This window comes from Schistocerca serialis, chromosome 6, assembly GCF_023864345.2.
Source record: "Schistocerca serialis cubense isolate TAMUIC-IGC-003099 chromosome 6, iqSchSeri2.2, whole genome shotgun sequence".
In the NCBI taxonomy this organism is placed as follows: Eukaryota; Metazoa; Arthropoda; class Insecta; order Orthoptera; family Acrididae; genus Schistocerca; species Schistocerca serialis.
In genome coordinates this window covers 504,831,628-504,903,716 of record NC_064643.1, presented here as the reverse complement: position 1 = coordinate 504,903,716, position 72,089 = coordinate 504,831,628, and positions in this window count along the sequence as shown.

The following is a 72,089-nucleotide window of genomic DNA, read 5'->3' as shown; positions in this document are numbered from 1 at the left end:
ATTCGGACACTACAAATTTGACACATAGCTCTAGCACACACCGAGCAATCATTGAGAGACATAACCTAAAAAACAGACTAGTTGTTGTAAGGACGTATCCAGAAATAAGAGCAGGACAACAGAGATCAAGCAGCGCAATGAAGCATTCATACGGTCTACATTTTCCCGTTCACAGGTGGAAGCTCGCACAGCCAGAGGATGACACTAAATTGGCCGTTGACGTTTTAAAAGAAAAGAGACTGAGTGACATTTGGAGCTCTTAGAAGTGTGGATGACGGTGCATGAAAACGAAATCCACTTCTTCCGACTGCCAATGGTGCCCTTATGGAACTGAAGGCTACTGATACATCGCGCGTAGCATAGTGCAATGTGGAATACGCATGTGGACGTAGGTCTATGGATGCTCTATGATATGATCTCGAATTTTCCAAACGTTCGAAAGTCACGAATCTTTTACGCTCAAGTATCTGCTAATATTATTCAGTCTGTAAGTTGAACAAGCAGTAAAGGCAATCAATAAGAGATTTGAGAAGGAATTTAAATGTCAGAAAAACAAAACAAAAACTATTACATTTGCCGATCGCATAGTAACTCTACCAGAGAAGGGAAAGGACTTGGAACATCAGCTGAATGGATATGTCTTGAAAAGAACATCAATATAAATGAACCAAAGGTAATGGAATGAAATCGAATTAATTAAGATAATGCAAGTCAGGTTATGAAATGGCAGAATTAAAACTAATTAATGAGTTTTGCTATTATGGTTGGCGAAATAACTGACGGTGGCCGAAGTAGAGAGGATATACTATGTATTTCTGAAAAAAAGAAGTTTTCTTACATTCATTATAAACTTAAGAATTAGGAAGTCTTTTCCTAAGATATTTGTTTGAAGTTTAGCCTTGTTCGGAAGTTAAACGTGGACGAAACAAGTCAGACAAGAAGAGAATAGAAACATTTCTAACGTGTTGCCATACAAGGTTGCTGAATATTAGACGTGTTGATCGGAAAACCAATAAAAGAGACATAAAGTAGAGCTAGTGGTCAACAATTTACTAAAGGAAAATCACATGAGGGGTAAAAATTATAGGGGGATCAACAAGCGGACACAGTATCAGGTTCAAATGGATGTAGGCTGCAGTAGTTACGCAGAGGTGACACGGTTTGGGCACAGGACAGACTAGCGTGAGTAGCTGCGTCAAACCAATCTCCGTACTGAACGCCATAACAACAACGGTGATCCCTAAGCTGTTAGGGTCGAAATAGTATTTTTAGTGTAAATCGATTATCGAACTGCCGGCCGAGGTGGCCGAGCGGTTCTAGGCGCTACAGTCTGGAACCGCGCGACCGCTACGGTCGCAGGTTCGAATCCTGCCTCGGGCATGGATGTGTGTGATATCCTTAGGTTAGTTAGGTTTAAGTAGTTCTAAGTTCTAGGGGACTGATGACCTCAGAAGTTAAGTACCATAGTGCTCAGAGCCATTTGAACCATTTCTGATTATCGAATTCTACATCCATAGGTCAACAGTCCGATTTACACACACGGAACCAGCTTCAGTCTATGACACGGATGCTAGCAAAAGTCCTGAAATTAGGACTATGTAAAGCTGTGGTGTATTTGGATTGGAAGAGCACCACAGCTGCGTTATAGAAGTGGTGGTGAGCACACATTATGCAACGGGTCTTATTTGCGTTTTCTCCCCGTCTAATCCAGTCGGCATTCTTCGGCTCTATTAACGCCGTACGCTCCTTCTCCCTGCTGTTAATGCTCACACACTTTTCGGTGCGGAAGCGCCGCGTTGCCGATCGGCCACTATCAGCCATCGAAGCCCCGCGACTACGGGACGGGACGCGTGTAATTGCCGACTCCAGTTTCCTCTCGATCTGGGAAAAGCCTCGCAGACATTCCGACGGGAGGACCTGGGAGCAGGAGGAAAATGAATAGGCGTTGCCCTGTTATTTACCGGTGCGGCCACGATGCTCACGCACGTTTTCTGTGCAGCCAGACGTCATTATATCACTGCGCCAGGCCGCCGCGCCGGAGCGAGCACGCACAAAAAAAGAGAGACCCGAGACACCGGCCGCGGGGTTGGAGGGGGAGGGCGGCCAAGGTCAGCCTTCCTACCTGGGAGCCGCCGGCCGCCGGCAGCGACAAGAACCGACAGCGCCCATTCCGCACGAGTGGGCTGCGCATCTGTTGAAACAGATGACTGGCGAGAGACCTGAGGTCTGCCGGGGCCGGGGCCGGGGCCTTGCACCTGTTCAGCGGCGGTCTTTTCCGCCAGCCAGGACGGCACTGTGCACTGTTCCGCCACAGCAAACTCGCGGCGGAGGAATTCACCGGACGGAAGGCCTCAATTGAGGACAGGAGGCAAGGTCGCCGTGAGCAAGTAGTGTGAAGAGGAGCGCCCGGACGGCTAGCGGAAGTGTCTCGCCTAGGAGCCGACATCGACGGACTCCCGCGACAAGCGACATTTACACCCACACTGAAGAGCCAATGAAAGTGGTACAGCTGCCTAATATCGCGTAGGGCCCCCCGCGAGCAGACAGAAGTGCCGCAACACGACATGGCATGGGCTCGACTGATGACTGAAGTAGTGCTGGAGGTTGCCCATAAATCCGCAGGGTACAAGTGGGGGGGGGGGGGGGGGGGGGGAGAGAGATCTCTCCTGAACAGCACGTTTTGCAGGGCATCCCAGATATGCTTAATAATGTTCATGTCTGGGGAGTTTGGTGGCCAGCGGAAGTGTTTAAACTAAGAAAAGTGTTCCTGGAGCCACTCTGTAGCAATTCTGGACGTGAGGGGCGTCGCATTATCCTGTTGGAATCGCCCAAGTCTGTCGGAGTGCTCATTGGACAATGGTGCAGGTGATCGGACAGGATTCCTAAGTAAGTGTCTCTCGTCAGAGTTGTGTCTAGGCATATCTGGGGCCCCTATAACTCCAATTGCACATGCCCTACACCTTCACAGAGCCTCCAGCAGCTTGAACACTCCCTTGCTGACAAAAAATGGTTCAAATGGCTCTGACCACTATGGGACTTAACTGCTGAGGTCATTAGTCCCCTAGAACTTAGAACTACTTAAACCTAACTAACCTAACGACGTCACACACATCCATGCCCGAGGCAGGATTCGAACCTGCGACCGTAGCGGTCGCGCGGTTTCAGATTGTAGCGCCTAGAACCGCTCGGCCTCCCCGGCCTGCCCTTGCTGACATGCAGCATCCACGGATTCATGAGGTTGTCTCCATATCCTTACACGTCCATCCGCTCGATACAGTTTGAAACGAATCTCGTCCAATCTGGCAACAAGTTTCCAGTCATCAACAGTCCGCCGCGCGGGATTAGCAGAGCGATCTGAGATGCTGCAGTCATGGACTGTGCGGCTGGTCCCGGCGGAGGTTCTAGTCCTCCCTCGGGCAGGGGTGTGTGTGTTTGTCCTTAGGATAATTTAGGTTAAGTACTGTGTAAGCTTAGGGACTGATGACCTTAGCAATTAAGTCTCATAAGATTTCACACATTTTTGAACATTTTGAACATCAACAGCCCAATGTCGGTGCTGACGGGCCCAGGCGATGCGTAAAGCATTGTACTGTGCTGTCATCAAGAGTACATGAAAGGGCCTTTTGCTCCGAAACGATTCGCACACTGACAGTTTTTGATGACCCAGCATTGAAATCTGGGCCAATGTGCGGGTGGGTTGCACTCCTGTCACGTTGAACGATTGTCTTCAGTCGTCGTTGGTCCCGTTCTTGCAGGATATTTTTCCGGCCGCTGCGATGTCGAACATCTGATGTGTTAACCGGATACCTGATATTCACGGTACACTCGTGAAATGGTCGTACGGGAAAATCCCCAGTTCATCAATACCTTAGAATGCTGTGTCCCATCGCCCGTGCGCCGACTATAACAACACGTTCAAACTCACTTTAATCTCGATAACCTGCCATTGTAGCAGCAGTAACCGATCTAACAACTGCGTCAGTTGTCTTGTTGTCTTACATAGATGTTGCCAACTGCAGTGCCGTATTCTGGCTGTTTACATATCTCTGTGTTTGAATATGCACGTCTATACCAGCTTCCTTGGCGCTACAGTGAATGTATATACGACGGCTGTATGGACATTGAGGTCTGATCGCTCACGAAATGGATCAGAGAGAAAATAAAAAAAGTTGCGTTTGCAAAAATTTTCTATACCTTCCAGCTACTTTTCCCCATAGTTGCCGCTCCGACTTTGACATCTGTCTTAGCTTTGTGGCAACTTCATCTACATCTACACGGGTGGTCTGCATATCACACTTAACTGCTTGGCAAAGGGTTCACTGAAGCACCTTCACAATAATTCTCAATTATTCCACTCAAGAACAGCGCGCGGAAAAAGTAAACATCTGTATCTTTCCGTTAGGGCTCTAATTTCTCTTATTTTATTGTGGTGATCGTTTCTCTCTATGTAGGTCGGCGTCATCAAAATATTTTCGTATTCAGTGGAGAAAGCTGGAGATCGAAATTTCGTAAGAAGGTTCCACCACAACGAAAAAGGTCTTTGTTTTAATTGTGTCCATCCCAAATCCACACCGCGCAGCAGTACTCCAAAATACGACGGACAAGTGTAGTGTAGGCAGTCTCTTTAGTAGATCAGTTACATTTTCTAAGTGTTCTGCGATAGAATTCAGTCTTTAGATTGCCTTTCTCACAAAATTTTCTATGTGTTCTTTACAATTAAAATTCTTCGTAATTGTAATTCCTAGGTATTTAGTTGAACATCCGGCCTTTAGATTAGACTGATATATAGTGAAACCGAAGTTTAACGGATACCTTTTAGCCCTCATGTGGATGACCTGACGCTTTTCATTATTTACGGTCAATTGCCAATTTTCGCACCATTCAGATATTTTTATAAATCGTTTTGCAATTAGTTTTCATCTTCTGTTGAGGTTACTACAGGATAAGCGACAGCATCATTTGCAAACAACCTAAGACGGCGTCTCAGATTGTCTCCTACATCGGTTATATAGAAAAGGAACAGCTGTGGGCCTGTAATGCTACCTTGGGGAGCGCCAGAAATCACTTCCATTTTTAAACTTCCTGGCAGATTAAAACTGTGTGCTGGACCGAGACTCGATCTCGGAACCTTTGCCTTTCGCGGGCAAGTGCTCTACCATCTGAGCTACCCGACCATGACTCACAACCCGTCCTCACAGCTTCATTTCTGCCAGTACCTCGTCTCCTACCTTCCAAACTTCACAGAAGCTCTTCTGCGAACCTTGCAGAACTAGCACCCCTGGAAGAAAGGATATTTCGGATAGATCGCAAAGGTCCCACGTTCGAGTCTCGGTCCGGCACACAGTTTTAATCTGCAAGGAAGTTTCATACCAGCGCACATTCCGCTGCAGAGTGAAAATGTCACTCTGGCACTTCCGTTTTACTCGATGACTTTCCGGAAGTTACTACGAACTGTGATCTCTTTGACAGGAAATCACCAATCCAGTCACATAACTGAGACGATATTTCACTTAAAGCCGCTTGTGTGGTACGGTGTCAAAAGCCTTCTGGGAATCTAGAAATACGGAATCAATTTGAAATCTCTTGTAATCTGCACTCAACACCTCATATGAGTAAAGAGCTAGTCGTGTTTTCTAAATCCGTGTTAACTGTGTATCAATAGACCGTTCTCTTCGAGGTAATTCACAATGTTCGAACAAAATATATGTTCCATACTCCTGCTGCATATAGACAGACGTTAGTGATATGGGCCCGTAATTTAGTGGATTACTCCTACTACCTGTCTTGAATACTGGTGCGACCTGTGCAGCTTTCCAGTCTTTGGGTACGGTTCTTTTGTCGAGCGAGCAGTTGTATGAGATTGTTAAGTATAAAGCTATTGCATCAGCGTACTCTGAAAGGAACTTAATTTGTATACAGTCTGGACCAAAAGACTTGCTTATATTAAGCGATTTAAGTTGCTTCACTACTCCAAGGATACCTACTTCTAAGCTACTAATCTTGGCAGCCGTTCTTGATTCGGGTTCTGGAATATTTACTTCGTCTTCTTTGGTGAAGGAATTTCAAAAGGCTGTGTTCAGTAACTCTGCTTTCGCAGCACTCCCGTCGATAGTATTTCCACCGTTATCTTGCACAGAAGGCACTGACTATGTCTTGCCGTTAGCATACATTTTACACGATCAGAATCTCTTTGGATTTTCTGCCGCGTTTTGAGACAAAGTTTCGCTGTGGAAACTATTACAATCGTCTCGCATTGATGTCTGAGGTAAATTAAAACTTCTGTAAAAGATCGCCAGCCTTCGATATTTTGCATTCGTTTGAATTTGGCATGCTTTTCTCATTGCTTCTCCAACAGTGTTCTGACGAGTTTTCCAGTATCCTCGTCATAGAAGTCAGGAGCCGCCTGTGCTTTCCGCCACTTCTCCACCCTAGTCTGCATTTCGTTTTCCGTTCCGAAATGTGAGCAAGGATGAACATCAGAGGGAACCAAGTCAGAGCTGTATGGTGAGTGATCGAACACTTTCCATCGAAAACGCTGCAGGGGCGTCCTTATTGTTCTTGAAGTGTGCGGTCGCTATTGTCACGTAGAAGGAAATGCTTGACAGGTACATTATGTGGAGCTGCATGAAATCAGGCGAAAATTTGAAGTCGGCACCATACTTGATGGGAAACATATTATTATTCTACGCATCTTTGTGTGCTCGCTGTGTGCTCAGAAAATGACGCAGTCGACTCACATGGCACAGACACACATCTGTGCAAAGCTTCATCGGATTTTCAATGTCGTTTCCATTTCGCGAAGTTTCGAATCTTACCTTCCAAACGGGCCTCGTACATACTCCTTAGCACACGGGACTCGCATTCGGGAAAGACTGTAATGACGAGACTATACTACAGGCCTATATTCTGGACCGAATCCTGTATCTCACTATAGTGTTTCATGGGTTGAGGGCACGCGAACTGTTGGTGGTAACATATCACTAGTTTGCATGTTAAGTTCAGTGCTGCCACTGCTACAATTTCAGAGAATTAGTACTTAAGCTCGAAGAAGGTTTCATAATCTACCTTTCTCTCAAAGTGTACTCGTTCACGCAAGGACACACTACACCGATGAACTGATCACATCTACTCCTTACAGCTACACACTTGAAAGTTTGTAAGGATCAGAAGAAGACGGTGCTAAATGACACGCTCTACTATTTGTGCGACGGTCTGTATAACATAACTCATGTGACATTATTGCCAAAGACTTCAGCGTGTGAACAGTTATAACTATTCTACAAGTCACGTGAGTTGTCGTAAGTGGATTTACGCAAATAATTCATCTGTACCGGCCGGCCGGTGTGGTCGAGCGGTTAGAGGCTCGTCAGTCTAGTCTAGAACCGCGCGACCGCTACGGTCGCATGTTCGATTCCTGCCTCGGGCATGGATGTGTGTGATGTCCTAAGGTTAGTTAGGTTTAAGTAGTTCTAAGTTCTAGGAGACTGATGACCTCAGATGTTAAGTCCCATAGTGCTCAGAGCCATTTGAACCATTTTTTTAACCTGCATTACTCGCAACTGCGCGACCGAGCACAACCTGTCCACACCCGATGACCTCCTAACTTGGCACGTATCCTCCTCGTTTTCCCAGATCATCAGGGCCTGTGTCTCTCTTACCCATCAACTGGAAGACGAGTAAGATCCATACTTGCTTATTAGGTGATGCTACAAGCTCATTGATGTGCTCCTGAATCCACCAAGGGGAAGCTAGGGAACATGTCGTTACCTAACAAGGCAAGACCAATGTTACAAGCGCCTTACTATGAGTTCACCCTCACACAATATTCTGTCTTAATGAAGCCCGCCCCTGAAACAGCTCTACAGCTCTACTCAACGTATTGTTATTCCCATCTTTAGTCCCATTATTTGTTTGATGCAGCTCAACACATTAATCTGTCCTGTGCAAGCTACTTCATGTCCGAGTACCTACGTCAGTTGGAATCTGCTTACTGTATTTTCATTCCCTGCTCCCTCCCCTCCCCCCCCCCTCTCTCTCTCTTTATCTTTACGATTTACAACTTCTATCCTCCATACTCCCAACTGGCGAGGCGCTCCCCTCCTCCTCCCCTACTGACGATTTCTCGATGCCTAGGATGCATTACCTTCATGTAGTAAAGTCGTGCCATTCATCTCTACCCATTTAGGTTTAGCACCATCTCATTACTTATCCAACCAAACCATCTGATCTTCAGCATTCCGCTGTAGCAGTACATTTCAAAGTCTTCTAATCTCTTCTTGCTGAACTACTTATCGCCTGCGTTTCACTACCGTACATTCCAGAAAAATACCTCCAGAAAAGACTTTAAAACTCTTACACGTTCGATATAAACGAAGTCCTCTTCTCTGAAATGTTTCCATTGTTATAGCCAATTTGCAAGTATATACCCTCTACTTCCGCTATCATCTATTTTCCGGTCCAAATTCTAAAACTCATCTACTACTTATAGTGCCCCATTTCATAATCCAATTCCTTCGGCACCTCCTGTTTTAATTCGACAACATTCCAGTCCCCTTGTTCTACTTTGGTTGATGTTCGTCTTAAACCCTCTTTTGAAGAGACTATGCATTCCTTTCAAATACCTTCCAAGTCCGTTTTCGTCTCTGACAGAATTATGGTGCTATCGGCGAACATCAAAGTTTTTTTATATCTCCTCCATGAACTTTCATTTCCTTTCTAGATTTCTGCTCGTGTTCCTTTATTGCTTGACTAGTTTACTGACTGAAGAACATTTGGGATAGGTGACAAATGTATCTTTCTTCTCAGCCACCGCTCCTCTTTGATGTCCTTCGACACTTACAAATGGGCTCTGTTTTTATACAAGTTGTATATAACATTTCGTTCACTATATGTTAATGATACTACTTCAAAATGCCAAAAAAAGAAGTCCTTTCAACATTTTCGAAAGCTTTCTCTAAATCTACAAATGGTAAAAACTTTAGAATTTTTAAACCTGTCTTTTAAAGTAAGTCGTATGGTGAGTATAGTCGTACATATTACTTCGTTTCTGCCGAAACCTAAATGATGTTTCCCAAGTTTGTATATTTCTCTGTGAATAAGACGTATCAGTATTTTGCTATCATGATCCGTTAACCTTGTGGTTCGGTAGAAGTCACATCTGTTAGTACCTGCATTCGTTGGAATTTGAATTATTACGTTCTTCTTCAAGTCTGAGGATTAATGTAGGTTAATTCTTACAAAGAAGAAAACAGCAACCAGCCACTATTAATACTGCTATTTATTTAGGTAAATAGCGCCGTTACCGGTTTCGAACTGGCAAGTTCATCGTCAGACGGCTGTTCACATGATTTTCAAGATACACTTTACATTATCGTCCGTTTTAGATTTTTGTTATTCCACTGTGGTGAAGTATTTTTGGTGTGTTGTTGCCCTACGGTAGAAAACACTGTTAGATTCGTCCTATGTGAAAATAACTAACCTCCAAACGATGAAATACAGCGTAAATAAATATGTAAGGTTAAGTGGTTATGGTACTTACGTCGAAAATTCCGCGCGATTTTGTAGCGAAGTTGCAGCATTGTATTTTCCGAATAATCCTAAATACAATGCTGCAACTTCGCAACAAAATCGCGCGGAATTTACGACGTAAGTACCATAACCACTTAACCTTACATATTTATTTACGCTGTATTTCATCGTTTGGAGGTTAGTTATTTTCACATGGGACGAATCTAACAGTGTTTTCTACCGTAGGGCAACAACACACCAAAAATACTTCGCCACAGTGGAATAACAAAAATCGAAAACGGACAATAATGTAAAGTGTATCTTGAAAATCATGTGAACAGCAGTCTGATGATCAAATTGCCAGTTCGAAACCGGTAACGGCGCTATTTACGTAAATAAATAGCAGTATTAATAGTGGCTGGTTGCTTTTTCCTTCTTTGTAAGAATTAACCTACATTAATTGTACACAGCGACGGTCTCACCATGTCAGTTTTAGACAAAGTAGCAAGTCTGAGGATATTTTGAATGTCTCTACATCCAGAATAAACGTGTAGGGCTACTTAGCCACGAACGTTACGGCTCCACACAAAAGTTAGCTCAGTTTGAGACATATATTACAATTAAAAATTGGCTGGGACTATTATCGGAAATATGTCTTAGCGTGTGTTAAAAGAATATGGCCTGCAGAAGTAAGTTAGCCAGCTAAAGTGGAACGTGCGGCATATGACGGAAGCAGGTTAAACAGCTGTAGCTGTGAATGTAGTCGACGAGAAGGAGGTTTCCACGGTCCCCAGCCCCACTGAAAGAGCGAAGGGCGACCGCAGTCCTCGCCCGTAGGAAAGGCTGCTTCTGTCGCAAGAAGCCGCGGAGAAGGGCAGTCCGTGGCGACGGCAGCCGTGATAAGGCGGGCGGGCAGAAGAAGTGAGCCAGCCGCCTCCGCCTCCGCCAGCTCCAGGCGGGCTCCAGCAGGCTCCAGCAGGTAGAGCAGAGCAGCCGGCCAAGGCCGCAGCCACCGCGTTCCCACGGCCCGCAGCTGTGGGGGGCTGTGCTGTGTTGTGCCGCCAGCCGCGGCCGGAAATGAGCCGCAGCTGGGCCCGCCGAGCCAGCATCAGCTGCTCCAGCACCGCCACACGCTCTCCGTGGCGCCACAGCGGACACTCCCCTGCATCATTTGTACTCCAAAACTACGACCTTAGTGATCGCGGCTGACGACGGGACAGTGTCAAGTCCTCATCACCGAATTCGTCCGAATGTTTGGTATAAATGAAAGTGCCACCGGGAGCTGCATATGGTCGAGCGTTTAGAAAATAAAAGTGTTTTTGGTGCGGGTCAGGCAAGACATGAGTCATTTATATGGGTTGGATAAAAGGTTGTGGCAACACCATTATAATTAATGTCAAAGATTACTGACAGACGATCACCGTATCGCATGGTAATGCAATACGTATGAAATCGTCCTGCATCTCGATCTACATCTACATACATACTCCGCAATCCACCATACGGTGCGTGGCGGAGGGTACCTCATACCACAACTAGCATCTTCTCTCCCTGTTCTACTCCCAAACAGAACGAGGGAAAAATGACTACCTATATGCCTCTGTACGAGCCCTAATCTCTCTTATCTTATCTTTGTTGTCTTTCCGCGAAATGTAAGTTGGTGGCACTAAAATTTTACTGCCGTCAGCCTCAAATGCTGTTTCTCTAAATTTCCTCAGTAGCGATTCACGAAAAGAACGCCCCCTTTCCTCTAGAGACCCCCACCCGAGTTCCTGAAGCATTTCTGTAACACTCGCGTGATGATCAAACCTACTAGTAACAAATCTAGCTGCCCGCCTCTGAATTGCTTTTATGTCCTCCCTCAATCTGACCTGATAGGGATCCCAAATGCTCGAGCAATACTCAAGAATAGGTCGTATTAATGTTTTAAAAAAAATGGTTCAAATGGCTCTGAGCACTATGGAACTTAACATCTGGGGTCATCAGTCCCCTAGAACATAGAACTATTTAAACCTAACTAACCTTAGGACATCACACACATCCATGCCCGAGGCAGGATTCGAACCTACGACCGTAGCGGTCGCGCGGTTCCAGACTGAAGCGCCTAGAACCGCTCGGCCACACCGACCGGCATTAGTGTTTTATAAGCGGTCTCCTTTACAGATGAACCACATCTTCCCAAAATTCTACCAATGAACCGAAGACGACTATCCAACTTCCCCACAACTGCCCTTACATGCTTGTCCCACTTCATATCGCTCTGCACTGTTACGCCCAAATATTTAATCGACGTGACTGTGTCAAGCGCTACACTACCAATGGAGTATTCAATCATTACGGGATTCTTTTTCCTATTCATCTGCATTAATTTACATTTATCTATATTTAGAGTTAGCTGCCATTCTTTACACCAATCACAAATCCTGTCCAAGCCATCTTGTATCCTCCTACAGTCACTGAACGACTACACCTTCCCGTACACCACAGCATCATCAGCAAACAGTCGCACATTGCTATCCACCCTATCCAAAAGATCATTTATGTAGATAGAAAACAACACCGGACCTACCACACTTCCCTGGGGCAGTCCAGATGATACCCTCACCTCCGATGAACACTCATCATCGAGGACAACGTACTGGGTTCTATTACTTAAGAAGTCTTCGAGCCACTCACATATTTGGGAACCAATCCCATATGCTTGTACTTTAGTTAGGAGTCTGCAGTGGGGCACCGATTCAAACGCTTTCCGAAGTCAAGGAATATGGCATCCGTCTGATAGCCTTCATCCACCTTTCCCCACACAGATGGAAGGCTTCGCATACGGTGAGCGCATCGATCTCTGGTAATGGCGCGCAAGGACCGTCCTTTGGTACGGATGGGGTTTATCTTGTGTTGTACCGCGTGCCACGAAGAGGTTTTGGCGAACAGTTCGTAGCATATCTGGTAAATGCGGTGGATATTCATGTATCTCCCATCCCCATGTACGCAGGAGCTCCTGCACGGTGTTCGTCGTGTGGCATCGCGTATTGTCATGAAGAATGATAGGATGCAGTGCCAGAAGGTACCGTCGCTTTCTGCATAGTGCGGGGCGAAGATGATGTCGCAAGAAATTGCGTTAGTAGGTTGCAAAGGCGTCTGCCCCGGCGTTATAACGTGGTGCAGAGTTAAGCCACGGATATCGTGAGCCACAGTAACTTTCACTTTGGTACCAGTTGTTTCACGGTGCACGTTCTGTTGACGAACAGAACCGGGGTGTTTCCATTCACTCGGCTGCCGCTTTAAACGTAGTTCACAAGACGGAGCCCAGGTTTCCCCTCATAGGGACGTTCCTTCCAAGGAGGTGTTCATCCTCCCTGCGGTCGCGAATCAGCAATTCCTCTGCAGGTACACTGTGCGTACTTATCACGTGCCACTTCATTCTTGATCCACCCACGTTTCTCGTGTTTCCTAAACACACTGTTACGGCGCTTGAACTGGCCTTCCGCACTTTCAGACAGTACTCATTGCATTTGTGTCAAACATAGCAACGTGAAGAGTACAGTACAGGAATCCGAGGGCCGTGGGCTCTAGTCCCTATGTGCAAACGTTTTCTTTTCTTTATTTCTTTGTTGTAATGAAGGCATGATCACACGGCGGTAGGCGGTATGAATTAGTAACATGCTCTCGAGCTTCTATCCGCTTCACATGGTTAAAATAATCCCACGAACTTTCGACCGAGCTCTCCTCGGCCACTGTCAAGTGGTAAATGACAGGCTATCACGGTGGCCTCGCCATTATACAGGGTGTTTCAATATTACAAACAACGAGGGAACGTAGAAGGTATCTTGAGGAACAAAATGAGGATCCGGGAACGTTATCCAACGACATTACAGAGCGTTGAACTTCATGCGCCGTAGCCTATATATAGGATGTTTCCATGGGGATGTTAGAAACTTTAGAGGATGAAGGAGTAGGATAAATGAATCAATCTGAGGTAAGGGACCGTGGTACAGAAACGAAAATCGTTCTGCTACATCTGACAGTGGGATACATGTACTTTATGAGGTGGTATTATGGATAAAAACAAGGCAAAAGTATGCAGTTGACATAGGCCCTAAAATGCATACCGTAAGAGGAATGAGCACTTGTTCAGTACAGATGTGTTTCACAGAAGCGAGAATGAACAGGTGCTCACAGCTCCTCAGGTATGCATTTTAGAGTCAGTATTCACAGGACATTTTTTCTTGTTTCTGTCCATACTACCACATCTAGAAGTTGCCTACCCTGCAGCCTTAGCAACAGTAGTGCCGGCGTCAGAGGTATCGGAATGATTTTCGCTTATATCTTTTGACTCGTTCGATTTTGGATCAGGATCCCTGAATTCAAACTGGTACATTTATCCTTTTCCATCACCGTTGGAAGTTTGTAACATCGTTACTGAACCACTCTGTGTATATACAGGGTGACAATTATTGAACTATATGAAGTAAAATCTTCATAAGTTCTGAACTGTTTGCGTTAGGATGTTCAAACAGCACGGTTGCTCGCGATGCATGCATGGTTGGGTTTAGCGAAAAAGCCCACTTTCATTTGGATGGGTTCGTCAGTATGCAAAATTGGCGCATTTTGGGTAGTGAGAATCCGCCTTTCGCGATCGAAAAGTCTCTTCACCCTCAACAGGTAATTGTGTGGTATGCAGTGTCCGGGCATTGATGGCACGGTGAATACCGAAAGTACGTGAAGGTTTTGGAGCATGATTTCATGCTTGTTATCCAAACTGTCCCTTATTTAGACAAGGTGTGGTTCATGCAAAACAGGGCACGGGACTGTTGGTGTCCTGGAAGAAAAATTTGGGGACCGCATTCTGGCTCTAGGGTACCCAGCCCACTCTCATCGACCTCGATTGCCCGTCATATTCTCCGAATCTTAACACAGCGATTCTTTGCTGTGGGGTATATTAAAGACAAGGTGCACAACAACACCCCCAAAACTATTGCTGAGTTGAAAACAGCCATTCGCGACGTCAACGACAGCATCGATGTTCCGACACTTCGGCGGGTCGTACAGAATTTCGTTATTCGTCTGCGCACATCATCGTCAATGAAGGTACATATATTGAACATGTCATACCCTAAACCTGAATATCTGCAGTGACGTTTGTATGTTGAATAAAGCGTGTGCACGCCGTAGTTTGTAACTAATTTACGTTTTATTATGTAGTTCAATAATTGTCTCCCTATACGTACATAAACAGGTGTCGGCGCTTATAACTTCAACGTTCTGCAGCGTCGTTGGATGACGTCTCAGGACACGGGTTCCTATCCGCATTTGTTATTCGAGACAACTTCTACATCCCCTCGAAATTTGTCGGTGTTATTCTGAAACACGCTGTATAGCCGCGCTGCTACTAGGAGAAAGACCACCGAAGAAGAGGGCAAGAAACCAGCGTTTTTCGTTTCTGTGGCACAGTGTCGGGGCAGATTAACCGGATCCTCAGGAGACACAACATTTCATCAGGGGTCAGGCCCGAGTCAAACTATTACAGCTCGTGAGTCCTGTGAAGGAATATTTAGGACTGCAGCCATAATGTGCCACGACATAGTGGATGGTGCAACGATGGCCAATCAGTACGCAATGTGGAGCAACGCCGGACGGAACACTAGAGGTGCTTGCGCCTGCGCTATCCTGCAGAATCAACCGTGGCAGAACACGCTTTAGAAAACCGATACCGAATTCACTACAACGAATCATCTGTCATTGTAAGGACGAAGGGATTTTAGGGTAGCGTTATAAAAGAAGCTATAGAATACAAACGTCTGAAAACACCATCAACGAGGACGGAGGTTTTCATCTCAGCATAGCCTGTGACCCGGTCATCGCGAAGTTAAAGCGGGCGCGACGGACGCGGGACGAAAACATTACCATATATGGCGAAGAAGCGACCACCGCTGACGTCACAGCCAGCAGCACGGCAACATAACGCCGAGGAGATAGCGATGTGGCAGTTGTTTATCACTTGAGAATGGCCGACGAGAGCTCCGTCGAAAACTCATGGGGCTTTAACCACCTGACGCGACTTGAGGCCGGCGAACATTTTATTAACTTTTTTATTTTTGTTTCTTTTCAATTTTTACGTTACTCCCATTACAAATAAACCGAGATAATGCTCGGTATATCATATTTAATGTGTGAACAAATTAACTGACTAGTGGAGAGGACAAACAAACCCACAGTTACACGACAAGATTTTTGAAGATAAAGTTTGCCATCGTGGAGTATTAAAGTGATTTCCCCCGAAACGAACTTCTGGTGCAACCCTGCGAAGCCTACTTTTGTCGTCAGCTAAAGAATTTGATCTAGAAACTTCAAATCAGCTCTAATGTCGTCGAGAGAGAAAAAAACATCACATCCCTAGGAGACTGCATGAAAATACATTCCACGTTACATCATCGGTTGTCCTCGCCAGAATTTTTAGAAATGATGTTCTTGTGTCGTTTGATGCCAAACTGTACAATGAGAGAATACCTTTTATGAATGTAATCGAAGTTTGTGTTTGCATAAAAGCTTGAAAATAATCATAGTTGTAAAAATTCAGTGTTTATAACGTCTGAAAATCGCCGAGAAATTGCTTCTACACCTACATCTTGGTCTACAACATATACATATTCCGCAGGTTTGCGGGATATGCAGTATAGTGCATGGCGGAGATTATCTTGTACCACTACTAGTTCGCTTCATTTACGATGAATATTACACCAGTATGAGTAAATCATCAACTGTAAATTTATACGAAGCTCTCGTGTACGCCTTACAAAGATTTTCTGGAAATTTATTTGCAATTCAAAAGTTTTGTTTTCCCTATCTTTTCGAGCCTTTTTCGTCGGTGTTAATAAGTACAATATTAAGGCTATTCTAAATTAGTTACCTAAAAGTAATATTAAATATCGCAGGAGATTTACTAACTTGATGTAATTATTCTCGGTTCTGAAACTGGCCAAATATAATTTACCCGTGAGTGACCTTGACCTCTTCTTGATGCGCCACGCAACCTGCTTCCCACAGAACGATCACACCACGCTTTTATAGTCTTTGCCCGAGGCGGAGCTTTGTGATACTGCGTTCTGAAGCGTCTTCTTACGACAGCTAATGATTGCGCTTTGTGGTACCACAGACAACTGTGAGCAGATTGCGCACAGCTATACGTCTCCACTGTTAGTGGGATCACGATCACGCACTGTTTCCGCATAACGAGCGAATGGAGCTTCATCTGCAGGCGTAAGAGTGACTTGGGAAAACGGCGCAGGGTTTGAAGAGGTCCCGGAAAATAATCAGTCAGTGGTTTCGAAACTTTTTACTTTTACTTTTATGTAACTAATTTAGAATAACCCTATATTGAGAATGATTTCGCTTTATTTGCACTGTGAGTAGCGTAGGAACTGAAAGTAAAAAAAAAAAAAGTTTCCGCAGAAGGACTCGACACCATAATCCTCTGATACCCGTCCTATTCTCCTTCCAGTGCGCCAACCGCTGCTCGGAAACAGTTTGTGATACTTGCACGGAGTAACACTTACACGGAATGGGAATGTGCTGACTTTTGCACGGAAACGAGTACACTATAGACAGTGGACAGGTTGTTCCAGAAGTAGGATACACCGGGCTGTCCGCTATCTGCGACGTATTCTGGAGAACGCCAAAGCCCGTTTTCTCCACAAAGTTCTCGGTCCCCGCTTCAGTTCGTAGCGTGCGTGGCTTTCTCCCAGAGTTCAGTATTGCAGTTGACTTCGGAGTGCAAGTAGTGTTCCGTGTTTTAGTGCTGAGATAATGGAGTTCACCGAGACTACCAAAGGAAGCCTTTACTGATTTTCAACGGGCATCGGTACATAATGCCAAATACAAACAAGCAAGAGGTAACTTTCTGGCATTGTGTGAACTTTAAAAGTAATAAATGCAGAGGAAGATTATTCACAAATAATAACACAGTTTTAGGGGAAGGAAGCCATGTTTGTAACCCAGGTGAAGCAGAAAATGAAGTGCGAAAAATGTTTATCAGTCCAAAGAAGCTACAGTTTCATCTGTTTTCGTTGAAGAAGTAGGACAGCTCTCCAATGAGGCTACGACTTATTTGCACACAGAGGTGCGAAATAATCGTTACATCGCGATAGGCGAAAATATATGGAAACTATACAAGATCCTACGTATTCTGGAGGAATATTCTTCCAATAAGATAATTTACTGATGAATGATGGCAGCAGTTTTTTACTTGCAGATGATAACAGGGGACTGAATGACAGAATACTGGTGTTTGCCAGCGACAATGGGAAAAGAGCGTATATCAAACTGTTCTTTGTGGATGGAACGTTCAAGAGTTCGAGCAAGCAAATTGAACAGTTGTTTATACCCCATGCCGACCTTAATAGTTCTTGGGACAAAACAAATACCATTTCAACTGTTTACACTTTGCAGCCAAATAAGAAGGGTGAAACATATGGATGTTTTTTAAAGCTATTAATATTAACGTGCCTAGATGTAACGTTGCATCTCTGATGATGGAGGTCCACATCACCATCGTCCATGCAGTTAAGTGAAACAAATGGATGTTTTTTAAAGCTATTAATATTAACGTGCCTAGATGTAGCGTTGCATCTTTGATGATGGAGGTCGACATCACCATCGTCCATGCAGTTAGTAGTTTATCTTGAGGAGCTGAGATTAAGCAATGTTTGTGGAAACAAGTTCAGTGTTGCGGTCTCGTTGCAATCTACACACATCAAAAAAAGTTTTGCATCACCCTGGTTCCCAGAACTCTTGAAAACAGACGTTGACTGCGAACATTGTATCACAGAAACAGTCCCTCTAACTGTTCAGAGATGTCACTAACCCGCTCAAAGATGTAATTAACCATGTATGAGCAGCGCTTATTTCACGGAGAGGGTCCGACATCCGATCAGTTCCAGTCATTCCACCAGGAAGGACGTACACGGCTCGTGTTGTATGTAGTTCAACCATGCCTATACGGTCGATACCGCGGTTCGATATCGTCCGCTTTGTTACTTTGTGCCAGGATGGGCTCTCAACAAGGGAAGTGCCCAGGCCTCTCGGAGTGAACCAAAGCGACGTCGTTCGGACATGGAGGAGATACAGAGAGACAGAAACTGTCAATGACATGCCTCGCTCAGGTCGCCCAAGGGCTACTATTGCAGTGGGTGACCGCTACCTACGAATTATGGCTTGGAGGAAACCTGACAGCAACGCCACTATGTTGAATAATGCTTTCATTCAGTTACAGCACGTCGTGTTGCGCCTCAAACTGTGCGCAGTAGGTGTCATGATGCACAACTTCACTTCCGACTTCCGTGGTGAGGTCCATCTTTGCAACCACACCATGCAGCGCGGTACAGATGGGCCCAACAACATACCGATGGGAGCGCTCAGGATTGGCATCACGTTCTCTTCACCAATGAGTGTCACCTATACCATCAATCAAACAATCGTTGGAGACATGTTTGGAGGCAACCCGGTCAGGCTGAACGACTTAGACACAGTCCAGCGAGTGAATTCAGGTGGAGGTTCCCTGCTGTTTTGGAGTGGCATCATGAGGAGCCAACGTTGCACAATAAGTGAATGCCATCCTCCGACAGATAGTGCAAACATATTGGCAGCCTATTGGCCAAGCATTCGTCTGCATGGACGACAATTTGTGTTCCCAACGTGCAAATCTTGTGAATGACTTCCTTCAGGACAACGACATCGCTAAGGACGACACACACACCCTTACCCGAGGGAGGACTCGAATCTCATACGGGGGGAGCCGCGCGGACTGTGACAAGACGCCCTTGACCGAGCGGCTACCCCGTGCGGCATCAGCGCAACAATAGGACGTGCTACTGGGAATTAGAGGTACCGGTGTGTACAGCAGTCTGGACCACCATCTCTGCAGGTCTCGCTGTACGGTGGTACAACAATCAGTGTGTGGTTTTCATGAGCACTAAAAAGGGCTGAAATGTTGTTTATGTAGATCTCTATTCCAATTTTCCGTACATGTTCCGGAACTCTCGGAACCGAGGTGATGCAAAACTTTTTTTGATGTGTGTATAAGGAAAACGAGGAAATACGTTGTCACATAAGAATGCTCTAGTACATGTCCCAGAAGGATGGAACCAAAGGAAAAATACATTAAAATCAAAAGTTCATCAGAACGTTTGCTCATTAGTGAAAAAGCTTCGAGAAGATGCAAAGCACCACGGACATCAGTTTGACTGACTAACTTTAAAGTATTATGGGAAAAGAAGAAATAAGTCAGCAGTGAAGATTGACGATACGATTGAAAACGATTTAGAGAAACGTCGAAATGTTGGAGCCTCAAAATCATGTCTCACTTCCGTGTCCTACGCACAGAAATTACAATGACGACTAAAATGTCACAATTATTGAAAAATTTGTAAATCCTGAAAAGTAGTTTACTGTAATCATTGGAAATCATGCAAATATTGTAAATAAATTTAATGTGGTACGAAAAGAGACTACCTTCTCGTGGTGTTCCTTGGAAACGATACAAAGTGGGCTAATGTGTCTTTTAATTTCAAAAATATTCTCTACTGAAAACTGGCAAGACTATCTCAATGGGGAAACCTTTTCTAAGGAATCATCACAGCATTCAACTTGTGAGGTTCTTAGGATCTAAACCTGTATGGCTGAACACCAAATTCAAAACCTTTGCAATGGAAACTCAGGCAAATGACAAGCAGTTAAATCCATAGTTTCTCCCTCCGTTAGAAGGTGAGCAAACCAACATCAAACAGAACAGTAGTTTCTAAATTAATTCTTGTAACTTTAATTTAACTGGAATAAACTTGCATTGAGCATGATTTCACTATATTTGCAATGTAAGTAACGTAGGAATTGAAAGTTAAAGAAAAAAAAATTCGCTAGTCGGACTCGGCCCCACCACCCTCGGATGCCCTTTCCGTACTCCTTTTACCGTGTCATCCGCTTGGTTAAGTCCTACATGAGCCATAAATGTACAAACAGTATGAGTCCGTTTATCAGTATGTCGCTGTGTCGCTTCTCACCTGGTTGCAGGGGCGGTCCGAGAACAGATTTCCATACAAGCGACACACCACTTGTCGCCTCCGTTTTCCCGTAAAATCGACATGTAATTTGGCACCCTAGATTCTTTCCCTTCATAACACATATATCAGCTGCTGTTCCTTTGTAAGACATTTAAAATAAAACATAAATCTAGAGAATGTGGAAATCGACTGTTTACAGTATTGTATTGTATATTAACCGGGGGCCTAGTAACGACGGAGAGGCTCCGTCCCCGCCGCAGCCGCAGTGGTCCACAACCCCACGACGACTACAGCAGTCCACTTCACCCCTCCGCCGCCCACACCGAACCACTCTGTCAGGGTTATCGTGCGGTTTGGCCCTCGGTGGACCCCCCAGGAAACGTCTCCCACCAGACGAGTGTAACCCCTATGTTTGCGTGTTAGAAAAATGGTGGTGTCCGCATACTTGGAGGACTTGTTTGTGCAGCAATGACATAGTGTAGCTGAGGCAGAATAAGGGGAACCATACCGCATTTACAAAGGTAGATAGAAAACAGCCTAAAAACTACCCACAGACTGGCCAGCTCACTGCACCTCTCCACAAGTCCGCTGGGCGGATTCGTGCCGGGGACCAGGTGCTCCTTCCCGCCCAGAAAGCCGTGCGTTAGACCGCATGGCTAACCGGGCGGGCTCTGTTTACAGTACTAGTTGTGATATACTCTGCGTACAAATTTTTCATCAGGGATTACCTCTAGTGCCCCTTAGAACTTGTCGCCCCAAGCGGCCGTTTTTGTCTCTTAGTAATTTACCTGACTCTGCCAGGATGCATGCACTGATTCGGTAGGGAAGGTGTCTGACATAAGGCCGTAGCGTTCTCACCTGAGGGAAGTAGGCCCACAACTGTTGTAACTGTTACTTCATACCGCGGACACTGGCACTGGGACGGAGGTGACGTCCCGACTGGCCCCACTCATGTTCTAATGGGGACATATCTGAGGTCTTGCTGACCACTGGAGTACATAAAAATTATGCAGGCAGTTCATAGAGACACGTACCATGTGCAGATGAGCATTATGCTAGTGAAAAATGGTAAAGTCACACTGCTGCATGACAGGTAACAAATGAAGACGCAGGATGATCGTGACACACCTCTGTGCCCCTCCCGAGTACCCGGTGGTTCCACACACCATAATGCCAGGAATAATACTGCTGCGTCTCTCCGATTGATTGGAAGAATGGGGCATCTCCCCACGTCGCCGCCGTATCCGCCAACGATGGTCATCCAGGGTAGTGTAGAATCACAGTTCACCGCTGAACACACTATGACGCCATTCGTCAGCATCCCAGTCATGGTACCACTCCAAACGCAGCTATTTCTGTTGTGGTGTTAACGGCGGCCTACGCCTGGGACAGTAATACCGTAGTTTGTCTATTGGTCGTCTTCAACCAATGCTGCAGGATGACAAAGAACGTTGCAGAGTGTCATTAATTGGTTTCGGACGGAAGACGTAGATCTGATCGGGTTACGATGTTTTTCGGAATGAATTACTTCACCCTCAGGTAGAATGGGTGCTGATATGAAACTTCGCGGTAGATTAAAACTGTGCCATACTGGAACTCTAACCAGAGACCTTTGCCTTTCACGGGCAACTGATCAGCAAACTGAGCTGACTAGCCACGACTCACGACCTGTCTTCACAGCCCTTCTTCTTCCGGTAGCTAATCTCCTGCCTTCCAAAATTCACAGAAGCTCTGCCATGAAAGCTGGACGAGCCCGCCTGGAAGAGAGGGTACTGCAGAGAATGGCTTAGCCACAACCAGGGGGAATGTTACCAAAATAAATACTGCACTGTGCAACAGAGTGTGTGTTGATATGGAACCATGTGCTTGGTCCATAATAATGTGATCCTTCCTCGTGATGGTCAGGCATGGTGGAACGCAATACTGATATCCACTAAGCTTACCCTCACGTTCTCATGCAGTCCAAAATCAGGCCCCATTACACCCGAAAGCCTCACAAATCTGGACATTGCATGATTCGACCAGCCGGTCAAATGGACATCTGCAATGAGGCTCCTTTCAAATTCTGCCAGGTGCTACTAAAGCTGTCTCACACGAGTATGCAGCATCTCCATGACCTACGCAGTAATGACTCGACTTTTCGATCGTTCGTTAATATACCCCACCAGGTATGCTAACACCACTAAACACAGATAATACTAATCCACTCTGGTGGCCACTGTAACTGTCACAGAGCGATACTACTCAAATATGATTACACACTCTGAGATGATGTGTACCTGTTCAAAGTTACATTGACATCCTACCACATCTTCTGGGCTCTTCACTTTTTTTGCCAGGCACTGTGTTTTCAAGTGGCTCTGACATTTGTAAAAAGTTTAATAATTATTACTTCCAGGCAATTAGATACAAACAGTGGTAACTGGCACTGAAGAGGGGCAGCAGCCATTTCAGTAGTTGCAGGGGCAACAGTCTGGATGACTGACTGATCTGGCCTTGTAACACTAACCAAAACGACCTTGCTGTTGTGGTACCGCGAACGGCTGAAAGCAAGGGGAAACTACAGCCGTAATTTTTCTCAAGGGCATGCAGCTTTACTGTATGGTTAAATGATGATGGGGTCCTCTTGGGTAAAATATTCCGGAGGTAAAATAGTCCCCCATTCGGATCTCCGGGCAGAGACTACTCAGGAGGACGTCGTTATCAGGAGAAATAAAACTGGCATTCTATGGATCGGAGCGTGGAATGTCAGATCCCTTAATCGGGCAAATAGGTTAGAAAATTTAAAAAGGGAAATGCATGGGTTAAAGTTAGATATAGTGGAAATTAGTGAAGTTCGGTGGCAGGAGAAACAAGACTTCTGGTCAGGTGAATACAGGGTTATAAATACAAAATCAAATAGGGGCAATGCAGGAGTAGGTTTAACAATGAATAAAAAAATATGAGTGTGGGTAAGCTACTACAAACAGCATAGTGAACGTATTATAATGGCCAAGATAGACACGAAGCCCATGCCGACTACAGTAGTACAAGTTCATATGCCAACTAGCTCTGCAGATGACGAAGAAATTGAAGAAAGGTATGACAAAAGAAATTATTCAGGTAGTGAAGGGAAACGAAAATTTAATAGTCATGGGTGACTGGAATTCGACAGTAGGAAAAGAGAGAGAAGGAAACATAGTAGGTGAATATAGATTGGGGCTAAGAAATGAAAGAATTTTGCACAGAGCATAACTTAATCATAGCTAACACTTGGTTCAAGAATCCAAAAAGAATGTTGTATACATGGAAGAATCCCGGAGATACTAAAAGGTATCAGATAGATTATATAATGGTAAGACAGAGATTTATGAACCAGGTTTTAAATTGTAGGACATTTCCAGGGGCAGATGTGGACTCTGACCACAATCTATTGGTTATGAACTGTAGATTAAAACTGAAGAAAGTGCAAAAAGGTAGGAATTTAAGGAGATGGGACCTGGATAAACTGAAAGAACCAGAGGTTGTACAGAGTTTCAGGGAGAGCATAAGGGATTGCCAGAAATAGGGGAAAGAAATACAGTAGAAGACGAATGGGTAGCTCTGAGGGATGAAGTAGTGAAGGCATCAGAGGATCAAGTAGGTAGAAAGGCGAGGGCTAGTAGAAATCCTTGGGTAACAGAAGAAATATTGAATTTAATTGATGAAAGGAGAAAATATAAAAATGCAGTAAATAAAGCGGGCAAAAAGGAATACAAACGTCTCAAAAATGACATCGACAGTAAGTGCAAAATGGCTAAGCAGGCATGGCTAGAGGACAAATGTAAGGATGTAGAGGCTAATCTCACTAGGGGTAAGATAGATACAGCCTATAGGAAAATTAAAGAGACCTTTGGAGAAAAGAGAGCCACTTACATGAACATCAAGAGCTCAGATGAAAACCCAGTTCTTAGCAAAGAGAGGAAAGCAGAAAGGTGGAAGGAGTATATAGAGGGTCTATACAAGGGCGATGTACTTGAGGACAATATTATGGAAATGGAAGAGGATGTAGATGAAGATGAAATGGGAGATACGATACTGCGTGAAGAGTTTGACAGAGCACTGAAAGACCTGAGTCGAAACAAGGCCCCGGGAGTAGACAACATTCCATTAGAACTACTGACGGCCTTATGAGAGCCAGTCCTGACAAAACTCTACCATCTGGTGAGCAAGATGTACGAGACAGGCGAAATACCCTCGGACTTCAATAAGAATATAGTAATTCCAATCCCAAAGAAAGCAGGTGTTGACAGATGAGAAAATTACCGAACTATCAGTTTAATAAGTCACAGCTGCAAAATACTAATGCGAATTATTTACAGACGAAGGGAAAAACTGGTGGAAGCCGACCTCGGGGAAGATCAGTTTGGATTCCATAGAAATGTTGGAACACGTGAGGCAATACTGACCTTACGACTTATCGTAGAAGGAAGATTAAGGGAAGGCAAGCCTACATTTCTAGCATTTGTAGACTTAGAGAAAACTTTTGACAATGTCGACTGGAATACTCTCTTTCAAATTCTAAAGGTGGCAGAGGTAAAATACAGGGAGAGAAACGCTATTTACAATTTGTACAGAAACCAGATGGCAGTTATAAGAGTCGAGGGGAATGGAAGGGAAGCAGTGGTCGGGAAGGGACTGAGAGAGGTTGTAGCCTCTCCCAGATGTTATTCAATCTGTATATTGAGCAAGACGTAAACGAAACAAAAGAAAAATTTAGAGTAGGAATTAAAATCCAGGGAGAAGAAATAAACTTTGAGGTTCGCCGATGACATTGTAATTCTGTCAGAGACAGCAAAGGACTTGGAAGACCAGTTGAACGGAATGGATAGCGTCTTGAAAGGAGGATGTAAGATGAACATCAACAAAAGCAAAACGAGGATAATGGAATGTAGTCGAATTAAGTCGGGTGATGCTGAGGGAATTAGATTAGGAAATGAGACACTTAAAGTAGTAAAGGTGTTTTGCTATTTGGGGAGCAAAATAACTGATGATGGTCGAAGTAGAGAGCATATAATATGTAGACTGGCAATTGCAAGGAAAGCGTTTCTGAAGAAGAGAAATTTGTTAACATCGATTATAGATTTAAGCGTCAGAAAGTCGTTTCTGAAAGTATTTGTATGGAGTGTAGCCATGTATGGAAGTGAAACATGGACAATAAATAATTTGGACAAGAAGAGAACAGAAGCTTTTGAAATGTGGTGATACAGAAGATTGTTGAAGATTAGGTGGGTAGATCACGTAACTAATGAGGAGGTACTGAATAGGATTGGGGAGAAGAGAAGTTTGTGGCACAACTTGACTAGAAGAAGGGATCGGTTGGTAGGACATGTCCTGAGGCATCAAGGGATCACCAATTTAGTATTGGAGGGCAGCGTGGATGGTAAAAATCGTAGAGGGAGACCAAGAGATGAATACACTAAGTAGATTCAGAAGGATGTAGGTTGCAGTAGGTATTGGGAGATGAAGGAGCTTGCACAGGATAGATTAGCATTAAGAGCTGCATCAAACCAGTCTCAGGACTGAAGACCACAACAACAACAACTGGCACTAATGGCTGTGAGAGACAGGGTAAAAGAGGAAAAGACAGATAAGTGAACGTGACAGACAAGAAGTAAAATAGGGCAAACAAATCTTCTTGATTGACAGAGAAGGGAAAATATAAATAAATGTGGCACGTACGTTGATTGACACAATGTAAGCTGACTGTGACAAGAGACTGACATATAGCGAATGTAAGTATCGATTCGACAAGTCCTTGCTGGTAAGTGAAAGTGTGTGGCGTCTGATGTTGATTCAAAGGTGACGACATTTCCGTGTTTTTGGACGAGAGGTTTGGCGCATGTTCTATTTGGTGGCCAAGACATCAGCGCATGTTCACTATTACGTGCTTTAAAGCACTGTCCTCGGTTTTGACTTTTCGACAGTCACCTGCTGCAAGACGTCGGCGCCGTCATGGTTAACATCAAATATGAAGTGGTTTGCAAGAATGTTCACACAGTCCATAGACGTCACCGTGCCCTCCATTTCATTCACAGATCGCATGGGAACCTAGGTGAATGTCCCACACACCGCAATACTATTCCAATCAACCTGCGCTCGTAGCGTGGGGCATGTTTCGAGAAGCCATTTGCCTGCATGATGACCTATCTGAACAAGAAAGTAGTCAGTGGGTACGGTGAGTGCATTTGCATGTCATTAACCCACAAACATTTTTAAGTCTGAATTAATTTACGATATTGTATTATATTAATAGAGATTTCTGGCATGAACAAATTTTTAATCTTATAAAAATCTTCATACCTTAAACGTTTATAAACATAATCTGGCGTAATAAATTTAATTGATTACTGAAAATAAGTTGTGGATTAAAAACGTGCAAAGTGCACTCATTGTAACCATTTACTACCACATATTTAAATTCAACCCAATTTTAAGCACATTAGAATTAAATAAAATTTTAGTCGAAAATAATGTACTTTTTCAGTGCACTAGAATTAATTTTTAAAAAATAGTTTGAAGTCCAAAACTATACAAAATTTCAGCAAAATCTTTCAGCACCTTTTGAATGGAAACCTGGTGACGTTTATTGGTGATCTTTTACTAAGCGTTGCTGTTGGACTGCGACTAGGATTCTAAATGTCGTCCACCCATCTTCTTCTGCTGCGTCTTGGCCAGTCCACAATCGTATGCACTGGAAAAGGTGCTTGTGTCAATCGTCTTCGTCTCGTTCTTGATCGACTCGAGCAGTGGACGACAATAGCAAATAACAATAGTATTGGCTGGCTGAACCAAGTCTATAGCCTTTCAGCTGTGCTCCACATGACAAGGAAATAACATTCACAAATTGTACATATAGTTTGTGTTTGAGAAACGAAACTGAATCGAAAAAAATGGGACCTTTTAGTCATTTCGTGAACCAGTTCTAGCTGCTAAAGCCGATCAGGTAAATGTTGTTAGATTGTGGGAGCGACCTTCTGGCCACACTGTACAGCAGTAAATACTTCAGTCACAATCCATTCTAGAGTCAGGAGCTGCGAAACATTTCCCGCCAGCTGGCCTGCTGAACACATCGAATTCCCTTAATGTCTCATACAAATATTAACCGCTTTTAAAATTTCAAAATGCTAATATAATCTACGTGAAAAGGGCTGTTCTGATAAATAATAATGAATAAAATTGGATGTCATCAGCCTCCAATTTTTCAGTTTAAATGTTGTCAGTAAGTATCTACATCTACATCTATACTCCGCGAGCCACCTTACGGTGTGTGGCGGAGGGTACTTATTGTACCACTATCTGATCCCCCCTTCCCTGTTCCATTCACGAATTGTGCGTGGGAAGAACGACTGCTTGTAAGTCTCCGTATTTGCTCTAATTTCTCGGATCTTTTCATTGTGATCATTACGCGAGATATATGTGGGCGGTAGTAATATGATGCCCATCTCTTCCCGGAATGTGCTCTCTCGTAATTTCGATAATAAACCTCACCGGATTGCGTAACGCCTTTCTTGAAGTGTCCGCCACTGGAGCTTGTTCAGCATCTCCGTAACGCTCTCGCGCTGACTAAATGTCCCCATGACGAATCGCGCTGCTTTTCGCTGGATCATGTCTATCTCTTCTATTAATCCAACCTGGTAAGGGTCCCATACTGATGAGCAATACTCAAGAATCGGACGAACAAGCGTTTTGTAAGCTACTTCTTTCGTCGATGAGTCACATTTTCTTAGAATTCTTCCTATGAATCTCAACCTGGCGCCTGCTTTTCCCACTATTTGTTTTATGTGATCATTCCACTTCAGATCGCTCCGGATAGTAACTCCTAAGTATTTTACGGTCGTTACCGCTTCCAATGATTTACCACCTATGGCATAATCGTACTGGAATGGATTTCTGCCCCTATGTATGCGCATTATATTACATTTATCTGCGTTTAGGGAAAGCTGCCAGCTGTCGCACCATGCATTAATCCTCTGCAGGTCCTCCTGGAGTACGTACGAGTCTTCTGATGTTGCTACTTTCTTGTAGACAACCGTGTCATCTGCAAATAGCCTCACGGAGCTACCGATGTTGTCAACTAAGTCATTTATGTATATTGTAAACAATAAAGGTCCTATCACGTTTCCCTGCGGTACTCCCGAAATTACCTCTACATCTGCAGATTTTGAACCGTTAAGAATGACATGTTGCGTTCTTTCTTCTAGGAAATCCTGAATCCAATCACAAACCTGGTCCGATATTCCGTAAGCTCGTATTTTTTTCACTAAACGTAAGTGCGGAACCGTATCAAATGCCTTCCTGAAGTCCAGGAATACGGCATCAATCTGCTCGCCAGTGTCTACGGCACTGTGAATTTCTTGGGCAAATAGGGCGAGCTGAGTTTCACATGATCTCTGTTTGCGGAATCCATGTTGGTTATGATGAAGGAGATTTGTATTATCTAAGAACGTCATAATACGAGAACACAAAACATGTTCCATTATTCTACAACAGATTGACGTAAGCGAAATAGGCCTATAATTATTCGCATCTGATTTATGACCCTTCTTGAAAATGGGAACGACCTGTGCTTTCTTCCAGTCGCTAGGTACTTTACGTTCTTCCAGCGATCTACGATAAATTGCTGATAGAAAGGGGGCAAGTTCTTTAGCATAATCACTGTAGAATCTTAAGGGTATCTCGTCTGGTCCGGATGCTTTTCCGCTACTAAGTGATAGCAGTTGTTTTTCAATTCCGATATCGTTTATTTCAATATTTTCCATTTTGGCGTCCGTGCGACGGCTGAAGTCAGGGACCGTGTTACGATTTTCCGCAGTGAAACAGTTTCGGAACACTGAATTCAGTATTTCTGCCTTTCTTCGGTCGTCCTCTGTTTCGGTATTTTGTGTTGTGCATTAAATATGAAATTCTTCGCCGGCCAATGGTGGCCGAGCGGTTCTCGGCGTTTCAGTCTGGAACCGCGCGACCGCTACGGTCGCAGGTTCGAATCCTGCCTTGGGCATGGATGTGTGTGATGTCCTTAGGTTAGTTAGGTTTAAGTAGTTCTAAGTTCTAGGGGACTGATGACCTCGGATGTTAAGTCCCATGGTGCTCAGTGCCATTTTTTTGAGATTCTTCTTTCCGTAGATAATTGAGTAGACAATTGTATCATTATGTATATCATCATTGAATGTTGCATATAATTTTATAGCAGTCCTCTTAGCAGTAACAATATTTTTTCTGTGTGTCATGTTAGTCATACAGACAGCACAGTTCATGACTAAATTAAATGGCCTTATACCCACATCGCTCTTCAACTGTGTAATTTAAAATCAAGAAATCCTTTATAGACCTTCAGAAAATTGTTTGGTAGATCTAAATTTCACATTTCTAGAGAAAATATTTCATTCTTTCCATTTTTAATATAAATATTCTGTAGGCTAACATTATCTTATTGTGACAAATCAACCAACTGGTTATTTTTACAATTAGTCTGAAACATGACAAAAACAAACTGAGGCATATCAAACTCTAGTAAAGTATAGTAATTAATGATATTTAGCTTGAAATTTATCTTCCCATTTAATCCTGCTGCCTCAGCTGTTTGTAGGTCACAGAAAGATACTGGAATTTTAGGATTTTTCAGTATATTTTCTCATAATTCTTGCATATAATTTGGATCATATGTAGCAATTGGTACAGAAATTTCCATAGATTCTACTACAATTTTACCTTATTTTGGAGCTATATCTCTTATTTCAACTCCAGCATCATCATAGTCAACTTGTCTATGAAAAGTATCATCAGTTTTGGAACTCATTATAGTCCCTAACGAAACCACAAAGCATGTTCATTGGATGAAGCAATTCCTTTTCTTACTTCTTACTTTGCCATTATTAAGCAGTATCCTTCCATACTTATTTTATCACTAAGAGATGAAAACAAATATAATAAAACTGACAATGAAGTAAAAGGATGTTTGCCACATAATTATGAATTAAATTTTTGTAGATTTTCATCCTAAGTTGTATTTTCTGTACCACCATCTCCAATAATACTGAAGCTCATGAACAACTGAGAAAGATTAGGAAGTAGCCATTAATCTCCTACATTTATGTATATATCTTATAACATTCAGGAGCATTATATTCTGAAAAAATCCAAATTAAATAAAATCAGGTAAAGGTATTAAGTACAATGAACTGAAAATTGAAATTGTTGATGACTACTTCCCAAATTAAGATGATTACAGTCAGGTACAGATACTTCAGAAGATGATGATAAACTGGATGAAGAGTTAACGAAAAGATATATTGAAAAACCGACTGAATATCTCTGGAGGAATGATATTAGAAATTTAATCAGTAGATTATTCATGGTGAAGAATTAGCAGTAATTAAAAGTTACCCTAATGAAAAAGTGGGAACAACACAAGTATTAACATATAAGTATAGTGATCTTGTTTCCAAAAATCCAAAAGAAATTTCACATTTGACTAGATTTTTGAATAACTTGCCACAAAAGTTTTGGAAAAGAGAAAATCATAGGAAGGGATTAGTAAACTTGGGTTTAAATAATTTACCAACGCCAGAGAATGCTTCTACCAGGCTATGCATACAGCAGACCCTTTGCTAAGCTTGCAGAAAAATTAACAATCTGGTGATAAAGGCTTAGATCCATTAGACGAAGCTTGTACACAACATCATATAACCTAAGTGATCATAAAATTGTGTCCAGATCTCAAGCTGATAAAGAACAACAGTTAGCTGCAAAAAAGGTAATGCATACTTCTTATGCTTCTATAGGAGAAAAATTAGCAGCAGCTGCATTTAGAGGAATAACACGTGGAAAGAGAAAATTAGGTTTGTGTTTAGATGTTGATAACAATGTCTGGAGAACACAAAAAATATTAACATTTGTAAAAGGTGTTATCTACATAAATGAAAAATTTCGTCATTGACTATATTTTACTGCCTAGTGTCAAAACTAAACCAAAATTAAATTCACTGATGTTAAGTTACATAGTAATGGTAATTTTTTAACTGAAGCACAAAAAAGGAAAAGAGGTAAAGAACTGGTGGTAATTTACTCACAACAGCAAATACACCTGTTGTGAAAAAAATTATCAAATACCTAATCAAAAAGAAATAAGGTTCTGGAATAACAAAATATGGAGGGCTTTGCTCATTACTTTTGGAGACATATTTAGCTGCTGCCAGTATAGTAGTTGGTACAGTAGCAGACACAGTAACAAATAAAAAACAAAAAGATAAAGAATTGGAAGAATAAAACATACCCAATTTAGAAATGGAGGAGAAATCTGGCGTGGAATGAAAAAAAATTAAAACTGTAGTTCATATGAGTTGTAATTCATGAAGTAGTTGTGATACACAAAAACTTGATAAATAATGGAAAATCAAAAATATCCCTTTAGTTTTTATGCTTGATGATTTATCTAATCAATGCAGAGAATATGAATCTGGAACAGTTCATTTAGAAAGGTCTGATTTCTTACATCTTGTCAAAGTAGTTGTTCAGTAACTAATGAAAAGCAATTTCTGTGTGATTTAATATTTTGATCTCCTTCTTTTATTTTATTATATAAATTGATCTAATTAGGATTATATTACATTCTTATTATCTCTGGACAATTTGGATGTGTATGTGCAAGCACATTTAATCATATTTAACCTTTCTCTGTTGACATCTAATCACAAAGTAGTCATACTCAAATTCATTATCAAATAATCGAAAAAAAACAAACATATTTCTCAAATCAGCATTTTCATTTGGTACAATGACCTGTGGATGCCTTTTGATAATCTGTTCCACAAGCAGTTCCCCTTGCCTTTTTAAGTTTCGAATTTCCTAACTTCTTTTCCTCAGCACACACATAGCCATTTCTTTATCAATTAGTAGATCTCCAATTTGTTCATGTAAATTTTCAACTGTTGCTTGTGGTTAATATTGACCATGTTTTCTAAAGGTTGGTAAAACTTCTTCACAAATACAATCTTGAAATTGGTAGCCTAATCTAATTTTTACTTCATAATTAAGAATTAAGCTTGATTCATTAATAAATAAGTGTATGGTTGCATGTTTGAAGAGGTAGCAAATCACTACTCTTTAGATCTTTAGACTTTTTTCCTTATTTTTCTCTCACATGATATAAAAATGCTTCTCTTATATTCTTAAGGAAATATGGTAATTATAAAAGGTGGAAATTCACAATTTTTTAAGACTTTATTAAATTATATATTCCTTCCCGATACAATTATAAATACATTATAGCGTTTCAAATCTAAAATGAAATATATATACAAAATTCTAAAGTTGTAGTCATTTATGCTGCCACAGCCCGTCTTTCTGTTAGAGAAACCAGTATTATTTCGAAAGAGACAACTCTGAACTTTCTGTTTCCAGCGATTATACATACGATACATTGTATATGATGGTAATAGTTCAGGTTACTAGTGTCTGTAAATGATTATCTTTGCTAGTGTTTACTTTTGTTTCACTAAAACAGTTTGTTCATATGTTACTGAATGTTTGTTGCCCGAGTGCAATATATATTTGTGGAAGTACATATTCCTTAGCACACAATAAATATGAACAATGGCATGCATCAAGAAATTCAATAAAAGGAAATTCCATGGTAACCATTTCATAAAAAAACAAACCATGTTGTTGAAAGTAACCTATGCATCAGTTCTTCAGGGAAGAATCTCCCACACCACATGCCTCCTGGTGATTCAAATTTTTATGTTAATAGTGATGCTGTTTCTAGTGGATTTGTTGTTGATGATGTAGGCATCTTATCGTCTTTGGTAAGGGAAGTGGCGAAATGTAAACAATGTGATGGTGTAGGCTGTCTGGAAACAACTGAACAACAAAGTAGGAGGAAGTGTTTAATGTCAAAATTAGTAGTTCTGTGTAGATCCTGCACCTACCTTGAAAATGACTTCGAACATTGTGCATAACTCATATGATATGAATTTGAAGTTAGTGTATGCAATAAGAAAAGGAAAAAAGGCAGCTCAAACGTTTTGTGGTTCGATGGACCTTCCTCCTCCTCCCAGTAGGTTAAGCAAGTACATAAAAATAGTTTTAGGTGCCTTGACAGTTGTCTCTAAAGTATCTATGAAATGTGCAGTAGAAGACGCTGTAAATATTAATGGAACCAGGGACATTGCTGTTGCACTTGATGGTACATGGCAATGTCAAGGACATTTATCCTTGAAAGGTGTTGTAAGTTCTACTCCTCTCGAGCATGGAAAAGTTGCTGATGTTAAATGCTTATCTACTATAGGTACTGCCACACCTGCCATAGTAACACAGAGGGACATTTTGAACATTTGTGTTCTAGGAATAATGATGGTTACAGTGGAGGTATGGAGTGTGAAGCAGCTCTAAAAATATTTCAGAGGTCAGTGGCCATTTATAACGTTAGATATACAAAGTATCTAGGCGATGGCGACTCTAAAGCTTTCAATAAAATTAATGACATCAATGCTTATGGTGATACCTTGGTAACAAAACTGGAGTGTTGCGGATATGTGCAAGAGAGGATGGGTGCTGGAGTGAGGAAACTATGAAGAGAAATGAAAGGAAAGATGTTCTCCCATGAAAAATCTCTGTCTGGCCAAGGAAGGTTGACAGAAACTGAAACAGACTTTCTTCAGACTTATTATAGACTGGCCATTAGATGAACTGCACCTCTGAATGATGTTATAACAATGAGAAAAGGTGTATGGGCCACCTACTTTCATAAGTCTACAGATGACCATCCTGTTCATGGACTTTACCCTAAAGTAGCAGATTTTTGGTGTGGTTACCAAAAAGCAGGAGAAAGTGATCAAGTATACCATCATAAGCATTCTCTTCCTTAGTCTGTTATGAGTGAAATAAAAAGAATTTGTGGAGACTTGAGTGACCCAGTTTTGCTTAGTAAATGTCTTCATGTGGGCACTCAGCATATAAATAAAAGTTTCAACCATTTTAAATGGGAAATATTACCTAAGAATATTTTTGTAGGACTAAATACATTAAAAGTTAGTCTTTCAATTATGGAGTGATAGAAAAATGTAAGTGTTGAGAAATTTAGGCATAAAATGTGGCTCTAATATGGATGATCAATTGCTTGCATGTGACAGACAATGGGTGCATGAAGCTGAAAGATTTGCCCTTCAAGTTACCAAAGAAGCAAGAAGTGCTAACAGGAACGCCAAGAGGAAGCTTGATGAAGAAATGCTACAGGATGAAGACTATGTTCTGCAAGTTGTACTTTTCAGAATTCAGATACAAATATTTCCTAAAGTTTATATAGCATTGCTATAATTTTTTTCTGTAACTTGCAATAGTCCATACTTATGTAGCAGACCTAAGCTTTATTGCAGAATCAACTGAATTATAGAAAAAATAACATTTTTATTAGAAAAAATTAAAAAATTAAAAAATGTAAGCTGTGACATTTCTTCATCCTTGTAATATACATAATAGGTGGAATTTAATAGGTCTAGTAGCTCAGCCCTCATGCCATGCATAACAGGTAAAAATTTCGTATCCTTCAAATGTATAACATTTGATTAAATGGTACCTCAATTTGAGGAAGCATTTTGGAAAAAAGTGCATCAATTTCTTTGTAATATTTAATAACGAAGCAGGTTAAAAATATTCAAAATACCTCTAATTTGTTTATAAAGTGCGCTGCATTATGTGATAACAAAAAATCTGTAAGACATATACATTATAAACAGTGCCTGAAAGCAATAGGTGTTGATTTTTACATAATACAATCTAGAAGTTGAAGTTAAAAATCATAAACGGTATATGCAACTCTGAGTACAAAATGGTGATGTATGTGAAAGAAAATTTAGTGAAGACAAAGGTTATGAAAATTGTAGTAAAAGTAATTACTATATTAATGAAGAATTAAGAAATTTATATTTTTAAATGCTCAAAGTGCAGTAACATAGTTACAGGAAAACTGTTTAAGTGTTGTACAAAAGTATTCTTGAGGAAAATTTCTGGTATCTATAGTGAAAAAAAACATGTGGTTTGATTGCAGGAATACATACTCCGGCTCTCATAATAGTTCACAGTTTTAAGGGTGATACCGGTTATAAATTTAAAACATATGATGAACTCTGTAAGAATACGATTCACATTTCGTTCTGAAGTATCATGTTGAAATACAATAAAGTGAGATCCTATCGATGCACCTACTAAATTAACATGATTTGAAATAAAGCAATTGGGCTTAAAAATTATAAACATAGTAAATTTACAAAAGCATTTGATTTGAAAGAACTGAAGAAAGGTTACTGCCAACATTTATTCAACACATGGGAAAATGGAAATTACTTAGGACTGATTCCTGATATCAAATATTATTGTGTTGCTACTATGTATGAGGAAGACAGGGAAATATTACTCAGATGCTACAGTCAAAAAGTTAAAGAAAACTATGTGTTCACTTCAAAGAAAGAAATTAACATATACAATAATTCACATGTACATATAATAAGATGAGGCTGCTTGGAACTAAAAAAGGCAATTCTTAGAAGTAATTGATATAGATCCAATATGTTATTTAAGAGTTGTTGGATACATATTTTTGTATACATATATATAGATCTAAATAACTACATAATAGAGAAACTGTGTTGGATAAAGAACAAAAGGAAAATTGTAGAGAAGGTTTTTTAGCTTAGTTAAATAGTTAAAACAATAATAATATTTGACATGTTCTTAATGTCGGTGAAGTAAATTTAGCAGGAGCTGTAGTAAATGGCTTTGTTAAAGAAACCAATGCTGTTCATCAATACCATGGGTGTTTCTTTTGGCATTGTTACAAAAAATGTTTTAAAACAAACATTTATAAACAAAAATCGAGAATCAATAGATGACTTACATAAAAAACATCAACAAAAATATAGAAATACTAAATACAGGATACATTTTAGTACAGAGGTGGGAATGTAAGTAGATTACCTCAACTGTGTATAAAAACTTAAGAAATTAAAACAGTTACCTGAAGTTGTTGAAACACTAAATGTAAGAGTGGCTTTTTATGGTGGCTGTATAAATGCAATGAAATTAAGAGTAAAAAAAATACAGTTAACACAAAAGTAAGACATATTGATGTGTGTAATCTCTACCTAACTGTAGGTCATCCTACAAATATATATAAACCGAAATATTGTAGTAGTCAAGGGTATGGTCTTATAAAATGAAAAGTAGTTGCACCTATAGGTTTTTATCATTCTGTTTCACCTGTACAAATGAAGACTGATAAAAATGAAAAACTGTTGATCCTTTTATGTGTAACACGTGCAGAAAAAATAAAAAATAAATGAAGTCTTAATGATGACAAAAGATGATGTATTGGAACTTTGATAAGTGATGAAGCAAATAAAGCTAAGCCTGCCCAGTTGGTCGTGCGGTGTAACACACTGATTTCTGAGCAGGAAGGAGCACCTGGTCCCTGACACGAATCCGCCCAGTGGATTTGTATCGAGGTCTGGTGAACCGGGCAGTCTGTGGATGGTTTTTAGGCGGTTTTCCATCTGCCTCGACGAATGTGGGCTGGTTCCCCTAATTCCACCTCAGTTACATTATGTTGGCGATTGCTGAGCAAACAAGTTCTCCACGTACACGTACACCACCATCACTATACCACTGCAAACATAGGGGTGACACTAATCTGGTGTGAGACGTTTCCTGGGCAGGGGGGGGGGGGAGGGGGTCCACCAGGGTCTGAACTGCACAATAACCCTGGGTTCAGTGAGGAGCGCCGGAGGGGTGAAGTGGACTATGGTAGTCGTTGTAGGGTTGTGGACCACTGCAGCTGTGATGGGGACAGAGCCTCTCCATCATTTCAAGGCCCCTGGTTAACATACAAAGCAATACAATACAAATAAAGCTAAAGAAAAACAATGTAAAATTTTGGACGTGTAAAGGGTGAAATTTTAGAAATAAAAGCAACCTATTGTTTAAAAATTATAAGAAAAAGTTTATGAAAATAAAATTAGAAATTAGCCCCATTAGTTTGAAACTGATAAGATGCAAATAAAATACATGTAAGAAGAAATTGGCACTCACTTAATTCCTGATAAAGTAAAAGAAAATCGGGAAAAAATAATTCATTATGGGTAAAATTTGGACAATAACAAAATCTAAGTAAATCTGAGTATATTACAGACTTACAACAATTTTAGTAGATATTTTTGAATGACCGATTAGATAATATAGATATAAATGTTATTGATAACAGTATGGTTCAAATGAAATGCAGTTTCAAGGATTATTATGTGGAAAATAACACATCTATAAATATTTCTGTAGCAGCATTCAATATGTCATATGTACGGCTCAGACTATGTTAGGGAAGCTGTTATATATATTTTGATACAGACAGTGCAGTATATATCGACAATAGTTAAAATACTGTGGAAACAGGTTGTATGCCAGATCTGATGAATTAAAAAATAACTGGATTACAGACTGGGCTTCAACTGGACATAAAATTTATTATTATGGTTAAAAGAATAAAAATGCAGAGCGGAAAAGAAGAGGATTCACTTTAGACTAAAAGAATATTTAAAAGCTGAAAGGCAAAACTATGATAGGATTAACTAAGGATGAAGTGAAAGAAAATACACAATTAGAATATAATCAAATAGCTAGAAATGTAAATACCAAAACTTTAACAAACTAAACAGGTTAAGAAAAATTCTCATTTCTATGCAATAAAAGAATAGCTCTAAAAAATTATGATACAATTCCATACAGATTTAAAATTTTATTGATAAATTATATTCTACATAAATGGGAGCTCTACTGAAGAATCTCAGCAATGCTAACACTGCTAGTTTGTTTAAAAGATTAGTGAGCTACAAGGTAATTTTTATGTAATGTTACTGGTTGTGAATATTTGATCGTTAGACATGGAGATAAAATATGCTTGGAAATGAATAATGAATTTTAAATCATTTTGCCAGGCACTTACTTGAAATTAGCTGAGTTTCAGTTTTTTGGAGGAGGTGATATTACCTGTGATCAAAATGAATGGAGAAACTTAAAAATACTAATCATGAATTTAATGATCTGGAATTTTTGCTCAGATTTTTTCCCAGTAATCTAGCGTTGGATGACCATCCAACACTGAACAAATTGTAAATATTAAATTCGTTTCAAATAATAATCTCCACTGAATTTAATACATGAAAAGGAATTTTTTAAATTAATTCTAGTGTACTCAAATGCCCTTTAGTATTAACTAAAATTTCATTTCAGTCTAGTGCTCTCAAAATCGGTTTGGATTTTTATACATAGTAGTAAGTGGTACCTTGAGCACGCTTTGCATGTTTCAATGCACAACCAAAGTACGTCGTGATAGACCCTGGCATGTTTTTAATGCACAACCTTTTTATGAATTATTTAAATTAACTGTAATAATATATCATTAACTGATAATAGAGGCTGTGAATTAAAAACAAACTAGGTTCTGGTGTGGCAGATCCTGGTCATGCATTAAAACATGGCAAGTGCACTCAACATACCCACTTACTACTCACAACCAACGAGCTAATGTAACAAGAAACTTTGATTCATCTGACCAGGTGACAAGTCTCCACCGGTCCATGATCCAATATCGATGACTCTGCATCTAGAGTAGTCGTACCTGAAGATTTTGTTGGATCAGCATGTTACACAGGGTTAGCCTGTTGTGAAGTCACCATCGACAACGTGCTCCAAAACACATGTGTCTGGCCCTGAGATCTACTTCATTTTCAGATCTACCAACGATTGCTGCTTATCGCATTCTACAGGGCAGGCGAATGTTGGGCCACATCGTTCTGTGATGAGGCCTAGGCATCGAGGATGTTGCCATCTGCTCATCATATCAACAGTTTCTGTAAACTCTGGCGGCAGAAGCACGCGTATAGAGGACAGTCGTCACCGCTTTTGAGATAGTCGTTCCTAGGCACTGGTCCATAACAATCTGCCCTTCGCCAGAGGTGCTTACATAAATGGATTTTCCCATTTATGACCCGTACCATAGATATAATGTGTTCCCCACTCATCTCTGCCCTCTTAACACTTATTTTCCGTTGCCACTTAGCCACGTGCATTTTGATTCGTCAGTTGTCTATACGTAAGAGAATGGAATGAGTATTCTAGCACAAATAAGATTTCTATCTGGTTTATTCGGTGTTGCAAAGTGTGGTGTTACATGTACTCAATATCGGAACTTCACCCATGCTCTGGAGTAACGTGCAGACAAGATTTGCGAAGAGGGAGGTGTGATAAACGTTTCATTTGGGTACGATTATATAGGACCGGACTAAAATCGAGGAGTCTGGATAACCCTGATCAAATTCCGCCTTCGAAACCCATGTACTAACTTACAGGTAAATAGCTGGAGTAAGCACGAGGATAATCGGAAGTCATTAATTATTTGAAGGAAATGTGGAAACTTGACATTCTGTGGCGATTGATTCTGTGTCATGGATCAATATGAGTCCACTAACACTCTGAAAATGATGCGCTAGCTGTTTATTACTACAAAGTAAAAGAATACCACAGATCTTGGCAAGAGTCATCAGACTTCCGTTCTTATATGTGCAAAGAATTCAAAGTTAATTTACAGACAAATTATTCCATTTTCACATCTAAATCTACTGTATACTCAGCAAGCTACCTTACAGCCTATACTAGAAGGTACTTAACATGCCACAGACCTTTCCTTTTTCACCTGTTACAACCATGAATGGGGAAGAATGATTCCTGGTAAGCCTATGTATGGATTGGAATCTCTCTGATTTTATCTTCATATATTTTTTCGCGTGATATATATAGTAGGAAGCAATACATGACTCTCCTATCTTCAACAGTAGACCACAACGTGATCCAGAATTCCTCTCTCGCAACGTCTACAAGTAGAGTTGGCTGAGCATCTCTGTAACGCCTTTGCTCTTACTAAACGAACCTGTAACTAAACGTGCTGCTCTTCGTTGAATCTTCTCTATTTTCTCTATCTATGATACGATAAATGTTCAAGTAGTAAATGAACGAATGTTTTGCATGCTACTCCCTTGTTACTGAACTGAATTTGTTTTCGTATCTTAAAATGTATCCCAGTCTGGCATATACCTCACTCACAATTAATTTTATCTGGCCGTTCCTCATCAAGTCGCTCCGGAAGTATAGATATTGTGTTGAAGCAACACCTTCCAGCGATCGTTCTATAAACGTGCTATTTTTATATAATAAAGGGTCTTTCTATGTGTTCGTAATACGTTACATTTGTTTATGTTGAGGGAGAGTTGCAGCTCCATGCACCACGCGTCGATCCTCCGCAGGTCTTCCTGAATTTTGCTACAATTTTCCAGCATTCCGAATACTCTATATACAACAGCATTATCTGCGGAGAGCCTCATGGAACTTCCGACGTTATATACTATTGCGTTTGGAAATACTGTGAAAAGTAATGGTCCTATAAAAATGCTTTGGGCGATTTCGAAGCTACTTTTACGTCTGGAGACATCTCTCTGTTGAGAATGCCACCCTGCTGCGTTCTGTTTGCTAGAAACCCTTCAGTCCAATCACAAATTTGTCTGATATTCTGTGGTCTCGTATTTTGTTCATTAGGCAGCAGTGCAGAACTGTATCGTACGCTTCCAAAAGTCAAGGAACAGGACAGAGTAAAGGGACATCCTGACATCCTCCACTAGCATTACTTTTCCTCAAAAATAGTAGTCGATACTAGAAATATTTTTCGAATGTTTGACAGGACAGTATTATCTCAGCTGTTTTTCTAAAAGTTTCACGGAATTTTATGCACAATATGTTGTATTTCAAGCTAAAATTTATGAAAAGGAATTACTTTATTTTCTTTGTTACAATCGATATGTACTCGATCAGAATGTATAGTTTAAAATGTTTTTTTTAAATTTTTTTAGAAACAGTTGAAATTACTATATATTTGGCACACCTAAAATTTCTATTATTAATTGCGCAACCTAGTACTTTTCAATATGTTCATTTTTGGATTCATTTATAAAATAATAATCTAAGCTAATAGAAATCCATTTGTCAAGAAAAATTGCAAACCCCTTGCAATATAGCTATTACCGCAGAGTGAGGTAGTAGCAAGCATGCCTCTGACGTGATAGGACGTATTTTTGTATTTTGGGCGAACAAAGTAATTTCGGCTCTCTTAATGACAAAATTCAAAATACAGTATGATATACTAAGTGGTGAGACAATAAATTGTCGTGAAGGCAAAAATTCTGCAAAGTAATTCTACAAAATTATTTAGATCAATTGAACCATTAGAACCCAAAATGTGAGAATTTCAGCTTCAAGAATCAGACTTCTAGACATGAAGAACTGGAACCAACGGTGCCAGAAAAGATAAGTAAAAAGTTTATTGTAAATCTTACTCCTCTCGAATTTTTTGAGAACACTTCACCATCGTGCACAGTAAGAACAACAAAAAAGGGAGGGGTACATTACAACATCTACCTGGTTGCTTGTATCTCCTGCTTTCTGCGTCAGCGAGCTGGCTTTCACGCGATAGCTATTTTCGGAACTAACGTTGATTCACACAGATTTCTATCCCAGAAATGTCATAATGCGTGAGCATAAAATCTGTTCCAAAATTCTACAACAGACCGACGTCAGAGCTATGGGCCTATAGTTCTGAGCGTCAGTTCGACGACGCTTCTTGTAAACACAACGTCTCGTGCTTTTTTCCTATCATCAGGAACGCATCACTCCTCCAGAGACCTATGGTTTGCTGCTACTACAAAAGAGGCAACTTCTTTCTCACACTTTATCTGCAACTTAACTGGCACCAGGCCAGGTCCAGGGACCTTTCCTCTATTGAGCTATTTCAGCTGCTTCTCTATCCGTTGTTCATGTATTTCGATATCTGTTATTTTGTCACTCATAACGATTTAAAGGAGCAACTACAGAGCGATCTTCCTCTATGAAACAGTTTTACTTCCAGAGAAGTTACAGTTTAGCGCAACATATTTTCATTACCTGACACTGTAATTAAAATGTGTACAAATGCTTTCCCTCGTATCTCAGTTACGAAGCGGAGAGTGTTGGTTCAGGCGGGTTACGCTTCTTTTGTCTGACCTCGTTGTTACTGTAAATATTTCTGCAAATAAACTCTCATCTGCTCTGTGGAAAACATCAAGCTGATGGCACTGTGGTCAAATATTTCATTTGCGTTTTGAAGGTATATTTTTAAACAAAGTCAAATGAACAGTATCATCTACGTAGGCTAATATAAAATCACAGGTCTCTTAAGGATGGTAATTAATTAGCACTGTTTTGATAACAAACATGACAGCAAATATAATTACTGGTCAGTAACGCTTTTAATCAGTGCAGTTACCGACATAATTCCTGTACTGAATATCAAACGTTCAAATGAAAATATTTATTGATAAACTTTTCGAAACGAATTCGAGCATGTACAATTAATTATTAGTAACGGAAATAATTACAAAATGTTTTCGAATAACGCTCTACGCTGCATTGTCACAGTAAATATGCACTGCTGTCTTGTCCGTGCTGCCGTTAGTATGGTACATATAGGTAATAAATTGTTGCATCTTCAATACACACGTTTCACTGCCACTGTAAAGGGACACAAGGGACACGTGGCATGTGGTGAGACTAAGCACTCTGTTAGTACTGTATCCTGGATTCCTTCGGAAAAATGGGAGTACTGCATTTCATCCGACGGTAGAACACAAGGCACTGCAATTATACATCAAGAATCAGCGAGTCTTTAGCTACCGTTTCAATGTTGTAAATCTGAAACACGCAATACTTTCTTTTTTATACACATTTGCGCAGGTGCATGTAGATTAGAGGAATGGCCAGGTAGGGTATTTGATCATGTGATCTGAGACTCTGTTAGCTGCATGTAGCAGAACTACGATACCTATTATCAAACGTAGAATACAGCTGTGCATAGAAATGGAATTGGCAGCTTAAAACTGATTCCATACTGGTTGTTTGTTTGCCGTTTTCTTCTTTTATTTCTAACGTTCCGAGCAGCAATCCATTTAAAAGCTAAACACTTAATCACTTAAATACTGGCATTAACAACGCACATAAAGACTAGCCTTTTTTAAAATGTAGCGCTATAAGTTCACTGTGCAAAGAATTAGTCTCTCCCTCTATCCGTGATAAAGTCGGCTTTTCGTTGTAGGAGGGAGGCCAAAAGTTTTTCCACGCGTGCCGTAATCAGCTGGAGCCGCTCGTTGATGTTCAGATACCGTAGAACAATCAAATTGCGGAGATATTGATAGCTACATTTCACTTGCTGTTACGAATAGTCCCACGCTCTTTCTGTGAGATTACCGTTGGGAGATTTAGCGGGCCAGTGAGATAAGATAGAATGCATGTGTGTTCATCAAATTAGGAAGCTATTGGTGGTGCGTTTTCATATGGTTGCTGGTTTGCGTGACGGAAGTATCCACAGCATACTCATCACAAACATTAAAAAGAAGGTGCGACATTTTCGATACTGGATACTGATCTGCAGGATACTGTTCTGCAGTATACTGATCTGCGGGATACTGATGTGCAGGATACTGATGTGCAGGATACTGATCTGCAGGATGCTGATCTGCAGGATACTGATCTGCAGGATGTAGTACACAGTTAAAATCAACACCCAACAGAATATCCGGAAGTCTCTTACGCAACAGGTAAACAATATCCTCTTTATAAAAACGCGAACGATCCACTGAACGACCAGTGCCAAAAGGGGCATATAAAAGAACCAAGGTAAGTGAGACTCCCTGCTAAACCCGCAGGACAGGACAAGTAGGAGCAATTGTGGAAGCGGACCAGAATGAACGACTATCAGTTACACTCCAAACATACCGGTAACACTTTATGCAGTTGTCCAAACATTACACCGCAACTTCTAAGCTTGACTATCGACAGAAAAATCTTTATTTCTAAAACGGTTGAAGGCCCATGAATTAAATACAACTGCTTTAAATATTTTTTTTTTGAGACAGAAGACTCTAGTCTTTAACCTTAAATCGTATTTAAAGCCAAGCGACGTAAAACTTGACTAGTCAGATTAAATTTTTTAAAAGCGGCTGAAAGCCGATAAATTTAAAACAACATAACTACATCAACCTTTCAATAGGTAGAAGGTCCAAGCTTTATCATCAATAAGAAACCTTACTCCCAAACGGCTGAAAGCTTTTGTTAGAAAAAAAAAATGCTCCAACAAATTTTTCAAGGCAGAAGGCCCTAAGCTTTTAAACTTAAATAGTATTTAAGCCCAAGTGATGTAAGACTTGATAAGTAAGAATCCAAAATTTTAAAGTGGCAATACAACTACGATAAATTTTCAGCAGGCAGAAGGCCTACAGTGTTATCTTGAAAGAATGTAACCTTGATAAGTAGGATCCTTAAAACTTAAAGCGGCTGAAGGCCGATGCTTTTAAAAACAATACACTACAGCAAATTTTCAACAAGCAGAAAGCCCACAGCTTTATCTTCTAAAAGGTAATAAATGATAAGTAAGATCCTTAAAACTTAAAGCAGATGCTTTAAAACAATACAATAAATTTTCAATAGGCAGAAGGTCCAAGCTTAATCTTCAGACAATGTAAGACTTGCCCAATTTAGAAAAATTTACTTTTAAAATGGCTGAAGGCCTTTGATTTTAAAAACAATTACAAGCATACAAATTCCAACCATCGGCTATGAGAATTTAACAATACACAATTAAATGCCAACAAGAAAGGCAGAATAGGCAACGGTGCTCAGAAGTTTCCAGGGGGCTCGGTCTGCCTTTGAAATCTTAATGTTCGCTTTGGCGAGACAAGAAGTCGGCCCAGCTATACTCGATCCGCCAGCAACACAACCAAGAGACAGTCAGGACCCACCGACGAGACGACTTGCTAACCACCGACCAGTATACGAGAATTCCAAAGCCAAAACGTTACAGACATAACTGCATACAACCAATATACATTAAGCTGTCGAAAACTACACACCATGTTGGGCAACGACAACAGGTGAGGAAAGGACACTGCCTGAATTTACGTCAGCGACTAGGGCAGGTAACCGGAACACTAACGGCCACAAGGCAGAAAATTTCGCTGCTGCACTTGAATTTCAAACCGACAAATATAGTTAATTCCACCACATAAGGCTAAATCTTCACCAACTCGAACACTCGCTGTTGCTCCCAGGAACACCGCCAACAGCCAACCACTAACCAAGGGGACACCGGAACAGACGTGACTTCTGTAATTAAATCACCACACAATTTTCATGTCCTAGGTTGGTGAGCCACGAACCTCGTATCACTCGGAATAGCCCCCACACGCTCCGACACTGTATAGAGACCGCCAGCAGGCCCGGCCGACTGCGCCGCGTTGAGACTCTTGCTGATCCGCTCCAACCGACCGACTCACTGCCACTACGCCGACAACATTTAAAACAAGTTGTCAGTGGAAATGACAGCAACTACACACACAGTTTGACAAACACTTGCACGAAGACTTTAACGACAGCAGTGGCTGTGCAATCATGCAGACGAATCAGGAGTCGATACACACATACAGCCAACCCATAAGCGATCGGCGAGCCAATTCACAACCGACTGAAGATCCACGAACACCCTCTCCAACTCAAGCGATGCATGGCGGCAAGGGTCGGGCGAGCCATGGACATCCACGCCTCACTGCTGCTACAACCCGTCTGAACTACGGCCGCGTTCAGCTCAACGAATGGCAGGTCCAAATTGCCCACCTGGCACGTTACAACTCACTCCACCACAGATGACAACCGGGAAGTTACAGCAGTGCAGCAAAGATAACACGTGAGGGCTATATCGATAGGCGTTGCTGCTGCCGCTGACATGCAGACAAAAAAAAAAAAAGTTCAAATGGCTCTGAGCACTATGGGACTTAACATCAGAGGTCATCAGTCCCCTAGAACTTAGAACTACTTAAACCTAACTAACCTAAGGACATCACACACATCCATGCCCGAGGCAGGATTCGAACCTGCGGTCGGAGCGGTCGCGCGGTTCCAGACTGAAGCGCCTAGGACCGCTCGGCCACAGTGGTCGGCGCAGACAAAACAGCAACTCAGCGACAACAGAAATTGAAAGTAACATAACGAGGTTGGAACACGAAAAAAACAGGATTAAAATAAGAGATGGCACGAGCGCGAGCCACGCACGGCTCAGTAAGATTAAATAGTTGACAACCTATGTCCCTGCCAGAAACCAACATTTCCACCTCAGCAACAGGAATGCCTTCACGAAAGAATAAGGCGGTCCCCGTAGAATATTCAGGTGCTACATTAAAGATCAGACGACGACCAGGTAAGGAGAAATTACCAAATAACACCTCCTGAAAGAATACTATGTCGGCACATTAATCATAAACAAACTGACACAGCGAAGGCAATCGCAAGCCTGATTCCACACGAGTTACAATTAAGGAAAGGGACGTGTAGGATTGGGTCATTGATCACAGCTATAACCAGATGTACGGAACGTATCGAGCAGAATTAGGTAGACAGCTGAGCGTCAAGGTCCATTGTGGGTCCAGAACCCCCATCATCACAATCTTTTTTCTTACATTTCTTACGTTCCACCGAACGGTCAAGTTGTATACACTGTTTCTGTCGGCTATCGGCTACGGGGCATGGAGACCTCTTCAGACGGAGGTGTGGGAGGGGTTATAGGCATAGCCTCCTGCCCTTCAGAACAATGGTCATGGACTGCAGTCATTAAGGCGGAAGCATTCAGTGGAACTACCAATATAACTGGTGATACTTGGTCGCTAATTTTATTCTCCTCAGGAGTTGTTGTAGGCTGAAAATTCGGGAAACCGTCGGTGTCTGAAGACGAAGGAGCAGGAGGACGTTGCGTTGTCTCAAACTGTAAGGGGGGACACAAAGACGAAAGAGTGGACTCTGCTCCCTCCCCACACACAGGCAGCTCAGGAGGAGCCACTTCGCGAGCAGGACGGATGGTGGACATAACTTGTTCGCCACTCACCGTACCACGGATGGGAGGTACCGTAGCATCGAGAGGAACAGGGGACACAATCGCTGCGGAGGAGGTTGGGGCAGAAGGCACAGCCAAATCCTCAGCCTCACTATCTTGAGTGCGACGTCACTTGTATGCCACTGTTACGGGTTCTATCCTGGGGAGCAATAAGGTTCTGACCCTGTCGAGCAGGTTAAGGCGGAAATTCAGTTACACGATTATCAGAACCGACTTTTTGTGGATTATTATCTGAAGCAGAAGTAGGTCCGACGTCGGGAGTGGAAGGAACAAGATCAGTAACCGTCAATTTGCGATGCTGCACTAAAGAAGGCTTCAATACAAAAACCCTCCGTGGGAAATTAGACCGAACGTGTCCACTTTCATTACATAGGAAGCAGGTCCCCTCTTGACCAGTATACATGACATGAACGCGATAACCACACACTAGTAAATGTGATAGAACATTGCGCTTGACATGCATTTCCACGGGACGAACTCCACTATAACACTGTAATTTGTGTTCACTAGACCAACGTTCACGACGGACGTTTTTCACGTGACCATAAGGAGTCAACATGTCCTTTAGAAAGTTGTTATCAACTCGAACATTGGTATAGTTAATTTCAGCATCTGCGAGTGACATAATATTAAAGGAATTATCGCTATGCTTGAGAGCCATGTAGCGACAATAATTTTTCAACCTGAAGGGGACCCATAAATTACACGTACAACACGTACTCGTCTACGTCAAAATAAGCAGTTTGCACCTGATCAGAGTTCACATGAATTGTATCGACAAGCCAATCCTGGATTTCTAGAGACCCGGGCTTCACATGTCGCATTGTTCCATCGAAAGTGAAGCTCACAGTACATTTCGTGGAATACACGTGGAAACCATTGTGGTCATAGCGGAGAGGAGGACGACGCTGCAAAGAAACGAACACAAGCACACATAGAGACTGATGACCTTAGCAGTTAAGTCCCATAGGATTTCACACACATTTGAACATTTGAACAAACAATTCACTCGACGGAAAGAACAACACTAACGAGGAAAACTTCACACCAGCGACGCTGCGGCAAGTGAAACAAACAAGAACCTTCCCGCTCGGCGCTCGAAACGGAACTACAAGCCAGCAGGGACACAGGATAGCGCGACTGCAGCGACTTATCTCTGGAATGCTCCCTGTGAGATCCACATTTCCAAATTACTGTGCACACACTACATTTGTAGTGCCCCTGCCCACTATACTCATTACACATGGCAGCCAAGCTACGGATTCCCGTAAGAGTTCTGGCAATGTGAGTGCATCCACACTGAAAAAGATCATTGGCCAGTAAGCCGTATCTATATGAAGATGGTATCAGACAGATACCATCTTGGATCATTGGCCGGTAAGCCATATCTCTATGAAGATGGTATCTGTTCTTTCTGACATGTCTTCTTATAGATGCGACTTACCAGCCATGATCTTCTTCAGTGCAGATGCATTCACATTGCTGAAACTCTTCCGGGAACCGGTAGCTTGACTGCCGTGAGTAATGAGTATAGTGGGCAGGGTCATTACATATGTAATGTGTGGGCAGTAAGTTGGAAATGTTGGTCTCGTCCCTGCAGTCGCACTATGCTCTGTGTCCTCGATGGCTCCGTCGGATAGAGGCAGGAGATCCTGGGTTCGAGTCCCGGTCGGGGCACACATTTTCAGCGGTCCCCGTTTATTTATCAATGCCTGTAAGCAGCTAATGTTCTGGATTTCATTATAATTTCAAACTGACATTTTGTTAGTACTTCATTTCTACAAATATGTAATGCTACTCCTGAATGCATTACTTTTTCAAGAATATTGGCTAAAGCTGTCAGAAGTGAGATTGGGCGGTAGTTGTTAGCGTCATATCAATCTCTTTTTTTATGCAATGGTTTAACAATAGCGTATTTCAGAACACCTGGAAAAAAAAATTCCCTGTTTCAGTGAGATGCTACGTAGGTGGCTGTGAATCCTACTTATCTGTTTTTAGTACTTTGTTGGAAATGCCATGAATTTCATGTGAGCTTTTACTTTTGGTTGAATTTTTATTTTCATAATTTCAGCACGATAGATGGATTGAAATTCAGTTTTATCATAGTGCATAGGTATTGCCTCTTCCATATACTGTCTTGCATTTTCTAATGAGCAGCTGGATCCTATTTTCTCTACAATAGTTAAAAATGATTGTTAAAAATGTTTACTTCTTCTGACTTGTTGTTAATAAACTTTTCATTGAGTTTGATAGAAATGCATTCTTCCCGTGCTCTATGTTGCTCTGTTTCCCTTTTAATAATATTACAAATTGGTTTAATTTTATTATAAGATGTGCTAATCTCAGAATTCTGGAATTTTCAATAACTTTTCTTAATACAGTGCAGTAGTCTTTGTAATATTACAACTGTTCTTACGCCATGTTACATGGCTGTGAATGGTATACAACTTGTAGTACATACAACGAACAACCCGCACGGATAAATCAACAAATCGGACAACCTTATTCGCGATACAGTATTGGTCACGCCCATTGACAGACAGGTCCTTTCTGTGATTCGATTACGTGTTCATTTTCACCCATGTTACACGCCTGATAGCGTACATCCTCCTGGCATATATCGTCATGACTAACGTCGGCATTGCTCCTCTGGTAACGTTCTGCAACATCCACAGCGCTCCAAAGCGACCAACATGCTCTGCTAAGGGAGTAGCTAAAAGGTTGTCCAATAAGCTTACTTTTAGTGGCTTTCAAACCCTCTTGGCAGTAGCCGTTCGGTCATGTAATATTTGTTAATGTTTACACTGATATATTCGAAAAAAAACCTGTCATTTTCTTAATACAATTGCAAGGTGACACGTCGTTTAGAAGTGCTCTACACGTTGCTAAGCCGCCGTATGTCGCCACCTGACTTGGCGCTCGGAATTACAAGTTACACGGCTATTCTTGGCTAAAATTCCCCGAAAACGTCAACAGACGTTATACCACTTACTCCTTTGTCCAAGAGGTTGAGAATTCCCTCAAGATAGTACACTGATCCATCAAAATAATCGCTTCAGTATATTTCTAGAAAAAAAACAAACAAACATGTCACCAATGCAGCAAATTACTGGTCCTTTTGCGTTGTACCAAGTGCCGGAACCTTTTTTTTCTCCAACTGCAATCCTTTACAAGATACGTGGTTTGTCTCAGCCATACTGCTCATCTATACGTGTACGGGTAATTGGTAATAAAGCATTCCTTCTCTAGTTCTTACTGTCCACTGTTGCAAGCGGACTGCAAATTTCATTTTTACCCTCCACGTCCCTCAAAGTCATCTCCTTCTCGCTTTACATTTCTTCAGTGTCCATTGAATCCTGAGTTCATAGGAAAGGACTTCATCTGTTGTAGGCATCATCTTCAGTTCATTAAATCACAACAAATGGCTCTTAGCACTATGGGACTTAACATCTGAGGTCATCAGTCCCCTAGAACTTAGAACTACTTAAACACATCCATACCCGAGGCAGGATTCGAACCTGCGACCCCAGCGGTCGCGCGGTTCCAGACTGAAGTGCCTAGAACCGCTCGGCCACTTCGGCCGGCTAAATAACAACCATCCACTATTGAGTAAGTTACGTGTTTCTTTAATTTGGCATTCTCAGACCATCTTTCTTTTCGGGCAGTGATGTGTATCTTAGGAAAACTGAATGTTTTTAACCAGAAAAGTGAATGAAGAGCTTCACCAAAAATGAAGGTAACAATTCGCTCTTCCGCCCTTTTTTCCGAATGTTTCTGCTTTCCGTACTTAGCTCGAACCATACGTAGAGAGGACTGGGAAAAATAGTAATCGAATTCCTCGTACCACAGTCTGAACAAGCTGTCAGTCCACGGTAAAGTTTGCTGTCAATTATGATAACGTGGTCAAATATTTATTTGGGTGTGTCATTCGACTGCCACTTCTTTTTCAAAGGTATCCCCTTCACTGAGGTTGACAACCACACACGTGGGGCGCATCAGCATCCCCCCTAAACCGTTCAGACGGAGTGACGCCGATTGCCCACACGCCCAGTGGCTGTCAACTGAAACACGATCCGGCGCAGGTGCTCCCGGCTGACAGTAAACTGCTTTGATGTCCGTCTGTGTATGCTCCGCGCCCAGCCCCTCCGGTGACAACTGACTGGCTGCTCTGTCCTCCCACGAACATTCCCTGTCCTGAACCGAGAGTAAGATAATACCGCAATTCGGTTACCTTTTGCTTCCATTCACAACCTCTTTCAGCATTTAAGTGCTTTCGGCGACTGATTATCGGCTTGAGCTACTATGAACAGGTTTCCACAAGGAGTTAAGGTATACATTGCTTTATAATTGGCCATGTGAGCTTCGTCCAACATTAAAGAATATAAGAGAATCATCAGATCACCCCCAAAAGAAGCACTGCTAATTAAATCAATGTGGTACTCTAACATAGGGTTGAAGGTCTATTTCCCATACAGTTACTAAAAGCATCGCTCTTGATGTGTAGCGCTTTTAAGCTAAAGAGAGAGCGCCAATGATTCTTTCGGTCTAGTAGAGGAGAGGTTCCGCTTACGTATTAGATGACTACCAAACATTCAACAACGCAGAATGAAACCACTGTGAGTAGTGTCAAGGTAATGGCTGGCCGGGGTGGCCGAGCGGTTCTAGGCGCTACAATCTGGAATTGAACGACCGCTACGGTCGCAGGTTCGAATCCTGCCTCGGGCATGGATGTGTGTGATGTCCTTAGGTTAGTTAGGTTTAAGTAGTTCTAAGTTCTAGGGGACTGATGACCTCAGAAGTCCCATAGTGCTCATAGCCATTTGAACCATTTTTTTTTTTTTTTGTCAAAGTAATGTGTAGACACGCAGAATTGTATTGGAGAGTCTGAGGTGGCGCACTGAATACGAAAATGGATTTAAATTGCGCACGACTGGGGTTTAAATATTCGTATGACCATTGTGATTTAAGTGTTTTGCTTCGCTAAATCACTTGAATGGTCCTTCAGTGAAGTCACAGACTATTCGCTCTGCAGAGTTTTAACAGGACTGGTGTTCCTTCTCGGAGGACAGCACAGTCGTCAAATGGCCTTTCTACCTTTCTGCGAAATTCAGAGAGTAGCGATATGCGTTGCATACAAAAATGTGTTCCTTTTTTCCCTCGTGATTGAGATAACAGCTATGACTAGGTATTCATAAACAAACCATGAGTGACAAGTATCATACTACCTAAAGCAGACATAATTAACTTCAGAATAGAGAACCACGATAGCACACATTGCAAGTCAAATGCCAGTAAACTGAAATTTAGCTAATTAATACCACTGATAACAGCAATATGGTCAGTTTTGCATTCAAGTCGTAAAATCATTACACAAAACAGTAATCTGAGTAAGCTCAATTATTGTACTCACTTAAGATGAGCTGAATCCTCTCACACCCAAAGACTTAGGCAGCTTGTCATTTCTCTGCATCATGTTAGGTGAATACTGCTTTGGCTTTTATGTTTCTGGTAGGGCATCATGTCAGATGAATACTGCTTTGGCTTTTATGTTTCTGGTAGGGCAGGGATGATTCATTTCCCCCACCCGTCCAGAAGAAGAAAGATGACCACATTCTCATTTTGCTTCAGTAGCCTCTTGAATTCTGCCGTTATAGAGCCCTTTGTCTTAATCAGAGTTTCTCCTGGTTGTGCACTAGAGACGGCAGCTTTACGTGCTCTATGAGGTTGTTTCATATACAGAAGATGATTTTTGAGTCTGCATCTATATAATAATTTGATCACCTCTGCTCCGTGAATATAATTTTCAGTTACATTCAATTGCTGAGGATTTAAAGCAAGACAACCACAGCAGTGCCAGCAGTGCCGCGATAGCGAGGGTCACTTTTCTTGTCACTGGCTCCACAAACAGCACAAATGTGAGCCATTTCGATCCTCTCTTGCATATTAGTCCCCAGATCCAGGACGTGCACAGTGTTCTCGACAGTATTCCAGATGTCTACCAAAAGCTGTCTTTTGTTAACAAATAGCACATCGTTTAAACAGCTACAGACATTTTAGAATCCGCCCGGTTGCAGGCATTTCAGAAGCGACACGGTTTGTCCATTGTCTTTTCAAAAATAGAGGACTGAATTAGAACGTGGAAGGCGTATGAAAAGAGACATAACAACTGTCAGGAACTGTAGAGAACTGTAGGGAACGATAGTTAAAGTATAGCGGGATGGCCGGCTGTGGCGGCCGAGCTGTTCTAGGCGCTTCAGTCTTGAACCGAGCGACCGCTACGGTCGCAGGTTCGAATCCTGCCTCGGGTATGGATGTGTGTGATGTCCTTAGGTTAGTTAGGTTTAATTAGTTCTAAGTTCTAGGCGACTGATGACCTCAAAAGTTAAGTCACATAGTACTCAGAGCCATTTGAACAATTTCTACAGCGGGAACCTATTTCATTAAGTGCAAACATCCCTGTATGACAAGTGCTCTGCTGGCAAGATAAATTCATGGAGACATTTCTTTTTTTGCATATTCGTGCTCATAAGTCGACATGTACCACGTCTATTCGGCCCAGAATAACTTTTCAAGAGGCAGTAAATAGACTGCATGGATTCCTGCTGCCAGTGAACCTTCTGTGATTACGACGTATGGTTACGTGAGTTACTCGTATGGGAAAATATGTTCAGTACACAATAGCAAGGAGAAATTCTGAACGGCATGACTGATCGTACAGTGCTGTCCACCATAGAATCACTATATCACTGTCGTATTGTGGACTGCAGTGGCAGTACAAGGTTATCCCTGCTTGGCGAGTCAGTGTCCAAGACAAGGACTCGTATTCTGGAGGCGTGACCTATTGACCATACTGACAGGATTTCAGGATTACTCTGAGATCGCAACGATGAGATGGTTTCCGAAACAAGTCACAGCTGCTTCACTCCTTCCTTCATCTCTAACGGATCTAATATTCCGTCATTTATGATTTTACTGTTGGTAAAACACAAAATTCCAAACTATTTTTATTCCTTTCTCCACATTGATGACTAAGCCAGTCGATTCTTATTTCCGTCGGCTCCCACGACAAGCACCCAAGGAAGACCGTGAGAACACAATGCCAGTATTACATGGGAACTGGTATTTGCCCATTATAGCAGTAAAGGGCAGTTACACTGGGAATTCGTGCATTGCAGAGGGTGGACGATTGCAATCCATAAAGAGGAATAACTCGGGTAAAGATGAGAGACAACAAAATGTTTTACGTAACTGTTGTAGGTTGCTACCAATGCCCGTGACCTTCAACGTGATTTTCAAACTGATCTGGAGGTTAAAGCGATCATTTTAGTATTTGATTTAAGAATTCAAAAGAGTAGCAAACTTTAGGTATAAAATGACACATTATTCAAGGTCATAGCTAGGTTCAGTGAACATCAAGTAAGCAAATACAGCAGAGACACAGCAAATTATAATGTTTGACACAAATTGAATGAAGCATGCCGAAAACGAGAGGCAAGGGGACTCACTTGTCAACATGTAATGAAAACTCAAACCTACAACTGTTATGTAAAACATTTTGCTGTATCTCATCTTTACCCGAGTTATTCCCCTTTATGGATTGCAATGGTCCACCCCGTGCAGAGCACAAACTCCCAGTATAACTGTCCTTGCTGCTATAATGGGCAAGTCAAACCTCTCTTTGTTCTTTCCAAACCCGACGTCAGAAGTATGTGTTACCGTGAAACAAGTCTCAACCTTCAAATAACTTTCGATATTTACGTTTAAGATCATGGTTATTAGTAATGATACGTGACCCTTATGCCCCTTGCAGTCTGTATCTACATTGCATTTTGCTGTATTCCCCATCCCCCTCTACTCCGTGTTAATCCCTACTAGAACTAAAAACATACTTGCTTATTTGACGTTCATTGAGCCTCGCCATGACCTTGACCTTGAATAATGTATAATTTTCTAAGTAACATCTGCCGATCTTTCCAAATCTTAAATCAAATATTAGGGCTTCCATTTAAATAAGTCACTTTAATCCCCGACTCACCTTATAAACCACGTTCGAGGTCACGGCCGTTAGTAGCAATGCGTGAGCCTCTTTGACACCTACGACTTGACTTCTATCTAAAAGAAGTTGCTGTATCTCATCTTTATCCCAAGTTATTCCCTGCTAGGGATTAAAATGATGCATCAACCTGTTTGTATTACGTCCAGCTTACCAGTAAGAACACAGTCACGGAAAACACGAACCATCACGTTGCCTGAAACGCCATCAACATTTCCTCCATGCCGTTAGTGTAGAAAATCCCAGCTTATCCTACGACGTCACAATCCGTGATCCGAAGTAGTGTTTGGTTAAGCCACCACACGCCCTAACCTCCACACATAACATGAAGATAAGCCTATATTTGATTCATCATGAGAAAAAGTAAGGCTAGAGTTCCTTGTCCTGCAGACTTCACGTAATGTTATCATGGGTACATCTAGCTACACAGATGAACATTAACTTTATACCTCTGCCCACCGCAATATTGAAAGAATCGTTTTGATGCTCCGGGTAAGTGACGCGGTAAGGGAAGTATGTAAGTAGAGCAGAGATGAAGTGAAATTCTTTCTAGCGATGACACGGGTCGCAGATTGAGAAACCGCTGACATTAGCGACTTCGACAAGCGGTGGATCGTAAATTGGTAGATCGTTGTTGCCTAGCTTCGCCGAAACGGTGAAGCTAGTTAGCTGTTTTTGTGGTATTGTAGTGAGAATCTATGGAAAACGGTTGAAATACGGTGGTAAGGTGCTGAAAGTCCTAACCTCAACACAAAACGTAGAGATGGAAGCTTGCGTACACTGTAAGACAGGATAGGCAGCGGACTGTGGCACAACTGACGACAGAGGGCAACGCATGTAGAGGCCCAAGTGTTTCGGAGCACACCGTCCAGCGCGCATTGTTCAACATGGGGCGCTGCAGCAGACGACGGCTACTTTTTCCGCGTTGACGCAAAGGCATCGTCTCTTACGATTGCAGTGGTCACGGGATGAACTAAAAAGGTTTGCGAAGGATTGTAAGCGTGTTTCCGCGCAGTATGAATCGTAATTTCTGTGCACCAGGTAGATGGTTGTGTCCTCATACGTCGTCATTCAAGCCAACGGCTGCTCGAAACAGACTCCACCATCCCACGAATGAAGGCTATTGTGGGCAGTATTATGCTTTAGGTAAGGGGGGGGGGGGGGCGGAGGGAAGGCGGCCTGGAGGAAGGGCATTCACCTGGGCTTCCGTGGGATCTGTCGTCGTAATAGAGGGCACTATGAGAGCTGTGGACTACGTGAATGTTATGGAGGACCACTTGCTTCCATTCATGTTTGATGTCTTCTCAGACGGCAGTGATGCCTTCTAGCAAAGTAAGTTCGAGTCACAATACCAGAAACGTGCTGCAGTAATTTGAGGGGCATGATACTGATCTACTGATCTTGGCGAGTAAATTCATCTCTTCTGAATCCGATAAACCACATCTGGGGCTATACCAGGCCCAAGTTGCTAGGCAACAGATCACAGGTCCGTAATTTACGGGTGTTGCTTGATCTCTGCTACACATCCGGTGTTACGTACCTCTGGAAATCTGCCAAGGTCTTATAGAATCCATGCTACTTATTACTACTGCTGCACTGCGTTCAAAAGGTGAACGAAGAATATATTAAGCATGTCGTCATAATGCATTCGTTGATCACTGTAGCGGTTGATTATAATTAAAGTTAAACTTTCAAAGCGCTGTAGAAATAACACCAATGGTCAGGTTGACGTCAAATTGCAACAGAGTATTATCGGAGAATGGGCAAAATGTATGGCAGAAGAAAAAAAAAGTAATGTGAAAGTTGATCAACAGATGGCGCGGTTAGTGTCAGAATACGTAAATGAAAACACCTGTCATGAGCATGCCCCATTGATGTTGGTAAAAACACGCCGGGTACACGGCTTTTCCTCCTTTCGCGTCTACGGCGCTCGCCGTGAGTCCCAATGCAAGGTCGCCCTCTGCTTGTAAAGCTGTATTACAAGAATGATTACTGTGAACACGTCGCTCTGCAGAAGTTCCGGACACTGACGGGTTTGAAAAAAGGCGTTGGTCCAATGACTGTCGTGGGTCTAAAGAAAATGAATCGTAAATTAGAAAAGATGGATTCTTTTGGTGTGCAACCTGGTAGAGGGAGGAAACGAACTGATTCGACGTCAGTGGAAGCAGTGGCCACAGCAATCCAGGAGCAGACGAATGGTGACGTGCAAACGTGTAGTGCACAGAGAATTGCCCGAATACTTGACATACCCGTGAGCAACGTGCGTAAAATCCTACGACACATTCTTCTTTATTATCCATTCACAGTTACCTATGGGCTTCCTGTTGACCTGCCACCAAGAGAGACCTTTGCTTTGGAATTTCTTGCTCACGCGGAAGTGGACAATGATGTGTCGTGGAAGATTTTATGGAGAGACGAAGCCCACCTCTGTCTGACAGGGTATGTCAATACACAGAATCGACATGCATATCAGCCGCTACCAGCTCGTTCTGCAAAGGTCACTGAGTGGTGCGGGGTTTCGGCATCATTTATCATAGTTCCATATTTTATCGAAGAGGCAGGTGCTTCCGGTCCTGTTACATGTACCGTCACTGGTAAGCGCTGTGAGTGTCTTTTGGCAACCACGTCATTCCAGCTCTCCAACAGCGTGGATGGGATAATTTTCATGCAATATGGCGCACCTCCGCACATCCAGTTAACCTACTGCTGAAGAGCCATCTCGGAAATGCTCGAATTATCAACCGCCATTTGCCTACGGCCTGGCCGTCTCGATCACCTGATCTTAATCCGTGTGACTTCTGGCTGTGGGGTTATCTGAAAGATGTTGTGTTCAGTTTTTGGATTACAAACTTAGCTGCACTGAAGGCATGCATTGAGCAACATATTCTGAACGTGACCCCGGAAACACTTCGATCAGTTGTGGAACATGCTGTTTCTCGATTTCAACTTGTTGCAGAAAACGGTGGACAACATATTGAAGAACCTGTTTTGCGCCAGTCACAAAGAAATTGATAATCCGATTCGATTTTGATTGATGCTTTCTATGTGGTTTTTGGTCTCAGGACAATTAAAAGCCGATGTGATTGATGATTTTTATGTGGTTTTTGCTCTCAGAACAATTACAAACCGGTTTTTCCGATTCGATGTGATGGATGGGCTTACGTAACTAACAGTATCACACCTGTACACCCTTGCACACTGAGTAGTATAGATTGTTTAACGGCAAACGTACACCATCGGCATTGCTGTGTGATTCATTTGTCATTTGTAGACGTCAACAATTAAATTATGATGATTACAGTGCCATTTATTGCTGCATTTTGTAACTATTTATTTTTCTCCTGCAATACGTTTTCCCCCTTCCTGGATAATATTCCGTTGCTGACGTAATTCTGACCAGTGGTGTTGTTTATACATTGGTGTCAAGGTTTAACTTTAATTATAATCATCCTGAATATCACATATTATATTAGTTACAGACATTGTATCTTTTGTCGTCAGTAATCGATTAATCCCTTCGGTTCAAGGTGTTACATTACATTTAGGATAATTGTGTTAAATATTATGATGACTACCAGAGTACCGCACCCAGATCTTGGTGCCGACGACACCTTGAATTAGTTCAGAGCACACACTCTCACTATGTACATGGTATACAACACAGAAAATAATATTTCGCCCGGAAACAAACGTTTATTTCTTATCATGATCCGTACTTGTATAACGGCTCTTCATCCATTGAAGCCCCAAGTACTCTTTCTCTTAGCAAATAAATTCGTCTTCCTACTTTGCATAATACATGTCTGCCACAAAATTAACTTCGTGGTTCGACGGCAGATACATAGTGTAAATAGGAATCTTTAGGAACCTAAATGTGTTGTTCTCCATTTCAAAAAACGATTTCGATGATATTACGCAATTTCACCGGCGTCAACCCACAGTTTTCTCTACATGGTTTAACGTTATACCTAAGATTCTTTTACAGCCGCTTAACAACTTCAGAGATACCACCAAGAATGCTTAAAATTTTCTAAATAGATATTTTGAATGTAATCCATGAATCCCAGTAGCAAGATCACGCAAAACGTTATTCAGGGTAACGGTTAATGGGTGTCCACGATCCCAAACACCTTCATCAAATCTCTTCAATGTTTAGAAATAACAGTATCCTCGAGAACTGGTAAAGAGACGCTATAATTTATACTGTTATGATTTCAGAGCCATGGCTTACTTTTCTTTAAAAAAATCTGAATGCTTTTATTTTAAAACTTGACTATAATAGACTTTGTTCATGTCCACTTAACTTGCGACACTGTACACTTAACGTAGCTCTCAATAAACAATCGCATCTCGGATTTCTTTGAATGTTTGAACTGTTAAGGAGTTATGATTACTAACGAAGCATTTTTGCAGTTAGAGGACATAGAGAAGAGTGTTTCTGTTAGTATTTATTTTGCTCTGTAGATTTCTCAATTACATAATCATGCTGTGTAACTGACAAAACAGCACAATGTTGGGGAATGCCTTTGCCATGGCAGTAATGAAACCCCACAACATGACAAGGTAAAAATGTGTAACCCTTGTGCCCACGCTGAGTTACGAGTATATAAATGTAACCTCCATAACTACGTATAACAGACAATTTTCAAGTGTATGCAAGCCTCTGGTTATTCCTCATTTGTATCTTCAAAAATGCCATAATAAAAGCAAAATTAAATACTTTCAAAGAAAAGCATTTAAATCGGAACGTAATGCACTGTCTAATCTATATTCGGGTTACAAGATAATCACACATCTCCATGAGAACAGGTGTGACGTTCACAAATGAAACACTTTATTTTATATAATGTATCTTTAGTTTTATTATTTATTAAACAACTGAGTAATAATTCAACAGATATAGTCATAAATATGTGCAAACATATCAGTTTTTTCTATAAGTGACAGAATAAATTACTTAATACTGTATAGCTACTAAATTTTGCTGTTCTTTACAGTGAGAAGATAAACTTGGAATCCTTTTCGTTTTGTCTGCGCCTCAACTTGTTCAGGAACCGGAATTAGATATGCTACCATGCACTCACGGAAAATTTTCACAAGTACTTAGGACCTGATGTACAGAGATAATGGAAGTCACTGACAAATGTTTTCCCAGATGCAGCAGAAACAGTCCGCGCCCATGAGTCACATTTTTTCCTTGTGGATTGTTTTCTGTGTAAATAATGTATGGCGCTTAGCAAGCAATATCCATAATGTTGTAAAAAAATGTTAGCGGCCATCTATGTGTCCTTCTTTTGCCACTGTAACGAGGGCAAACTTTTTCATAGTATCAACGCCCCGTTTTGTGAAGTTATAATGATGTATAACACGTGGCTTTGAAAGAGGGCGGGAAGTGTGTGTATTATAGTACGTTGTGGATAATACCAGCACTGCTTTCTTCTTCTTTGATACATATGTTGACAGAGAAACATATTCTCACTGAATCCAAACATAGGTGACAGTTTTTCGCGTGAAGAGGAAGGCTGCATTTCTGGCGGTACATAGGGCTTGTTCCTGTTCACATCCCACGTCATCAACAGCCTTGCTAATGATAGACTTGTGAAAAAAGTGACAGTGACTATATTTCGGCTATCACCCTTGAAATGGTTACATAAATCTTTTACTGTACACGTGCGTGTGATAAACCCTTTCCCTTGAAGATATCTCTCCTTCATATCTCCTCTGTATTACCACAGGTGACGTGTCACTGATCTCATTTGTACTACGATAGCAGTACACGAGAGGTGCCTATTTGCTTCCACCCATTCTATAGTTGTTGTGCCCTAGGCAGAAAACAGCAGATAGGTCATGAAACCGTTATCTTGACGGTGTAGTAAACTTTAATGAGGAACAAATATTTCAGAAACAATTAAATTCCCAATTAGTTTGTTTATACGGGATGCCACTCGCTTTTTTTTTATCAGAACACCAGAAACTGCACAATTACAGTCCACTTTTGATACACAAATAATTTCCATTCTTTAACTAGATAATGACCTGCGTATTTCCGTAATTACTAGCACACTGTTCTCACCTAAATGTCCAAATAATCAGGGGTTGCTAATAAAGTCTCAACTGACGCCGACCGCGGCAGACAACATAACTGTCCTCTAGCACTGCCGAACCAGCTCTGTTCTTACAGCCAAACCACTTCGCGCGAAGTGCTTTGTCTGCCTTTTCGTTTTACAGCTGCTTATTATTCTGTGGGTTATTAACACTTGCGAAATAATGGAATGATAACACGCTATTGAGAGACGCATTAATATGAAATGAAAGTAAATAAGCTATTTAGTTTTTCTAACATTAATAACAGAAGATTACCATTTCGGCGTGCAATTTCCGAACGCTGCAGCCGGTCACCGAGAAGAACCACAATTAGGCGGTCTTTCTCACGATACCTATACTGAACAAACAATCTGTCATCGATACCTAACACCACATTCGTCATCTTCCCAATGCTACCTTCTCAACTGCACTAAGAAGGGCTTCTTGTACCTGTGTATCATGTCTGCAGAGCCAGAAGTATTACAATCAAATTGTCATATCTTCTTGGGATAAACTTGCACAATACAATGGGAATGCATTTTTTCGCATTAACTTTGTGTGTTCAGTGTTAGAGAATCTTACTCCAGCTGTCATCAGTATACAAAGATATGCATTAAATACTTCAGTTGTAAATAGCTTCCACACTTTCGCTGCTCCTTCTGAATCGAGTCATAGTTTGTGAATACCCGATCTGTCTTCCTGTTGGTTTCACGTACTGTTACAGCACAAATTTCTTCTGTAAATATACTCTTGAAGGTGTCTTTTATAGAAATAAATTTTGTTGTGCGTGGTGACCAGCCCTTTCCCGCAAAATTGTATGCTTCAGCAACTTTCTTCTAATGTTCGTTATGCCATTTAATTCCACCTTTACCACGTAGAATGCCTGCAGAAGATACAGTTGCTTCGTTATTTTCATCAGCTCTGTCATTTTCATCGCTATTGTCATCACTTGTCTCTATTTCAGCATCAGTATCACTACAAGCACCTATAGCATTGTTAGTATCTGAAGCTGCAGCATCTTCCTTAGTCGGAATCCATTCGTCTGCAGAATCTTCGTCGCTGAAATCTGTAGCGTCATCCTATTGTGTATCAACAATAGACAATAACTTTTCTTTCGCTTCATTACTTTACCTGCTGTATTCAGATTTAGAGAGTTCCTGGTCATTAACCACGAGAATACGGAGTTGAGGTTCACAGGAACGAAGTTAACACAACAATGAGCAGCTCATAACGTTGTGCAACAGCAGCCAGCAACAATTAGAATATTTTGTTGCAACGATCTCGTATATACCCAAAGCTCAGTGCTGCCAACCGAAACTGTACCATGATAAATTCACTGAGTTACCCCGGTAACCAGGTTATAGAACAAAGTATAATTTTCTGAATGTTGTCACAAGGGACAAACCGATTCAAGATTTTATGTTGTAATGACTAGGTATCAATTACATTTCAAACAATGGTAGGTTTACAAATATTCTTACATTTCAGTGTGGGAAAGCATACACAATTATTATAGAGAAGTACAAATTACTATTTACAAAGATGCTTGATCTAATTATGATGTTTATAATGTTGTATGGCAGCCTCATTTTATGTTACTGACAGGGTGCCAGCACCAACTATGGCTACTAATGTTTCTGCTGGTCATTGATGTCTTACGTGGATTATTGACAAATTGCTGTGTTGGTTGAGTAAGGAAGTTTCCCATGAAGGCATTCTTGTATGTAGAGGACATCTTCTGAGACAGTTTTAATTTTTAAGCCATTGTGAAATGTTGAGTTTCTAATCGTCCATGGAGCATTTAATATTACTAGCAGTATCTAATTTTGGAACATAAGAGTGTGATAAAAATAAATTCGCAAAGGGTGGAGATGCAAGTCGGTTAATAGGTGTCACGTGTAAGCTCGTTTGCAGCTCGTGGTCTAGTGGCCAGCGTTGCTGCCTCTGGATCACGGGGTCCCAGGTTCGATTCCCCTCCAGGTTGGGGATTTTCTCTGCCTGGGGACTGGGTGTTTGTGTTGTCCATATTATTTCATCATCATCTTCATCATTCGTGACAGTGGCTCGATTGGACTGTGTAAAGAATTGTACTGTGTAAAAATTGGAACTTTGTACAGCACAGTTCAGCGCCCCACAAACCAAACATCATCATCATCATCAGAAAGACCCAATGAAAGTGACGATATATGGCAAGGACAGTCGATTGCATTAGCAGAAGTATAGGTAAAATGGCGAATGATTATAAAGATGATTATTATTCTCTTCATTTATCTGAGGCGATTTAAGGAAACCACGACGAACTTAAATCATGATAGCGGATAGGCGAAAGGAGGTTTGAAGACCTTGTTACAGTAGATACACCAAATAGCTGCTTATAATGAGTAATCTTAATTTACAATTACGACAGACTGTTTCGGCTTTATCGCCATATTCAAGAACCTGCAATTACAATTTTGGTGAGAATAGGTACTGATGTTAATGTCATTCATATTAAAGCAGCTGTCTTGTACTCACGTCTTGATTGAGGTGACGACCGTATTGCGTCGTTAGTGGATTGTTTTGTAACTGTCACTGCTTTAATAAGATCGTAAATGTTGTTGTGCTTTAATTCTCTTGGAGATTCTACCAAGGTAGACTGCTGGTACGCATCTTTTTAAAGCCACAAATATTTTACTACCCTTTCGAACTAATAACAACCTTTCAATAAAATTACCTTCCGCCCCCACTAGAATATGGCAATGTGATAACACAGGCATATATAAGATAATATGTAGCAGATGTAATAGCTTTTACATTGGCCAAACAGGAAGAAAGTTTAATGTAAGATACAAAGAACACACTAGAGAGAGCGAATAATATCAGTCGAGCTTCTTTCTACACTTGCAAAATCAAAATCACAATGCTGACACTATCCAAAATGCACTACAGATTCTGCACAGAATACCAAACGGTTTTGCAATGAACGGTCATGAGGAATTAGAAATTTATATGTACACGAGAAAATACCCACAGGAAATATTAAACGAACATACAGAATTTAGACACAAATACTATCTTAAAAACTTTATTGATCTTTTAGACGAAAATGGTTAAATCGGAAGTAAAGTATGTAACAACTAAAGATAATCGTAACAAATTTTAGTTAGTAAAATAATATCGCTGTTCATCTGCACAATATTTGTAAACATATAGCGTCGTAACAGTGAAACTGTCAAACTGCTGTCATGTCGTAATTAACGTTTAACTTTAACATCCTGACAACAACATTTACGATCTTATCAAAGCAGTGATAGTTACGAAACAGTCCAATAACGACGAAATATGGACGTCACAACAATCTAGACGTAAGAACAAGACTGCTACTTTAATATGAATGATATTGGAAACCAAATCTGTTCTCACCATTGCAGGTAATTGAAAATGGTGATAAAGCCGAAACAGTCTGTCATAATTGTAAATAAAGATTACTCATCGTAAGCAGCTATTTGGTATATCTACTGTGATAATCGTGTTGTTAACTGACATGTGTTATGTATGCTGCTCGCCCTAAAGAAGAAACACTTTGAAGACTTCTTCGTCCGAAAGCAATGTCAACAAGTACAACGCCTCACTCAGCAGAAGTAGCTCTGGCAACATCCACTTCTACCAATAAAACATAATTTGACACGACGTCCCTTTAAATATATTGAAAATACAGCTGAAAGCTGTGTGAGGTACTGTTTGGTCATAACCCTGTAGTGAATACAGAGTCGTGAGAAGAAACTGCCGGAAAAGAAATAAATGTGAAGGAAATTACACAAACTTCTGTATATATTTACTTACTTTTCTCTACGCTGTCGTCTTTTATTTTCTAAATTTGTTGTTAACTTTGCTGAACTTGCCTGTCATCTGTCAGCCATCAATGCTAGTAGCCTATCACAATTATCGGAAGACCAATGGCAAGCTATTAATATTTATGCTGTGTAAATATTACGAGAGAGGTTGAAATATTTATGTCGGACACATGTCAAGTGCAGAGCGCCCGAATAGCGCGCCTCGCCAGCGGGGACGTATTAAAATAAAATATGACGACAGAAAGCAAAAAAAAGAACATCGAGTGTATCAGCGCTCGTTACGTCGACGGATGGCGTTTTGGTTTATACAGAGATGTAGCGCTGTACGTTTCCGCTTGATTTTCAAACCTAGTCCATTTTAGCACTGATATATTGTACACGATGATCGGGAAACATGTAATAACAGCGCTGTGTTCTGCAGGCGAGGTCATTATACAAATCAACTGGGGAACGTTTCATGGAGAAAATCCAACCACGAGGAATTCGCCGCTTTTTAGTAATGTGAAACAGCGTATCGATTGAGTTGACATTTTTTAAATTGATTCAACTGTGGGTTCATGGTGAAACACTGTATTTTACATTAAATAAACGAAACACTTTATTGCCTTGATTCACAACATATTATTGTATGTTTTTATATTTTGCGTTGTAATACAATCTGCTAGTACTAATTCCAATGATTGTAACCGAGAACAGGTGGACACATACCAGCTTATTAATCTGTCACTCCCTGATTTAAACTATAGAAGTTGCCTCTGTCAACTATTTTGATACAGTCACATATGTACTATACACGCATGTGAAATTCATTTCATTAGCTTATATTTCTCCTTAGAAATTCATCAGTGGAGAAGATGGAGCTGGCCAACAATAAACCTTGAGTCTCCTCTTAAACTGAATTTTATTAGTGATTCAACTGTCTAAGTCTTCTGGCAAGTTATCGAAATGTGTGTTGACAGAATGAGATTTTCACTCTGCAGCGGAGTGTGCGCTGATAAGAAACTTCCTGCCAGATTCAAACTGTGTGTCCGACCGAGACTCGAACCCGGGACCCTTTCCTTTCGCGGGCAAGTGCTCTACCACCTGAGCTACCGAAGCACGACTCACGCCCGGTCCTCACAGCTTTACTTCTGCCAGTATCTCGTCTCCTACCGTCCAAACTTTGCCCTTGCCCGCGAAAGGCAAGGGTCCCGGGTTCGAGTCTCGGTCGGGCACACAGTTTTAATCTGCCAGGAAGTTTCGAAATGTGTCTTCCTGAGTCATGTACACCTTTCCTGACCAAGTAACTGACGTTAATCCTTGTGAACATTATTCTTAAATGTAATACTGAGTCATTGATCTCCGTCTAAACACACACTGGAATAGAACTATGTTCAAGGGCGTTTGTGTGATTGACTATTTATGAATGAAGGCACTCCGACGTTGAATCTGCAACTTTAACTGAAATTTGTGAACAACTGTATTGAGTCTGCTCGTTTAGTCAATTTTTTGGATGTGGAAGGTTACGGTGAATGTTTCACGAGAAAACACTCCAAAATTTTCCCCAGATCTTTTCCTAGCGTGGTATGGGAGAGAGATGCTTATCTCTGCAAACTCTCTATGCATGAATTCCATGAAGTTCCTTTAGTCTACGTCTCTGCATCTGTATGCAATCGACATCTGAAGTCTAAATACCTCAGGAGCATAGGAGCTCAAGTCATTGAATAGACGGCATGGCGTGATAGGCTACTGTGTACGGGGGATCCGCAAGAGTAGTAAATTAGGTACTATTTGGCAAATGCTAGAGAAATTTTTAAAGCAATATATCCATGTTAACGCATCCAGCATCATGTTTCGCAAATACAGAAGTTGCTGTGTTGCCTTGCGTTCTTCAGTTGTTCGTCAGCGAAATGTAAATGTTGAGTTTCAATGAACCGATTATGACACTAAGACGAATGGAACAATGTGCACACGCTCACCACGGACTACATATGGACATGCTACAGTAATGTTCAGTGTACCCGAACTGCAGTAATGGTGTTCCTGCACTGCAGCAGTACAATATCAAGAAAATCCAAAGGGGTAACATTACTAAATTAATGTTTTCTTTGTACGTGTAGTGCAAATGCTGTAGTTATAAATCGATGCTTAACACACATACAAACACAAAACAGTGTAATAAGTTCGGACATACGTTACAAGATGTGCAACAGTCTCGATTTCCACGTAAACCAATTATAACTATAGACAGATAATAGTTTGCGTTAGACCCCCATCCGTCTGACGCAACTCAGTCATATGCAGTAATTGTTTGACGAACAATAGTGTGATGTAGACTGAGACTAAAGTGTTACTCCATCTTTTTTAATAAGCTTTGTGGTGTGCACCGGGTGTACGTGCGTCAAGGCAAGCGGAGATCCTTCAGCATTGTATTATATGGCTGCCGTGATAATGTTAGCAGGTTGCATCTCGTCGAAGCACCCATGCGTACAGGACAGCGTATGTGGAAATGCGTGATGTTACACTACTCCATGCTAAGCTACGCCGTAAAAAAGAAAGTATATATACTTCCTGATTCTACTATTATTGATCACTTGTATGACACGTTTCGGGAAACGGTTCGCATTTTTAAGTGAATTTTCTTGGTGTTTTACATGTAAAAATATCAAGTTACGGTAATTGCTCATCAGCCGGAGACCCTTCCGGGTTGGATTAACAGAAAACTGAAAACTTAGCTCTGTCCGAACAGGTCTCGGAAGGCCCAAGGATACCGATCAACCGTCGTGTCATTCTAAGGCGGTAAGCATCACTCGATGCGCATATAGACGGGCATGTGGTCAGCACACCGCTTTGCCTACCGTTGTCAGTTTTCGTGACCGGAGCCGCTACCTTCAGTCAGGAAGCTCCTCAACTGACTTCACAATGTCTGAGTATACTCCGCCTGCCAACAGCGCTGAGCACATCTGGACAGTCATCCATCGAAGTGCTAGCCAAGCCCGACGGTGCTTGACTTTGGTGATCTAACGGGAACCGGAGTTACCACTGCTGCAAAGGCATTGACTGGATTTAATGGAAGTGGGATGTAATTATGATGCAGCCTACCTCAAATGTTTTTTCCCTGAAAGATTACCCACCAGAATTTCGAGAGGACCATGTTTATTTTTTCGTTAGAAGTTAGTCGGTATTGGATTTTAAGGTAGTATTGTAATAGCAGTTGGCCAAGGATTCGGAAACTGGGAAATTGACAGATAGGCCGTAAAAAGTGGGAGGAAATTGGTAGGTTGCCACTTCTGGGTTTTTGCTATAAATAATAATAATAAAATAATTTTACAGCGGTCTGCACGAGGTAGTGAGGAAGTTCATTAGCAGCAGAGTTATACTACTTAAAAATTCGAGACACGTATTGCTGTACTTATGACAAAAGATACTTTGACATTACCCTGAATGTGTAAATAAATGACGTCATGTCATTTTCAGCAAAATGACTGTAGATATTCATGTATGATACTTTGACATTAGAGTGTGTATACATTAATGAAGTGCTGGAGAATTCTGCAAATAGCGGTAAATTTCAACATAACCTATTTTACACAGTGAATTAATGACGTCAGGGTTAATTTTTCAAAATGGTGAAAAATTTTGAAAAATCTGTCCAATAACGTGGAATATCCCAACACGCACATTACAATGTGTGAGACTGTTTTTAAATTTGGTTCTTCCGAGTTATTCAATGTTTTTTGCGTTTATAATGCTACAAAACAGCGGAAAATGTTAGTTCACTGACACCAAATACGGCAGGTGGTAACCTGGTAAAGTTGGCAAACTGGTAATATGAGACGAAAAAAATTGGCAGGAAATCGGTACGATAAGCAAGAAAATTGGCGAAATGGAAGGATAAGCTGTAAAATTGGTAGTAAATTGATAGGACAGACTCTACATTTGACAGACTGGAAGGATAGGCCTTAAAAATGGCAAACTGGTAGGATAACAACTGCCTTACGTGAAAATGGCGAATGGAGAGAATTTGTCATTCGTGTTCTGTGCGAGGTTGTTGCTTGCGGGTCACATGGACCAATATATCGCTCCCTCCAAGATGTATCTTAGGAAAAGCCCATCAACATAAAATCTGGGAGATTCGAGCCGGCAGAGATGTTTACCAGCAGTCGTCCTTCCCAAGGACCATTCGTTAAGATGTAGATACATATGCCGATCTTGAGAGAACCATCTTACTCTGTCTACTCCGCGTAGGGGCAACGATGTAACTGGTAAGAGTATGTACAGATAATCAATATGACTAGTATTCAGAGCTGCGCGCAACTGGAAACAGGTCAGTGATAGTTTCGCCTCTCAATAGCTCCTGTATCTACATGCAGTACGTCAGTGAAGCGCTTCGAGGAACCTGTTCAAGTTCATTCAAGGAAGAAATTATAAATAAAGTATGATTAATGAAATAAGAAATATACATACGGCCTGCCATTTAGCCGGCCGGAGTGGCCGAGCGGTTCTGGGCGCTACAGTCCAGGACCGCTCGACAGCTACGGTCGCAGGTTCGAATCCTGCCTCGGGCATGGATGTGTGTAATGTCCTTAGGTTAGTTAGGTTTAAGTAGTTCTAAGTTCTAGGGGACTTAAGTCCCATAGTGCTCAGATCCATTTGAACCATTTTGAAACTGTCATTTAACCTGCCCAATAAAATTTTCTATATACCTTCCATGAAAACCCTGACATGATAAGCAAATCCAGTAGTATGTCACATAGCTCCGAATAAACCGTGACATTAAATTAACCAAAGTCATACGAGTAATGAGTGAGCAAATGGAATACTACAGACTAACACAAGAATGCCTAAATGCGTCATACCTTCCCACCATGAGACAGACGCAGTTCCGAGGGGAGAAACGAGAACAGAAGCCGAGAGCAGAACCGTGTTAAGCTAGAAGGCCCTACGATAAGGGACGGATACCCACGGCACCATCTAACCACCAGGACCACCCCCCCAGCCCATGTTAAAAGCTAGAGCCCTCCAGAAGAACAGTATAGATCTTACGATAACACAAATAGGGCCACACCAGCTGCAAGTTTTAGCGTGAGACTTTTTTGCGTCTCTGTTACGTTGCAAACGTTAAAAACATTGCCGCACCACGAAAAGTAACCGCCTGAACTACCCCCCAGCCCATGTTAAAAGCTAGAGCCCTCCAGAAGAACAGTATAGATCTTACGATAGCACTAAAAGGGCCACACCAGTTGCAAGTTTTAGCGTGAGACTTTTTCGCGTCTCTGTTACGTTGCAAACTTTAAAAACATTGCCCCACCACGAAAAGTATAACGTTTCTCATTGGATAGACAGAATTTTTGTAGGCGGAGCTTAAGGTTAACATTGAGACCTTGATTGGTCAGATGAAAACACTTCGGTAAATTATAGTAAGAAGAAGTTAGGAGAGGGTTGCTTCCGAGACGGCGAGATGTGAGGAGCTGCGCCGCCCTGACGCTGGCTAAACACCGACAAGGTAATGAACGCACGCGATGCCGCATTTTTGAGCGCATAAGGCTTCACTCAGAACTGCAGAAGTCTCATCTGTTACATCCCCGTTTTGCGTAATACTCATGTTATTCACATTTGCTACGTAAGTTAAAATCTGAAACGCGATGATTTTTCTGTTATATAATTACTGAGAAGCCACATCAGCCACTGTAATTTACGACAAGTTAGATAAGTAATTAAAGATAATTGAGGGTCGCTGTAGACCATTTTGATAGTTTTCTCTTTTGTGAAACTTAATTTAAACCTAGATTATAGATGTGATATGGCATAGGTCATCCTTCGATCCATTGTAGAACTTGGAAACCCATTCAGGAAATATTCGTTCATATTTTTGTTGAACGCAGTTGGTTTTTATCATCCTGTATTAAAACATTTCCTTTTATCAATAGTGCAGTTTATAAACAATGTTTCGTGAGTAGAATAAAATTTCGAATGGTAAACTTAACTGCTTTTTCGACGTTATTTTATCAGCTAAAGAAAAATAGGAACGCCTTGAACCCCTTCCACTAAATTTAGTTAGTATTAAGATTCTTTTACAGGGAGTGCAGTGGAGCTGACGCTGAAATCATTAAGTATTTGGTTATATCATCGCTAGTTTCACCGAACTCTTCTGAACTCTACATGTAATGTGTGGTCTGGCGTCTCCTTACCAGCAACAGGTCCCAGGTTCAAACTAGTCAATTCCCTAAAAAACACGCTCAGAGCGACGTTGCGCGAAAGTGGTAGGGAGACACGACTTAGAACAAACAGACACCACGCAGAATGTTAGAGTTTGTTAGGGGCAGTGAGTACGATACATCAGTAACGTAAGTACAGTTACGATGAAACTACGGAACAAGAATTGTTTTTCTTTGAATTTTAATGGGTACACCTGTCTACTTTCTAGAAAATGTACAGTGTATTTTCTTTTTAATGAAAAGTGCCTGAAAAGCATTTAATGGAATTATTGTCTCTCTCATATT